Source organism: Phacochoerus africanus, chromosome X (assembly GCF_016906955.1).
Source record: "Phacochoerus africanus isolate WHEZ1 chromosome X, ROS_Pafr_v1, whole genome shotgun sequence".
Taxonomy (NCBI): Eukaryota; Metazoa; Chordata; class Mammalia; order Artiodactyla; family Suidae; genus Phacochoerus; species Phacochoerus africanus.
This window is the reverse complement of record NC_062560.1, coordinates 102,918,615-102,990,703: the sequence shown is the minus strand read 5'-3', so window position 1 is coordinate 102,990,703 and position 72,089 is coordinate 102,918,615. Positions and strand designations below refer to the sequence as shown.

The 72,089-nt window shown below is 40.9% G+C and overlaps 1 protein-coding gene and 1 long non-coding RNA gene across 2 annotated transcripts; one reads left to right on the top strand and one right to left on the bottom strand.

The window, feature by feature from the left end:
• Positions 1–39,783: 39,783 nt before the first annotated feature.
• Positions 39,784–65,572, bottom strand: LOC125118927 (uncharacterized). Its single transcript, XR_007132918.1, has 3 exons — positions 65,295–65,572; positions 52,266–52,390; positions 39,784–39,918 (listed from the first exon to the last, which is right to left on the bottom strand). It is a non-coding gene; the product is annotated as an uncharacterized LOC125118927 (long non-coding RNA).
• A 137-nt stretch (positions 65,573–65,709) lies between these two features.
• C1GALT1C1 (C1GALT1 specific chaperone 1) lies at positions 65,710–69,909 on the top strand. Its single transcript, XM_047765415.1, has 2 exons — positions 65,710–65,946; positions 68,170–69,909. Exon 2 carries the CDS (start codon positions 68,175–68,177, stop codon positions 69,129–69,131), a length of 957 nt encoding a protein of 318 aa, XP_047621371.1. The 5' UTR covers positions 65,710–65,946; positions 68,170–68,174; the 3' UTR covers positions 69,132–69,909.
• Positions 69,910–72,089: the final 2,180 nt, after the last annotated feature.

Genomic DNA, 72,089 nt, shown 5'->3' with positions numbered 1-72,089 from the left:
GCAAACTATGATTCTTCAATCTTTCTGAATTCTGTATTACAATATCCTTTTATACTTTTAATAAATGATACTGTTATACAGTTATACATATTATACTCTTTATACTTTTTTATTCATTTATATTTGATTAGGCATGTGGTAAATACATGGTTCTCCTGCACAATAATGTAAGAAAACATCCTTATCTTAGAGTTGGTGACCAATCTTCTGGTATTCCATGTTTATATCTGATATCTTTCTCTGACACACTAGCATAGAGCACATAGGTTAAGTGACTCTTACTTGCAGAAACTTGATGCGATTAAGGTCCTAGATGCATAACGAATCCTCAGGTGTGGATTTTTTTTTTTCAATGGTAGAAACAATGCTATGAAGTCAAATTTGGAGAAAGAGCCAAGAGAACTTATGACTCAAGACTGTCAAAAGCAGCAGACCTTAATATATACCACATACAAAAACTAACTCAAAATGGATCAAAGACCTAAATTCATAGAAGAAAACGTTAAGTACAAATCTTCATTACTATGGTTTGGAGTATAGTTTCTTTCTTTTTTTTTCCCCCTTTTTTGGTCACACCCACAGCATATGGAAGGGATCAAATCTGAGCCACAGCTGCAAACTACAACACAGCTGCAGCAACACCAGATCTTTAACCCACTGCACCACAGCAGGAACTACCTGGAATATGGTTTCTTAAATACCATACCAAAAGAATAGTAACAAAAGAAAAAAATTAATTAAATGCACTTCATTAAAATTGAAAGCTTCTGTGAATCAAAGGACATCAAGAGAGTGAAAAGATAACCCACAGAATGGGAGAAAAATAATTACAAATCATATATCTGAATCAGGTTTAATATCTAAAATATAGAAAGATCTCCTACAACTCAACAACAAAAAGACAAACAACCCAATTTTAAAATAGGCAAAGGAAGAATTCCTGCTGTGGCACAATGTGTTAAGGATCTGGCATTGTCTATGTGGAGGCACGAGTTTGATCCTCAGCCCGGTGCAGTAGATTAAGGATCCAGGGCTGCCACAGCTGTGGCATAGGTCACAGCTGTGGCTTGAATTTGATCCCTGGCCCAGGAACTTCCATATGCCCAGGGGGTGGCCGAAAAAGAAGAAAAAAATAAAATAGGCAACGGAATTGAAAAAAAACATTTGCCAAAGAAGATATACAAATGGCCAATAAGCAAAAGACAAGATGTTCCATGTCACTAGTCATTAGGGAAATGTAAAGTAAAACCAAAAAGAAATACTCTTCACTCCAATTAAAACAGCTATCATCTTTAAAAAATCAGAAAATAAGAAGTGTTGATGAGAAGTTGAAGAAATCAGAGCCCCCATGCCCTGCTGATGGAAGTAAAATGGTGAGGTCACTGTAAAAAAGTGTGGCAGTTTTTCAAAAATTTAACACAGAATTACTATTCTGAAGTGAAAGTAGGGACTCAAAGAAAAGATATCTGTTCACCAATGTTCATTGCAACCCTACTCACAATAGCCAAGAAGTGGAAACAACCCAAGTGTCCATCAACAGATGAATGGATAAATAAAATATGGTATGCCTGCCCATACAATAGAATATTATTCAGCCACAAAAAGGAATTAAATACTAGATATATGAATGAACCTAGAAAATATCATTCTGAGCAAAATAAGCCAGGCGCAAAGAATAAAAATTACATGGTTCCACTTATAGAAAATATCTTGAATAGGCAAACTCATAGGGACAGAAAATAGATTAGTGGTTACCAGGGGCTAGGAATGGGAGGGATTGAAAAATAGGGGGTTATTGCTTAATGGGTACAGAATTTCTTTTAGGGGTTATGAAAAATTTTAGAAATAGGTAGCGGTGATGGCTGCACAGTATTGTGAATGTAATTAATGCCACCACACTGTACACTTAAAATAGCTTAAGTGGCAAAGTTTCTATCATATATATTTTGCCACAATAAAAAAGAGATTGCTTTATCCGTGTCAATGTTTATATTTGAAATGAGAAGCCATTACAGAAGCAGAATCAGTTCAAGAGCATTTGTACAGGGGGCCTGAGAACCCTGCCAGCAACTCCAAACTTGCTTTTGCATAAGGATGGTGGTAGTTCGGTGTGCTCGTTCAATTTTCATCCCATTCTCATCAGATGCTGCTTTGCTGAGCTTCAGGGTAGGATTCATGATCCATGGCTCTATGTGAGATCTCTGGAAGCCCTGGAAAGTGAATGATCTCAGTGCTTGTGTTAGGCAGGGGGAGGGGATGTTTCAAGATCTGTGGATAGAGCCAACATGTTTGCTGCCCAGGGTTACAAGGCATGGAACAAAGGAGCAGATCCCAAAGGTAGAGTCTGGAGGATGCTAAGATGCAAACTGATATAGAGCCCAAAGCATAAATCAATCAGTCTGAAGGCTTAGCAGAAATGTAGAACCAAGATACAGAAGCAAAAATTAGAGAGATATAGGGAAGCTAACATAAGAAGCAAGTTAGGGTGGGCCTAAATTAATCCTGAGCTGTCTACCTCAGATTTTTATACATTTCTCATGCCTGATTTTGCATTTAAAGGCCTGAAAAGAACAGAAAGTTGAAGTATTTTGACATTATAAACCACAATTATTAGATTCTCTTGAGAACATTCCCTTTTAAGGAGAGAAGTTACCTGGGAAACTGACAGGAGCTGTTAGCCTGAGAAGGGAAGAATTGGGGCATGTAAATCTTTTCTCCTCTGCAAATGATCTATGGAAATAGCAGCATCCCTCAGACATAATAAAAGAATGTAGAGGACATTTCATTGTAGGCACAGGGACTTTAGAAATGGAAGAGAAAACAATTGTCTCTTGCATGAAAGTTGGAGGTTGGACATTGGAAAGTGCATATTACATGAAACAGTTGTTCCAGGGGTGTTAGTATCTGCTATGGAAGCCCCCCGCCCAGAGGAAGTAAGCCCACATGCTAGTTATCCAAGTCAGATCAGTGGCCTAAAGGCTAAGAGTGGTAAGAGGTAGAGAAAATGAGGACAGCTGAGTGGAGCTGAGGCCGAATGAGACAAAACCTCCAGTAGAGGAGACTTATTACACAACTGGGAAGGCCTTCCCTTTCAACCTGAGCAGTGCTCCTACAGCTCATTCTTATCAATTCAGTGCAGAGGCCATCAAATCATAAGGCCCACTAGATCTTTTTCTATTGCCACCTAGCAGAGATTTGGGCCCAGAAGGAAGGAAAATGCCTTTGAATGTAAAGGGGAAAGAGGCAGAGAAGGTACAGAAAAGTAAGGAGAGGTATTGATAAAAGAAAGTGTGGGAGTTCCCATCATGGCACAGCAGAAACAAATCCGACTAGGAACAATGAGGTTGCGGGTTCAATCCCTGGCCTTGCTCAGTGGGTTAAGGATCCAGTGTTGCCGTGAATTGTGGTGTAGGTTGCAGACGCAGCTTGGATCTGGCATGGCTGTGGTGTAGGCCAGCAACTGTAGCTCCAATTTGACCCCTAGTCTGGGAACCTCCATATGCCGCAGGTGCAGCCCCAAAAAGCAAAAAAAAAAAAAAAGTGTGGAGAGGCATAGAACATAACCCATTTCTTCTGTTACAATTTCAAGGACTGGGGTGGGGTTGCAATGGGAGGGTGCCTTGCCAATACCTCAGAAGAGTAAGGCATTAAATATTTACCATCAGTCAGGGGCTAAAATAGATTACAATGTGAAACTAGCTGAATTATGAGAATTACCTGAGCAGTAGAGAACTGAAATATATTAAAGTCATCCATCAGACCCTCCTATTGCTAGTAAATGATAATTGGCTGAATCCATTTTACGGGGTTGCCACCAAAGTTTGCTTAGGCTCTTCTGGCAGACAGTAAAAGGAGCAGGCCCTGGGCAGTTAGCCTTAAGGGTAGGATATGGAAGAGACGGGCTTCTTACCTGTGTAGTATTAGGCAGAAAACAAGGAGTAAACAGTATGGGGGGGGGCAAGGAGGAAGACAGCAAGTCAAAGTTAGAATAGGGAGTTCAAATATGCTGTCAATCAAAGTGTTTAGACCTGAGGTTCTTAACCTTTTTTGAGCTATTGACCCCTGCGACAATCTGGTAAAAACTATGGATTTCTTTTCAGAATAATATTTTTAAGTGCATGAAATAAAATATGATGTATTACAAAGGAAACAAAATATGCTGCTAAAAATTACAGAATATTTTATACATGATATAGTAATATATGTCTCCTAATTAACACATTAAATAATAAGACCTAGTGGTGGGTGTAATAACTACCATAATTTCAAAAGCAGTGATGAGCATAAAAATATTTGGAAATCTCTACAACTTCTGCAATATGATTTAAAAGGATCCCTACTGGTTTCAAAGCTGCAGGTACTGTGAACACTACTGTGGTTCACTGCTTACATTCATGATACAAGAAAATGTTAAAAATCAGTTAGAGGTTAATGAAAACAAAGCTGTATTTTTTTTCTTTATACCAATTTAATGACCCCTTGATTTTCATCCATGGACTCCCTGGGAACTCTTACACCCACATTAAGAATCCCTGAGAGAAGTAGAAACAGGATACCAAACAAGGAACAATGAAAGTTAAGGGCAAAGAGTCACAGGAGTGAGGAGGAGTTCTAAATGAATTCAGATGATGAAGAGCAGATACCTATAGTGGCTTTCATGCACCTGTTTGGTTAAAGGGCCTGGCAAAAGGTGGGTGGGTGAAAATAAAAAAAGAGTGACTATGTGTTGAAAACACAGAAACTAGGTGATGAGTACATCAGAGTTCTTTATACTACTCCCTCCACTTTTCTGTATATTTGAAATTTTTCATGATAAAATGATTTCAAAGTAATAAATAAAATAAAGGATCTCATATGCTGTTTGGGTATCACAATTCCTCAAATTCATTCACCTATTCATTCATTTGATAAATGTTTGGTTTTTTTTCTTTTTAGGGCTGCACCTGCAGCAGTTCCTGAGCTAGGGGTCAAACTGGAGCTGCAGCTGCCGGCCTAAACCACAATCACAGCAATGCAGGATCCGAGCAGCAACTGTGACCTACACCACGGCTTGCAGCAAGGCTGGATCCTTAACCCACTGAGCGAGGCCAGGGATCGAACTTGCGTCCTCATGGACACTATGTTGGGTTCTTAACCTACTGAGCTACAACAGGAACTCCCAATAAATATTTATTGTTACCTCTGGCACAGGGTAGGGTAAATGAGACTGATACCAGAGTCACGTAGAGGTCGGACCAGGAGAAAGAGTGAGGAAGAATCAGTTCCAGTCCAGAATAAAAGAAAGAAAATGGTAGGATGAAGCCAGGAGGTGGGGTAGAAAGTCCTGAGGGAGAACATTTGGATGATATTTAAGTTCTTGCAAAAGAAAGGGAGAAGAGGGTAGGCACACTACAGTAGGGTAACTTATATGGGAAAAGAATCTAAAAAACAATGGATATATGTATATGTGTAACTGATTTACTTTGCTCTATGCCTGAAATTAATAACTTTGTAGGTTAATTATACTCCAATATGATTTTTTAAAAAATAATACACCATTTGGAGTTCTCTTGTGACACAGCACTTTAAGGATTCGGCATTGTCCCTGCAGTGGCTTGGGTCACTGCTGTGGCTTGGGTTCAGTCCCTGGCCCAGGAACTTCGGTACGCCTCAGGTGCAGTCAAAAAGAAAAAAAAGAAAGAAAGAAAAAAAGAGTATACCATTTGGGTAAACCAAAAAAGAGGCACATCACATCAAAGCTCTCTTCTAGAAACATGAACTTTTTTTTTTTTTGTCTTGTTGTTGTTGTTGTTGCTATTTCTTGGGCCGCTCCCGCGGCATATGGAGGTTCCCAGGCTAGGGGTCGAATCGGAGCTGTAGCCACCGGCCTATGCCAGAGCCACAGCAACGCGGGATCCGAGCCGCGTCTGCAACCTACACCACAGCTCAAGGCAATGCCGGATCGTTAACCCACTGAGCAAGGGCAGGGACCGAACCCGCAACCTCATGGTTCCTAGTCGGATTCGTTAACCACTGCGCCATGACGGGAACTCCTAGAAACATGAGCTTTAAAGTTTATTATCAATCCCAAAATAAAACCATATAATGTTAACTTTGTAAAACAGAGCCTTAAAAGGAACACAGTATAATTTAGAATTGATGCATTCAAATGTCAGAGAAAAGAAATTAATTTCTGTTTATATTTCATTTCCTCTAAAATTTGCCTAACTGGGAAAAAAGCAACTGGGTTTTAATAACATTGGAGGAGTAAACATTCCCAGGATATAACCCTTCAAACAAGTTTTCTTCCAAAGCCCATTCCAATAACAGCTTAGTAATTTATTGCACTCACAGGAGAGCTCTGGCTGGTACCTTCCAACAGGGGGGTAAAAAGACCCTGCTGGCAGCCAGATGCCTACATTCTAAACTCCTGACTCACTCAAGAAAAGACAGTCCAGACAAGTTTCATCAGGAAACCCTTTGGGAAGAAGCTTGGCAAATGAGAGGAACTCTGCTTCACTGTGTGTTTCTCCTCCATTCACTACTAACTGTGCCTCCTTTAGCACTTCCTATGGCTCTGTTGACCGTAATGCAGTGACTTGAACTTGTCCAACTGGCAAATACTCCAATTTCCTTCAGATGTCCTAGTCACATATGCCATGACATCTGAACAGTAAGTGGTCCTATCCCTGTCCACAAAGGTATATAATTCAGAAGGGATAGTAATATCTCTTAGAAACTTTCTTATATCCACAGTCAGCAGCAAGAAAAGTCATACTTGCCTGTACTAACATTCAAATAGTTTACTGATTTACAATCAAATTAACCTAACCTATCCTGGTCAAGAACACAGGGTCTGGAGACAAACATCGATTTTAATTTATGACACCCCTTCCTAGTTCCCTGATGATTCAGTGGGTTAAGGATCCAGCATTGTCACTGCTGTGGCTCTGGTTGCTGCTATGGCACAGGTTCGACCCCTGGCTTGGGAACTTCCACATACTTTGAGCCCAGTCAAAAAAAAAAAGAAAAAAAGAAAAAAAAAGACTCCCCAAGATACCCCCTCCTACTTACTAGGAAATTAAGTAACTGGACAAGTAACTTAATTCCTCTGATACTGTTTCATGATCCATCAGGAATAACAAGAGTTATCTATCTCCTAGAGTTGTCTTAAGAATTAAATGAGAGGGCGTTGCCATTGTGATTCAGCGGAAACAAATCCAACTAGTAACCATGAGGTTGTGGGTTCGATCCCTGGCCTGAATCAGTGGGTTACGGACCCAGTGTTGCCGTGAGCTGTGGTGTAGGTCACAGACTCAGATCGGATCCTGCATTGCTGTGGCTCTGGTGTAGGCTGGCAACTGTAGCTCCAATTTGACCCCTAGCCTGGGAACCTCCATATACTGCAGGTGCAGCCCTAAAAAGCAAAAAAAAAAAAAATTAAGTGAGAGATTCTGGCACAACTCCTCTCCTGACATGACACTCCCTAAGTAACGCAGGCCCACCACTCTACTAGCACCAGACTCCCTCAGGGGCATGGGCCTGGGAAAGCTCTGGATATCCCCCAGCAAACACCGCCCCCATGAGCATCCAGAGCTCTTAGGTGCCCTAGGGCAATACAAATGCTTATTCCAGCCCTGCCCCACCACCAAGGCTAAAGGACAGGAAAATGGCCACCTGAATAAAGATTAACATCGATAGGCAAAGGGGAGTCCCCTCACTCTGAGTCGACAGAGGAGGCAACCCAGGCCACCAGAGGTACCACTGAGTCAACGCCTCTTAGTCTTGAGTCCAAAAGAGAGCCCCCAAGAGACTCAGAAGAAGAAAGGAGAAGGAGGGAAAAGAGGAGGAGGAGAAGGAAGAGAAGGAGGAGGAGAAAAAATTTCCCTTATAGGAGCCATTCAAATAGAGGTCTATCCTTCAAGAGAAACCAGAAAGAGGTTGAAGACATTGCATCTCCTGTCTCACTCACCAAGGGGAGTGGGGAATAGGAGAAGGAGGTCAGCCTGGCAGTACTGAGGAGGCTGCCAGGAAGGAAAGGCTACCACCAACCACCACCCCACCAAGATCCAGCGGTCCCAGGCAGAGGAGTCTCTGCCAGTCATGCCAGAGACACAAGAGACAGGGCTCCAGGCCAAGAGCTATCCAGGCCAGAGACCAGCACCCACACCAAGAGCCAAGGAGCAGAAGGAGCAGCTAGGTGGGAGCACACAGGTGATTTCTAAGCTGCAAAAATTTGTCTTGTCATTGTACAGTCACATACAGACCCAGTGCTCTGGCTTTCTCCTCATGCTAAAAAAGAAATGGACTGCTGACCCCTCCTAAGCATGTTTTCCTCCTTCTCCTTCCAGAGGCATCTCCCATTATCCATCCAGCCTTCCTTCCTCAAGGATAGCTAAAAATGGTCTCTCCCAGTTTCCCAAGTGAGTTCAACGATATAAAATAAAATGCGGAGTTCCCGTCATGGCAAAGCAGAAACAAATCTGACTAGGAACCGTGAGGTTGCAGGTTCAATCCCTGGCCTTGCTTGGTGAGTTAAGGATCTGGCGTTGCCGTGAGCTGTGGTGTGGATCACAGACTCGGCTGGGATATGGTGATGGTGTTGCTGTGGCTGTGGCCAGCAGCTGTAGCTCCAATTAGACCCCTAATCTGGGAACCTCCATATGCCTCAGGTGCAGCCCTAAAAAGCCAAAAAAAATAAAAATAAATAAATAAATAAAATAAAATAAAATGCTCCTGTTCATGTCCCCACCTCTTTCCCTGGAGCTGCACCTGCACAAGTCGATTTCTGATTCTCCTCCCCACCTCTAGGTAAATGTTTTTGCCCTTCCCTCTAACCCTGAGCCAGAAGTAAAGTGCCCAGAATCTGAGAATCCACCCCTACCACCCCATGGGGAGTGTTTAGCCTCTTGTGCTATTCCCAGGCTCTCTGAACTGGAATACCAGCCCTCACTAAACTTATGCCTTCAGACTGTGAATCAACTATGTGTTCCTTTTAGACATGGTAGGGAAATGGTTAGACTTTGGGGAGGAGGCAAGAAAGTATCTAATGTAAAACAAATTCTTACTATACTTCCCCTCTCCCTCATTATGATTAACATGTAAGGACAAACCCTAGATCGATATAGAAATAGATGCTAAAGATAGAGATAGAGGGTAGAGATGAAGATGTAGGGATAGAGATAGATATTTAATTGCTAAAACCATTCTATCCCACTTGATTTTATTGTAACATTTAAAAAGAAATGAATGGGAGTTCTCTCATGGCACAGTGGGTTAAGGTTCCAGCATTGTTACTGCTCCAACTCCCGTGAGACATAGTATCTTTCTCCTGGTCAAGAGCCTAAGGGTCACTGTTATCAATTACGAAAAATTAAATATCTAGAGCATATAATTCTCAGATCAGGTGAGTATGGACTGAGCCTGGTACATTTATTTAAAAATTAGTTATTTAAATAAATTCCCAATACAGCCTTTTTTTGTGTGTTCTTTGCTTCATTCTCCTAAAAACTAAGCATAGCAAGATAAGAAAAACAAACCAAAATTAAAATTTAGTTAATTGAATTCTGCTTCCAATCAAGCAGGAGTAACAGGGACTGGATATCCTTCCACCATAAAAACTATGAAACTGTATAAATATATGAAAGAATGTCTTTCAGACATTGGGCAACAAGCAGTGAAGGACTGTAAGCTACAAGCCTGTGGAAATAAAGTGAGCCTTATAATTGCACCAGGTTACTGAACTGAGGCAGTTTCCAGGATGCAGTGCAAGGAGAAGGAGCCCACACAGAGTCCAGCAATCTCACTGAGTTGAAGAGACGGAGACTGGTGTGTGTGGGGGGGGGGTCAAGACAGCTATTGGTAAGGCAGACTATCAGAGAGGAAGGAGCTACACAGAGAAAGAGCTCTAAAGATATGCAGAAGTGTCCCCTTAAGCCTTTGGCTGAGTAATGACCTGCACAGATGTGAGAGGAAGATACCTAGGGCCAGGAAAAGAAATACACAGCAAAGAATACACACACTAGAATAATTCCTAGAGCTCCTATAAGGCTGGTAATATTTCATGTCCCAACCAGCCAGAATAGAAAGATCTTTTAACACACAGATCATCCTCAGCAGGAATCCTCAGATGACGCTAATACAACATTATAAATCAACTATACCACAATAAAATTTAAAAAAAAAAAGGAATCCTCACTCCAAGATGGTACTTTAGTAGGGAGACAAAATCAATCCCAGTCTAAAACTGTTCTGGACCTGTCCTGACAAAGGTTAAAAACAAGACTTAGGGAGTTACCGTCGTGGCACAGCATGGACGAATCCTACTAGGAACCATGAGGTTGTGGGTTCGATTTAAGGATCTGGCATTGCCGTGAGCTGTGGTGTAGGTCACAGACGCGGCTCGGCTCTGGCGTTGCTGTGGCTGTGGCATGGGCCGGCAGCAACAGCTCTGATTAGACCCCTAGTCTGGGAACCTCCATATGACACTGGTGAGGTCCTAAAAGGACAAAAAGACAAAAAGACAAAAAAAAAAAAAAACCACAAGACTTAAAAGGAGTTCCCATGTGGCTCAACAAGTTAAGGATTTGGTGTGGCTCAGGTTGCTGCCGTGGCTTGGGTTCAATTCCTGGCCCAGGAACTTCTGCATGCTGCAAGTGCAGCCAAAAAAAAAAAAAGCAAGACTTGAAAGGATCAAACTAATTCTGAGTAACTTAACTGCATGTCTGAAAAATAAATCCAACACTCACTATTTAAAGGAATATGACGAAATCCAGCAACCAACAACAAATGTCTAACAATCTCTGGCATTCAATATAAAGTTACTAGCCATACAAAGATGCAAGAAAACATGACCCATAATCAGTAGAAAAGTCAATAGAAAGAGATCAAGATATAGCCAAGATGATGGAAACAGCAGACAAGGACATTAAACCAAAAAAAAAAAAAATACCTGGAATATGTACCATATGAGGGAACACAGTGAGAAGATAATCATCTGCAAGCCAAAGAGAGGCCTCAGCTAACACCTTGGACTTCTAGCCTCCAGGACTGTGAGAAGATAAATAAATAAATAAATAAATTTCTATTGTTTAAGCCATTCAGTCTGTGGTATTATCCGTGGTATTTTGTTACAGCAACCCTAGCAAAAGAATACACTCATGAACCTTACTTCTTCTTTTTCTTTCTTTTTTTTTTTTTTTGTCTTTTTAGGGCCACACCCATGGCATATGGAAGCTCCCAGGCTAGGGGGCAAATCAGAGCTATAGCTGCTGACCTACACCACAGCCACAGCAATGCCGGATCCTTAACCCACTGAGCAAGGCCAGAGATTGAACCCATGTCCTCATGGATACTAGTCGGATTCATTACTGCTGAGCCACAATGGGAACTCCAAACCATACTTCTTAATTTTAAAAAATACTAAATCCAACTCCTGGGCATCTATCCAGAGAAAACCATGACTCGAAAAGACACATGTACTCCAATGTTCATTGCAGCACTATATACAATAGCCAAGACATGGAAACAACCTAAATGTCCATCGACAGAGGAATGGATAAAGAAGGAGTGGTACATATACACAATGGAATATTACTCGGCCGTTAAAAGGAAATAATTAATGGCATTTGCGGCAACATGGATGGACCTAGAAATTATCATGCTAGGTGAAGTTAGTCAGACAGTGAGACATCAACATCAAATGCTATCACTTACATGTGGAATCTAAAAAAAGGACACGATGAACTTCTTTGCAGAACAGATACTGACTCAACGACTTTGAAAAACTTTTGGTTTCCAAATGAGACAGGCTGGGGGGATGCACTGAGGGTTTGGGATGGAAATGCTGTAAAATTTGATTGTGATGATTGTTGTACAACTATAAATGTAATAGAATTGATTGAGTAATAAAAAAATAAAAATTTTAAAATTTTAAAGTTAAAAATAAATTTAAAAATACTAAAAATCACATGTCAAAATTCAAAAAGTATAAAGGATTATATAAAGAGACAGCTCCTTCCCACCATGCCCCCAGGCACTCATTCTCCTCCCTGAAGGTGATCAACGTTACCAGTTACTTAAGTATCCTTCCAGAGATCTTTTATGATATGAAAGCAAATACATATATTTGAGCAGAGTCATGGGCCACACTTTAGTAGGCAGTGGTGGAGCCGTCAGGGTTTTTGGAGCTGCAGAGTGACATGGTGATGGGGTAGGCAGGCCTGCTGACAGCAGAAATGACTGATGGCTTCCAGCTCAAGCATATATCATGGTGGAAGATGAAGAGGGAGCATAGTGAGCAAACCACAAATCACAAGGTAACAAGGGCCTGAAGAAGAGCAGTAGCTATGAGACTGGAATGGCAGAGATATATAGGAAAAATACATCTAAGGGCAAATGAGCCAGAGTTAATTAATAAAATGATTTTTACTTTAGAAAACTATACATAGAACTACCATATGACCCAGCAACCCCACTCTTGGGCATATATCCAGACAAAACTTGCCTTAAAAAAGACACATGCACCCGGAGTTCCTGTTGTGGCTCAGTGGTTAACAAATCTGACTAGGAACCATGAGGTTGCGGGTTCGATCCCTGACCTTGCTCAATGGGTTAAGGATCCGGCGTTGCCATGAGCTGTGGTGTAGGTTGTAGACACGGCTCAGATCCCGCGTTGCTGTGGCTCTGGCATAGGCTGGCGGCTACAGCTCCGATTAGACCCCTAGCCTGGGAACCTCCATGTGCCTCGAGAGTGGCCCTAGAAAAGGAAAAAAAAAAAAAAAAAAAGACACATGCACCTGCATGTTCATTGCAGCACTATTCACAATAGCCAAGACATGGAAACAACCCAAATGGCCATCAACAGATGATTGGATTAGGAAGGTGTGGTATATATACACAATGGAATACTACTCAGCCATAAAAAAGAACAAAACAATGCCATATGTAGCAACATGGATGGAACTAGAGACTCTCATCCTGAGTGAAGTAAGTCAGAAAGAGAAAGACAAATACCATATGATATCACTTATACCTGGAATCTAGTATACCACACAAATGAACCTTTCCACAGAAAAGAAAATCATGGACTTGGAGAATAGACTTGTGGTTGCAAAGGGGGAAGGGGAGGGAGTGGGAGGCACTGGGAGCTTGGGGTTAATAGATACAAACTATTGCCTTTGGAATGGATTAGCAATGAGATCCTGCTGTGTAGCACTGAGAACTCTGTCTAGTCACTTATGATGGAGCATGATAATGGGAGAAAAAAGAGTATATACATGTATGTGTAACTGGGTCACCATGCTGTATAGTAGAAAAAAAATGTATTGGGGAAATAACAATAAATAAATAAATAAAAATAAAATTATTTCATTTGTACTCTTCTAAATTTTAAAATTAATTGGCATGGCCAAAAATTACACCTCTCCTCACTCCCACTGGCTTCAGCGAGTCAGCGAAGAGTGGCATTTTTTTCCTAGACTTACTCTAGATCTACTGAAAGACATATTGTCCACAGTTGTCAGAGATCTGTTTTGCAATTATTATTTCTGAATGAAAAAAAATTTTAATTCTCTATAGGAAAAACCTTTAGCTGCTTTTACCATAGAAAAGTGAGAATGATAAGCCTTCTTTGGACAAGGGCTCACTGCTGGGTGGCTGAAGCAAGTATTAAAACAAAATTTGTAGGAGTTCCTGCTGTGGTGCAGCAGGTTAAGGATCCAGCGTTGTCTCCGCGGTGGCGTGGGTTCGTCCCCCCCTGTCCGGTGAGTTAAGGATATGGCATTACTGCAACTGCAGCTTTGGTTTGATCCCAGGCCCAGGAACTTCCATATGCTGAAGCTGTGACAAAAAACAAACAAACAAAAAGAGACCCGCAAAATTTGTATCCTGGTACATTTTGCTTAAAACCTGCTGGTGACTCTCACTGCTCTGAAGATAAGATCCAGACCACTTCCGGCAGCCTCCAAGGCTGTGCAGCAGCCTTTTTGACATTTCCAGCCTTATTGTCAGCCACTCTCCTCTCTACTCCCCAACAAGACTTTCTATCAGGTCTTCAGTGCTGCCAAACGACTGCCTATTTTGTGGTATTTGCATAGACTGTTCCCTCTGTTTGTAAAGCTCTATCCCCTCCTCTCTGCCTAACTCCTATTTACTTCAGGCCTCAATTTAAGTGTCACTTCTACAGGGAAAGTTTCTCTGACCCCCTAGATTAGGAAAATTTTTCCTTTTTTTAATTGAAATATATTTGACATACAACACTGTGTAAATTTAAGGTATACATGTTAATTTAATACATTTATATATTGTAATATGCTTGCCACTGTAGCAATGATTAGCACTTCTATCATGTTATATAATTATTTCTTTTAATGGTTGGAATAATTAATTTTAAATCTTTTAGCAGGTATAATTATTATAATGCAATATTGTTGTCTATATTCACCATACTGTGTATTAGATCTCTAGGACTTATTTCCTACTAGTAGTAAGTTTGTATCCTTAAACACCTTTCCTTTCCTGTCACCCCCATCCCCTAGTAAGTACCATTTTACTCTGTTTTTGAGAATTGGGCTTTTTTATTTTATTTTATTTTATTTTTGTCTTTTTTTAGGGCCGCACCCATGGCATATGAAGGCTCCCAGGCTAGGGGTCGAATCGGAGCTACATCTGCTGCCGTATACTACAGCCACAGCAACACCAGATCCGAGCCGTGTCTGTGACCTACACCACAGCTCACATCAATGCCAGATCCTTAACCCACTGAGCGAGGCCAGGGATCAAATCTGCAACCTCACGGTTCCTAGTCAGATTCGCTTCTGCTGAGCCACGACGGGAACTCCAGAATTTGGCCTTTTTAAAAACAAAAACACAAATTCAAAAAGATATATGCACCCCAATGTTCATAGCATCATTATTTACAATTGCCAAGATATGGGAGCAACCTAAGTGTCCATCAATGGATGCATTACATAAAGAAAATGTCTCACACACACACACACACACACACACACATATGCAATGGAATAGTACTCAGCCATAAAAAAGAATAAAATAATGCCATTTGCAGCAACATGGAGAGACTTGGAAGGCATTATGCTAAGTGAAATAAGTCAGTCAGAGAAAGACAAATACTGTATAATTTCACTTATATGTGGAATCTAAAAAATACAACAAAATTAGTGAATATAACAAAAAAGAAGCAGACTCATAGATATAGGGAACAAACTAGTGGTTACCAGTAGGGAGAGAGAAGTGTGGAGGGGCAATATAGGGGTGGAAGAGCAAGAGGTACTATTACACATTAGGTATTATTAACTATTATGTATAAAATAAGCTACAAGGATATATTGTACAACACAGGGAATATAGCCAACACTTTATAATAACTATAAATGGGGTATAACTTTTAAAAATTGTGCATCACTATATTGTACACCTGTTAACATAATATTGTACAGCAACTATTCTTCTATTTAAAAAAAAAAGATACAGGGAGTTTCCACTGTGGCTCAGCAGGTTAAGAACCCACCTAGTACCCATGAGAACTCGGGTTCAATCCCTGGCCTCACTCAGTGGGTTAAGGATCCAGCATTGCCACGGGCTGTGGTATAGGTCGCAGACACAGCTTGGATTTGTGGGCCAGCAGCTGCAGCTCCAATTCAACCCCTAGCCTGGCAACTTCCATATGCCACAAGTGCAGCCTCAAAAAAAAATAAAATAAAAATTAAAAATAAAAAAACCAAAAAAATAAAAAATATATAGGCGTTCCCTAGTGGTCTAGCAGTTAAGGATCCTGTGTTGTCACTGCTGTGGCTTGTGTTCAGTCCCTGGCCTGGGAATTTCCACATGCTGCAGGCACAGCCAAAAAAAAAGTCACACCCTTGTGGTTAGTCAAACGATTGATTAATTGAATTTTTTTTTAAGTTTCACTTTTTTATTTTATTTTTATTTTTGTCTTTTTAGGGCTGCACCCATGGCATATGGAGGTTCCCAGGCTAGGGGTCAAATCGGAGCTACAGCTGCCAGCCTACACCACAACCACAGCAATGCAGGATCCGAGCCGCATCTGCGACCTACACCAGAGCTTAGAGCAACATGGATCCTTAATCTGCTGAAGGAGGCAAGGGATCGAACGTGGGTCCTCAAGGATACTAGTCAGATTCGTTTAAACTGAGCCACGACAGGAACTCTGAATTTGACTCTTTTAGTGAGATCATACAGTATGTGTCTTTCTCTGTCCAACTTACCTCACTCAGTATAATGTCCTCAAGGATAAAGAAGATATATATGTTTGTACATGTATGAAGATATATGTATATATATATACACACACACACAATAGAGTATTATTCAGCCATGAGAAAGAAGGACATTTGTGACAACATAATGGACCTTGAGGAAAAGTTTCTTTAGTGTTTGTTCTCTTAGCACCCTCTTATTTTCCCTCATAGTATTTATTAATGTCTGGCTCCCCAGTCAACAATGACCTCCAGGAGAGAAGAAGCTATGTCTCCTCTATTTACCACCATATCCCTATTGCCTGTACTTAATGAAAATTTCAGTTGAAGGCAGAGAAACAGTACAGTATGCCCTGGGAGTGGTTTCCCCATGAGAAACCTGGTAAAAGAAGTGATCCAGCCACCTCTACTTTCTCCCTCTGCCATCTCAGCAGTTTTGTCCAAGCTTTCCTTTCCTAACCTAACCGAGTCTTCAACCCACCTCTGTCACTTAATTCTTAAATCGTAACAGTCCTCTCCCTCTCAGTCTAGCTATTGTTTTCCAGATTCTTATAGAAACTGGATATAGAAAAATATTTCACTTTCTTCTTCCTGTCACTGTAAGAACAATGCCGGTTCTATCCCATAAAAAACAGTAACAGACTTTCAGATTCAATGTCAAGTTGATAATAAGGGCAGCCACTTCTTGCTTATAGTCACTTGTCATGAGTAAATGGGGGGCTCTATGTGCCAGATTCCATTTTTTCAGAGGTCAGGAATCCATACGTCTGGATGAACCCTCCTGTTTTTGAAATACTTTTTAAATGGAAACACGTTAGCTTAATGAAGCATATCTATGGACCAAAAGTGTCCTGAACACCACTTTGTGACCTCAGAATAGTAAAAAATTTAACTATAATGAAAATCAGAATGAAAACAGAGATATTATAGGAGTAAAAGCAGCATGCCATAGGAACACATAAAAGGGAACAATCACAAAATGCACATTGTCATATTAATTAACAGATAAATTTTTAAAAAATAGGACAGGTGACCCATTTGTGTGAAAGCTTAGCCAAGGCAGAATTTCTGTGCCCCAACCTCCGTTTGGCCCCCAAGTCATATTGCTTGTCTTGTTATGGTCCGTAACGTGCTCTCTTGCCCATCTTTGCCTCTTGGATCTTGGCAATGAAGCCAGGAAGTGAGGGAGGAATGATGATCAAAACAAAGAAAATAAGCTTAGAAAAGGGCACTGTGTTCTTTCAGAAAAGCACTACAGGAAATAAGCTCAAGAAAAATTATTCTTAGGCATCTGTATTCATTAATAGTTCATTCCTAAGTGCATCTGTTAAGTTTAGCCATTTTGATTGTAATTTCCAATATTGCACTTTAAGATCCTCACTTTAGTCCCTTGCCTCCTCTTCCTCTCTTCAGTCTCCTAATTAACTAGAAATTCAAATCTGTGTTTGCTACTTAATCCTACCTAACTTCAATATTCTAATTTTCCTCTAGTAAGAGTACTCCTAAATGCTGCTTACATCTAACCACTTCCTCAAATCTTATCTGGAGTATTCACACTAACTCAACTTATTGCTCCAACTATTCTTCTTCCTTTTCATTTCCCTAATCTGTGATGCTTTGTGAATACCTTTGTGTAGTTCCATAATTCATGGACTCTTTTATGATTTACCTTAGGTAATTAGTTTCCTAGAATATAGCCATAGTCCACAAAACTAATATTCATAGCCCTCTTGGGACTAGCCAAAATCCTAGATGAGCCATTTCTGAAGACAAGTTTGAGAACATATGGGATATAAAGAATCAAAAACAAAAAAACAAACAAAAAAAAAAAAGGGACTTCCCGTCGTGGCTCAGTGGTTAATGAACCCGACTGGCAACCATGAGGACTCGGGTTCGATCCCTGGCCTCGCTCAGTGGCTCAGTGGGTTGAGGATCTGGCGTTGCCATGAGCTGTAGTGTAAGTCACAGACACAGCTTGGATCCCTTGTTGCTGTGGCTGTGGCCACAAACATGGAGGTTCCCAGGCTAGGAGTCGAATTGGAGGCCGGCAGCTATAGCTCCGATTCGACTCCTAGCCTGGGAACCTCCATATGCTGCAGGTGCAGCCCTAAAAAGACAAAAAGACAAAAAAAAATCAGGTGCAAAGAAGTTCACTGAAGCGTTGTCTGTAATAATAACATAATAGTAATAATAAAAGACTAGATAAATCCCAAATGCCCATCACTTGGAGAATCGTTCAGTGTATCAGGGCACCACCATTCTATGGATTCCTATGAATCTTTCATGTATTAATAGACACAGTTAATTTTAGGTTGTGTTTGTTAGAAGCAGGGTCTGAGACAAGGATTCTTGTGCATCCGATTCATTGAAAAGGTGCTCTCAGGGGAAGGGAGTAAGGCAAGCAGGACAGACCCAGAGGGGAGAGCTAGGCAAGAATTTGGTCTTAGCAGGAGACTAGCCTCAGTCTGATCACATGGAGAGCCTCTGGAGTACAAATTTCACTACAGAGTATCCCTTTCACCTTGAGAAAAAGGCCTGTTGTACCCCCATGCCCATCAGTCCAACTGTTATCCAAATGATTGTTCCCTTTTTCCAGTACAGTTATTTGAGTACAGTTACTCAAGTAAATGGCCATGGGTCCCTTTAGGAAAGGACGAAAGGAATCATTACTACATATACTTGCAGTATATGTATTGTGGTAGTATATACCTTGCACTGATATTGTAAGGTCCTTTCACCCTGGGGACTTGGACCCCCATTTAGTCCACAGGTTCCAGGTATGAAAACTGGCTCATGTCCAGAAACTCAGCAAGAGGTCATGACTTCGTATTGGAGCAACTGCTCTCAGCATCCTGATCATTCAAGCCTGACTGCTTTTGATTTTGCAGATTGAGCAGCGTCCTTGTTGCCTGCCCATCTATTTTGCCCCTAGGGATAGCATATGTTATTAGCCACCTTCCACTGACTCCTGCTGGGTCAGACCCCCTTTGCTTCCACTCTGATCTAGCTCCTTCTTATGACTGCTGCATCCACCTAACTTCTGGCAGTTAAGCATAACCACCTGGCCTCTATTACTTCCATTTCCCCATCCCCTTTGCCTGTTATGAACCTAACTCTACAGTTACCTCTCCTATCCTCCCTGGTCTGCATGTGGCCTGCACATGAATTTCTTAGTGATGCTGGTGCCCTCTCAACAGCACATTCCTAGTGGCCTTGGTGAACAGTGTTCCCGGAGCCCTTGTATGCAACATAATCCTCCAGAAGATCTTCTAGCTTCACATAATATATCCACTCCCAGGCTTCATTCTGAGTCTTTTGATCCACAGTCTGTGGTGGTACTTTAGATATTTCTACCCAACCTATTGTCAGCCAACATGTTTTCCACGCTTCTAGGACCCATCTAGCAGTGTATTTGTATCATCGTGTAGGTCCTTGCCAGGGTGTTAAATCCTGTATCCCAGGAGAGTACACCTATATTTACAAACTATCTTCTTCCAAATTCGTGTTCTACCTGCCCTGGTGGTTTAGCAAAATCCTTGCCCATACCTACTGTCCCAGCTCCTGCTTATACATTTTGACAGATGCTGCAGTTTTACCAGGATATTGTCCCTTTCCCATCTTAGCAGCATAGCACATCCCCAGTTGGGCTACATTGTGATTTAACTCTTGTTATTGGCCTACTGTCCAGGAGAAGTGAGGTAGGGGGTTGGGGGGGCAAGTCAAAACAGGGCAGGCTCATGTTATCTTGTAAGGAAGAGGCCTCTGTATTGTGTTCAAGCAAATGGGGCATATTAGCTCTTAATAGGAAGGATTGGGCACTTCTACAGGTTCAGAGGGTTCAGAGAAATCTGGAAATTCAAGGTTTTCAAGGCCCAGTAGTGTCTCTCTCTCTCTCTCTCTCTCTCTCTCTCTCTCTCTCATGTCAGAGTCTCATCCTCTCCCAACCGGAGCCGTGACCTTGGCATCACAGACCTGCCTTAGTTGGGAATTTTAACCACCTTCAGAGATCGACTACGCTTATGATTAGGTCTTGGACCTGGTCCTTCCCATTCTCTCATCCTGCTTCGGGAGTGGGAGCCCCTTTATACACTACCAAGGAGATTCTGTGGCTTTCACACTTAAAGTTGCCAACTAATCACTTTCAGCTTTTTGTAATCTTTTTCCAGGGTGTCAGTCAAACTTGGAAATAACCACCAAATTCTATTCTTTTAAAGATTTCTATTCCCCTCTCATATTTCTCAAATGTCTGTTATACGCCGATAGCTAATGTATTCCTTCCCACCAAGCTTTTGTTTTTCTTCTCTTTTTCTTTCCTTTTTACAGCCACACCTACAGCATATGGAAGCTCCCAGGCTAGGGGCTGAATAGGAACTGCAGCTGCAGGCCTACACCACAGCCACAGCAGCACCGGATCTGAGCTCTATCTGCGACCCACACCACAGCTTACAACACTGGATCCTTAACTCACTGAGCAAGGCCAGGAATCGAACTCACATCACTATGGAGACTATATCAGGTTGTTAACCCACTGAGCCACAATGGGAACTCCCTCCATCAAGTTTTCACTGTACTGCTACCTTGTGTCAGGGAATATCCATGCTTCATTTTTCACCAGTATGGAGTCTTCAATGCCAGCCATAAGTGGGTGCTCCAGTCCAAAATCTCATAACACCTGTTTCCACAGACCACTCCTGGCATCAACTATCACAGAGTCTGGGTTCCCCAGGAAAAAGGCTCTGAGATAGAGACTAGTGTGGGGGATGTTTATTAGAGAGTGCCGTTGGGATCAACACCTGTGGAAAAGCATTGGAGGAAACAGTACTGGTCAGAGAAGCTATAATGCATTCCCAATAAATGCCTCACCCAACCCCACAGTAGGTTCTGGAAATAGGATAACTGGTTGTCCCAAACCAGGTCAAGGGAGCAGGGCTCTATACCCCCCTGCATGTGAGCTCCCCTTGGAAGGAGGCATGATCTTAACTGAGGCAGTTTTCTTTAGCTGAGGTAATCCCTAAGGAAAGCTGACAACTGAGGGCTATCTTCTAGACACGATCCCAGCAGCTGAAGGAATAAAACGTCTTCATTGCTGAAAGGAGATCTACACGGCACATTTCAGCATTCAGCACATGTACTGATAGCCATGCCATGTGAATGCAAACTTTCCGATCTGCCTTCCAATGGGTATAGAAAATAACACATTCACTAGATCAAAAGCCACATATGTTAATCTGTTCTAGTGATGATACCACATATGACACAGCAACTGGTACTAAGTAAAATTTGTAGTACTTCATTTTGTCACCTGCCATGATTCATCTTTTTTTCAGGGCTCACACTAGCAAATTAAATAGGTACCTGATGGGGACTGCATCATCTAAGTCGTTGAGAGTACTAAATTCTGCAATTCTCCCTGAGATACAATACGGTTTTTGTTTATGTTTTTGTCTTTTTAGGGCCACACCCACCACATGTGGAGGTTCCCAGGCCAGGGATCCAATCTGAGCGGTGGCCGCTGGCCTTCACCACAGCCATAGCAACGCAGGATCCAAGCAGCGTCTGCGACCTACACCACAGCTCACGGCCACGTCGGATCATCAACTCACTGAGCGAGGCCAGGGATCAAATCTGCCTCCTCATGGATGCTAGTCAGGTTTGTTAACTGCTGAGCCACAACGGGAACTCCCAATATGGTTTTTAAATTTTATTTTACTCACTTAACTATCTTGGTATGTGGGAGTGAAGAAGTTTCTGAGGCTTCTATTTGGCCTTTCCTACCACAACAGTTCTTACTCTCCTAGTCAAGGAAACAATGAGAGGGTTCTGCCAACTGCTGAATTTTTCCAATCTAATTTTACGGATTGGAACTAGGGAAATGACCATCAGGTATGTCCATACAGCCAGGACACCTATGATGAACTATTCCTGGGCCAGGACTCCATTAGTTACCTGACCCCCAAATGTTCCCTCTCAAACAAACAGAGGGGACTGGGTTTCTCCACTGTAAAGTTACTACTTTCCCCCTTGCAATTATTAAATATCTTGGGGGAGATACTTTGAGACTACACAAATCCCATTTCTTCTCAGACGTTCGCACACTGATTTAAGCGTTCAACTTATTCACAACAATTATTATTATTTTATTTGTTTAAAATGGAGATTTTGCGGAGTTCCTGTCATGGCTCAGCAGAAATGAATCTGACTAGTATCCACAAGGACGCAGGTTCGATCCCTGGCCCTGCTCACTGGGTTAAGGATCCAGCATTGCTGTGAGCTGCAGTGTAGGTCACAGACACAGCTCGGATCCTGTGTTGCTGCGGCTGTAGCATAAGCCTGCAGCTACAGCTCCAATTTGACCCCTAGCCTGGGAAACTCCATATGCCGCAGGTGTAGCCCTAAAATAAATAAATAAATAAATAAATAAATAAGCAAAAAATACAAATATAAAATAAAATTTTAAAAAATAAAATGGTGATTTTGTATTTTTCTCTTTTTTTTTCATTAGAATTTCTAAATTTCTAAATTGGAATTCATCTGTAAGTAAGGCCTGTCTCCTCCCCAGAATTAAGGTGATTTCTAAGTTCACATAGAGCTGACATTTTAGGGTTCATTGTATTCATCACAATTTGTAATAATTTTGTTTTTCTGTCTAATTGGTAGGAGCCTGTCCCTACTATCAAGCAGTCAGTCAAGTAGTCCCTAAGCAGCATGCACTGGCAGCTGCTAGGTTAGCTTACTGGCACTTCCATGGATTCAACTAACTAGAAGACAACAAGCCCAAATGGATTTAGACAGCTCAATTCTTACACAGGCAGCAAAAGCAAGATCATCATGGTGTCGGAACCCTATGTCCCTAATCCCACAGGATGACACTGAATTGGAGGGGCCAGATGGCAGATGACATGAACAATGGGTCACCCTTTTGCAGAGAAGCCAATTCTAAACTACAGCCAAGGAGTTTATACTGCAGGTATAAAGAAGGGGATTGTGTATGTGATAGTGGAAAGCTCTACACCTCCCAGAACCAAAGAAGCAGATGAGAAACTGTTTCATGGCAGCCTCCCACACGATGGGGAGGTGGATGAGAAATGATCTTGTAACATCTCCTCACAATATGTCTTATCTTGGAGATCACACCATACTGCAGTGGGTTAAGAATCTGACTGCAGCAGCTCAGGTTGCTGCGAAGGCCAGGTTCCATCCCCAGCACAGCAGGTTAAAGGATCTGGCGTTGCCACAGCTGCAGCATAGGTCAATTCCTGGCCCAGGAAATTCCATATGCTGCGAGTACGGCCATAAAATGAAGGGGAAAAAAACTGCGTATCTTGCCATGTTTGACAGAGGATTACAGGGCATTCCTCTATGGCTTGAGTCAGATTGTTGTTGAGACACTCAAGGTCACCAGGACATGGGTGATAGCACCATTCCCCTAGACCCACAAATAGAATGAAAGTTCCATGATTCTAAACTCTATGCCTGGCTTGTTCACTGCTATATCCCCAGTACCCAGAATAGTGCCTGACACATAGGAGGTGCTCAGTAAACACTCAATTTATGAATGAATGAACAAATGAATGAATAGGGACTTTTAATGTCTGTCCTTCTGAAGTGAGATGTCTGCCATCCCTTTCTCTTCCTCAAAATGGGATCCATGTCCTTCTCTTTTCTAGTTCTTCTTTAGCTCTAATGATTTACCTCTGTCACCACTGTTCACTTTGCTTGCACTACTAAAATCAGATTCAACAAGTGACATTTCTAAGATGTTTCTTTACTGCCCTTCCCTCCCTCACTAAATGCTGTTGACATTTGCCATGACCAGTCTCTGAGAAAGTTGGAACGACTTTTTTTGTCCTTTTAGAGCCACACCCGTGGCACATGGAAGTTCCCAGGCTAGGGGTCGAATCAGAGCTGCAGCTGCAGGCCTACGCCAGAGCCACAGCAACACGGGATCCAAGCCATGTCTGTAAACTACACCACAGCTCACGGCAACACCAGATCCTTAACCCACTGAGCGGGGCCAGGGATCAAACCCGCATCTTCATGGATACTAGTCAGGTTCGTTACTACTAAGCCAAGACAGGAACACCCAGACTGACTTTTAGAATGTTGAGTGACTGGCTTTCTGCTAGAGCAGTTCTCTTCTCTAACATGTGAAAGCACCTATCACTATGCTGGGCATGTAAGAGGTCCTCAATATGTTTATTTACTCTGTACATGAATATCTGTAAATATGAATTCACCTGTAAATTGAGGGCAATAGTGCCTGCCTGCCTGCCTCCTAGACTGAAAATAAATACTGGCTATCAAGGCACTCTACATACATTTAGATACTCTACGTATGTAAAGCGTATGCATTTTTGTTATGGAAATATTAAACATATATATCACTTCTTAAAAATTTTTCTGGGAGTTCCCGTCGTGGCGCAGTGGTTAACGAATCTGACTAGGAACCATGAGGTTGCGGGTTCGGTCCCTGCCCTTGCTCAGTGGGTTAACGATCCAGCGTTGCCATGAGCTGTAGTGTAGGTTGCAGACGCGGCTCGGATCCCGCGTTGCTGTGGCTCTGGCGTAGGCCGGTGGCTACAGCTCCGATTCAACCCCTAGCCTGGGAACCTCCATATGCCACGGGAGCGGCCCAAGAAGTAGCAACAACAACAACAACAAAAAAAAAGACAAAAAAAAAATTTTCTAATGGAGTTCCTGTCATGGCTCAGCAGTTAACAAACCTGATTGGCATCCATGAGGACGAAGGTTCGATCCCTGGCCTCACTCAGTGGGTTAAGCATCCGGCGTTGCCGTGAGCTATGGTGCAGACGCAGCTCAGATCTGGCGTTGCTGTGGCTGTGGCGTAGGCCAGCAGCTATAGCTCTGATTGGACCCTTAGCCTGGGAACCTCCATATGCCGAAGGCGCGGCCCTGAAAGGAGAGAAAGACAAAAAAAAAAAAAACTTAGAATCTTCCTGCCCGTAGTTCACAGAGTCTCACAACAGCCCTGGGGTTGAATGAAGCAATAAATTAACAGATAAGAAAACTGAGGCTGAGCATGTTGCTCAGCAAAACTAAGACGGGATCCTAGGATGATTAACTCCAAGACAGAGATTCTCCTCACCAGATGAGAATTATGAAAGGTCTATTAATAGATCCCCTAATTAAGGGGGCTAGTCATCTGATCAGTGCTTTGGACTGCTGAACATGTTGGGACAGTTTCTGTTACTTGTCCCTTTCAAAGCAGGGAGGAAATCCAATCATGTTCCCCCAGTTCTATACTCAGTCCTTAAGTAAACAGTTAGTTTGGTCTTTGGTTTCCTTCCAACTCTGTTTTCTCTTATAAAACATTTCAGTAATCATGTTGCCACAACATTGAGCAAAAAAAGAAACCTTCACCAACTCACCACCATCACCTTTGTTTCTTATCATGTGCCACTTTTCTAATTACAACACTGAAAAACTCTGAAAATGACAACACTAAAGACCGATAGCCACAAGATGGCAGAGTTTACCATTTCATGTTTTTCTTGCTTACATCATTTATTCATTCATTCATTCAAAAATTATTCTTTGAATGTCTGCTATGTTTTTAGTGCTTTTCTAGGAATCAAAAGGATTACAAAAGAGGCATACTATGTGATATGGTTCCTGCCCTTGAGCTTGAGAGAGGGCAGTCTGAGGGTAAGAAAAGACACGTCTGAGAACATTTAAATGAAAATACATGTAAATGTGAGATTACAGGCCAAATGATGATATAGACTGCCGTCTGATTTTAAAATGAGCCAGAATGGGCAAGAAAGTCTACATGGAGGGAGCGAAGACTGAACGGGGGCTTAAAGGATGAATAAAATAGATAGGTTGGAAAGGAAGAATAAATCCCAGGAAAAGGGACAGGTGTGGGTCATACTACAGAGGTAGAAATGAGCAAAACATGTACCCAGGTCAGTGATGAGACTAACCTGGTTACAACAAATGGACATTGGGTAAACAAGATTGAAATAAATTAGATCTCCATTGATTTTGCTAGAATGATGCCCACCATAAAAGCTAAAGTTCTCTATTAAGTCTGCCAATAACTGTAGCCTCTGGGCAGGCAATTTGGTCTAGCTTCAGTTTTGTCATTTGTGAAATGCGCAGGTTAGACAAGATGACCTCTAATAGCCCTTCCAAATCTTACAAAATAAAGAGACAGAAAAACAGGGAGGCAGGCAGGGAGGGAGGGAGACAGAAAAGTAAGAAGGGAGGGAGGAAGGAAAGAAAGGAGGAGCGGGGGAGGGGGCAGTGAGGAAAAAGAAAAGTGATTGTAAGTTCTCTGGTGTTGTATGGCCTTTAACATGTTTCAGCTGCAAACATGAACAGTGACAGTCTGCATGGTGGTGAGAGCTTGGGCCCTGCTGTTAGCTAGACTTAGTTCCAGGCTTGGATTCATCACTTATTGTTCAACAGTAAGCAAGTTAAATTAAGACTCTATAAGCTTCACTCATTCATTCAACAGATATGTATGTAACACCTTGTGCTGGTCATCAGGAACAGGGGGATAAACAAGGCAGACAAGATTCCTTTTATGGAACTTACAGTTTTGTAGGGGAGACATAAACGTAATCACTCAAGAAAGAAATCACCCAAGAAATCACCCAAGTCTAATCATAATCACCCAAGAAGCTAGATACAATAGTAATGGGTGCAAAAGGACAGAGTGCTATGAGAGCAGATAACCTGAAGGCCTATAACCTGAAGCCTAATCCAGTTTTATTGGTTAGATGTTTCCCCAAAGAAGGATGAGCCAGACAAGGAAGACGAGAAACATATTTCAAGGGCAAGTGAAGAGCATAGGAGGGGGCTCTAAGAGTAGGAACTGGCATGCCAAGGAACTAAAAGGCCACTGTAGCTATACACCTGAAACTAATAAACATTGTAGGTCAAATATACACCAATAAAAAATTTTAAATAAAATAAAAATAAAAAGCCACTGTAGCTGAAGCACAGAGAACTAGAGGGATAATGGCAGAGGGGAGACCAGAACATGTCAGACAACAAAATCTAGGTTATAGCATCTTGAGGGCCCTATGAGACCTGTAAATCGTATGCTAAAGCAGTAAGAAGTCTGTTTCCTTATTTGTAAAAGAGGACAAATAGTACATCTCCTTCATAGGGTAGCTGTGCCAGTTAAAGAGCCCCACTGCCCTCTCCCATCCTGTACCTCCTTACTGAATCTACCACCAAGTTTTTTTTTTTTTTTGCTTTTTTTGCTTTTTAGGGCCACACCCATGGCATATGGAGGTTCCCAGGCTAGGGGTCTAATCGGAGCTACAGCTGCCCGCCTACAGCAGAGTCACAGCAATGCCAGATCTGAGCCGCATCTGCGACCTACACCACAGCTCAAAGCAACACTGGATCCTTAACCAGCGAGCGAGGCCAGGGATCTAACCCAAGTCCTCATGGATACCAGTTGGTTCTATTTCCACTACACCGCAACGGGAACTCCTACCACCAAGTTCTATCAGCACCATCTCCCAGAAATTTGTCACCTATGTAGACTGAAAAAAATGCATAACATAAAAGTTGAAAATAATGTTTTATTTGGTGCACAAGGGCTTAAACCCAGAAGACAGCCTCTCAGATAGTTCTGAGGGACTGCTCCAAAGAGGTAAGGGAGGAGCCAGGCTATATAGGAGTTTTGCAACAAAAACCAGGTAGTTGGAACATTGAAAGATTACTATTAATTAAAGAAAATCAGAATCTCAAGTTAATGAATGTAGCGATTTTCTGTGTATGGGAAGATGCAAGAATCTGGGCTCATCAAAATCACTCCTTTGATATGCAACTTAACTATCCAAGGCCAGTATCCTATGCTTTCCCATCCTGAGTTCCCTCAGGGTTCACCATTGGGCAGCATTAGTGGCCAATGGCTTTGTTTGCTGATATGGCAAGCAACATTTTTCATTCATACCTCCAAAATTCATTTCTTCCTCCACTGCCACCACCCTGGTCTACATCACCATCACTAGCCTGGACTATTGCTAACTGGTCCCCTAACTTCCACCTTTGCTCCCCTCCACTCTGTTATCTGTGCAGCAACTCAGTCTTACTAAAATGTAAATCTGATCATAACACACATTTGCTTAAAACCTGCCAGTGACTTCTCACTGCTCTTAGGATTTAAGACAGATGTTAATGCTGTTCCCTTTAATGAGATGTGTATTTCAGCTCCAACTCCTCTGCCCTAGTTCATTCCAGCTCATCCACCTTTCTCTTCTTCAGAGAAGCCTTTCCTGATCCCACCATCTATTTCAGGTTCTTTTGTTATTTGCCCACAGAGAACCCAAGACACTATATAACCTTCTGATCACTTATCTCTATAATTACATACTCATCAGCATGATTGTTTAATGTCTGTTTCACTAAACCATAAGCATCAAGAAAGCAAGGAACACGTATTTTTTGCTTACTTTTTTTATCCCCAGAAACTTATCCAATGCTTGACATATAGGAAACACTCAATGAATATTTGTTGATTGAATGATGATGATGTTAACTACTACTACAAATAAAAATAACACTAATAGTAATAATTACTATTTATTATCTAATTATATTAAATATTATTACTATTATTATTAATATGCTATTTCATTGATAACTATCCCTCCAGGAACCAGCTGTTTAAAAAACAAAGTCCAACTGAGTAAATTTAAAGATCAAATTGGCTTTGGAGTTCCCATTGTGCTCAGTGGTTAACAAACCTGACTAATAACCATGAGGCCATAGGTTCGATCACTGGCCTCGCTCAGTGGGTTAAGGATCTAGCATTGTCATGAGCTGAGGTGTAGGTCACAGATGCGGCTCGTATCTGGCATTGCTGTGGCTGTGGTGTAGGCCAGCAGCTACAGCTCTGATTCGACCCCTAGCCTGGAAACCTCCATGTGCTGTGGGTGCGGCCCTAAAAAAAAAAAAATCAAATTGACTTTCATCAGTGATTCATGAATTAGGCAGCATCTCATCTAGAAAATAAAAAGGAGCTCCAAAGAACTGTAGGAAAGGTTTTTAAAGTCAGTGAAAAATAAAATATTGCCTGCCATATCAGTAAACAAAGGATGTCATAGTGTCAGTGATTACAACCACCTCCAAGGGTGAGGCCTGAGGGAACTCAGGAAGGAAACAAAGAATACCTGCCATCTTGCACCCCGAGGAAGCTCAGGACTTGAAAACACAGAATACTGGCCCCAAATAGCTGAGGTGCACATCAAAGGAATGATTTCAGTGAGCCCAGACCTCTACATCTTCCCATATGTAGAAAAGTGCTAAATTCCTTGACTTGAGATATCTAGTTTTCCTGTTATTAACAGTAATCCTTTGTTCCTGCTACCTGTCCTTTGTTGCTAAACTCTTTTATATCCTAGCTCCCTCCAGCCTCCTCTGAGCAGTTTTCTCTGGGTTACTGGAGATGCTGTCTCCAGGACTTGAGTCCTCAGTTTTGTCCACCAAGTAAAACATAACTCTCAACTTTTATGTTGTGCATATTTTTTTAGTCAACAGCAGGAGGGGTGGGAAAAGGAAATTATTAGAAGAGAGTGGACTGTTTCAGGCAAGGTCACCTGCCTAAGGGGGACAGCAGGTGTCTATTGGGAGGATTACCTCACTAGTGCTGACCAGGTGATTCTAGATTACTTAAAGTTTACATTCCTGGAAGAAGCTGAAACAGTAGTTAGGTTAGGAAAAGTCTTGGTTTGCTGATGTGGGGCTTAGCATAGTGACTCCTTTTTTTTCTTTTTCTTTTTACAACTGCACCTGTGGTATACGGAAGTTCCCAGGCCACGGGTCAAATTGGAGCTGCAACTGCAAGCCTTTGCCATAGTCACATCTGCAAACTATGCCACAGCTTGTGGCAACACTGGGTCCTTAACCCACTGAGCAAGGTCAAGGATGGAACTTGCACCCTCACGGAGACTATATTGGGTCCTTGACTCTCTGAGCTGCAACTGGAATTCCAAGTGACTCCATTTTTTAACCCAGCTCTAAGCATAATGGTAGCACAGGCTACACTATTCATCTGTAAATATCACACCAAATTTTTCAAAGCCCCTATGTGTTTAGATCAATTATTACTATATAACTATAGTTACCACAGGCAGAGTTATAAGACTCTGAAGTCAGATTAGAACTAAGTCCTTGTTCTGCTACTATCTTTGTGACATTAAACAAGTCAACTTGTCTGGGACAGAGTTTGTTCTCAAACTCATGAGACTTTAATGAGATCATGCATGTAAAGTGTTTAGCACAGTGTCTGGAATATAACATGCACTCAACAATATTACTGTTACATCTTACAGCTCATTGATTAGTCTCAACAAGTTCCTATTAAAATGTACAGCAAAACCAAAATATTAAGGGGCCTATGACAGCGTGCTGTCTCAGCCTGCTTGGGGAAAAACTCCTTCATGATACAGGAACATGACTGAACCTCCCTGTAACCTTGAGAAATAAAGAGAACTTTGAAGGAGACAAGAAAAGCTACAGAAAGTTGAGTTGGGGCCTCTGAAGAATTAAAATGAATTGTTTACTTTATATGTTAGTAACATCATCTGGAATGCCGAAACAATGGAATGGGCCCAAAGGGTTTGCTTTCTAAATGGTAGCCAATCTCTGAAGGTACCAATATAAAATTTATACCTGATCTAATCTCTCCTTCTTTGGACCTTTGTGCCCCTGATTCTCCAAAACCAATTACCTTGAGGAAACTGAATTAATTGCCCATGTCCTTTGTTTGGGGAACTTAGCTAACAGCCCATTGTCCTCTATATAAATGTTATCTGATCATGCTTAAGCCACCTTTGCTCCTTTGGATAGATGCACAAAAGACCCAGAATAGCCAAAGACAATCCTGAAAAAGAAAAATGGAGCTGAAGGAATCAGGCTCCCGGACTTCAGACTATACTACAAAGCTACAGTCATCAAAACTATATGGTACTGGCACAAAGACAGAAATATAGATCAGTGGAACAGGATAGAAAGACCAGAATTCAACCCATGCACATACAGTCAACTAATCTACGACAAAGGAGGCAAGAATACACAATGGAGAAAAGACAGCCCCTTCAATAAGTGGTGCTGGGAAAACTGGACAGCCACATGGAAAAGAATGAAATTAGAACACTTCCTAACACCATACACAAAAATAAACTCAAAATGGATTAAAGACCTAAATATAAGACCAGACACTATAAAACTCTTAGAGGAAAACATAGGCCAAACACTCTCTGACATAAATGACAGCAATAACTTCTCAGATCCACCTCCTAGAGTAATGACAATAAAAACAAAAATAAACAAATAGGACTGAAGTAAACTTAAAAGTTTCTGCACAGCAAAGGAAACCCTAAACGAAAAGACAACCCACAGAATGGGAGAAAATATTTGCAAATGAAGCAACTGACAAGGGATTAATCTCCAAAATTTATAAACACCTCCTATCACTCAATACCAAAAAAATGAACAAACCCATCAAAAAATGGGCAAAAGATCTAAACAGACAGTTCTCCAAAGAAGACATACACATGGCCAAAACACACATGAAAAGATGTTCAACATCACTCATCATTAGAGAAATGCAAATCAAAACCACTATGAGGTACCACCTTACACCAGCCAGAATGGCCATCATCCAAAAGTCTACAAACAATAAGTGCTGGAGAGGGTGTGGAGAAAAGGAAACCCTAGTACACTGTCGGTGGGAATGTAAATTGGTGCAACCACTGTGGAAAACAGTATGGAGATTCCTCAGAAAACTAAAAATAGAACTACCATTTGATCCAGCAATCCCACTCCTGGGCATCTATCCAGAGAAAACCATGACTCGAAAAGACACATGTACTCCAATGTTCATTGCAGCACTATATACAATAGCCAAGACATGGAAACAACCTAAATGTCCATCGACAGAGGAATGGATAAAGAAGGAGTGGTACATATACACAATGGAATATTACTCGGCCGTTAAAAGGAAATAATTAATGGCATTTGCGGCAACATGGATGGACCTAGAAATTATCATGCTAGGTGAAGTTAGTCAGACAGTGAGACACCAACATCAAATGCTATCACTTACATGTAGAATCTAAAAAAAGGACACAATGAACTTCTTTGCAGACCAGATCAACTTTGAAAAACTTATGGTTTCCAAATGAGACAGGTTGGGGGCTGAGGGGATGCAATGAGGATTTAGGATGGAAATGCTGTAAAATTTGGTTGTGATGGTTGTTGTATAACTATAAATGTAATAAAATTCATTGAGTAATTTTTTAAAAAGGGATATTTGGGTAGGAAAAGCCTTCATAAGCCAAGGGATAGAATCTCAAATGGCGGAATCTAAGAAAATAAGACATGCAATGCAGGAAATAGATTCAGGAAGAGCACATTACTCTGTATGCTTTAAATTAGGCAGTGGTTAGGAGGAGGAGTGTAGAATCAAATAGATGGGATTTCAAATCCAATTTCAAACCCTAGATCTGCAACATACTAGGTGGGTGATCTAGGTAAATTAATAATTAAGTCCATTTCCTCAACTGTAAAGTGAGGAAAATAATGATCTATCTTACCAGGTTATTAGAAAGATTAAATAAGATGACATAAAGTCATCCAAGAAGATTGTGATTTTTTTTTAGTCTTCACATAGTTTTATTATTTAATCACATCTGGTGATTGAACAGAATTGATAGTGTTCAAATTTTTTCTGACAAAACAATGGGCTCCTTCCAGAGAGCCCTAGGGCCTGTGAAGAGGCCCACTCTCTTTGTATTTCAGGCAGAGGGTGGAAGGAGCAGCAGTGATGGGAAGCCCAGACCTCTGGCCACTGGTTCCACTTCATGGGTAATAGCCACATGGAGGACACAAAGAGGGAAACTTAAAGACAGATGAAATCTGTATCCTCCCTACTCCAAATAAAAAATAAAAGCATCATTTAGAATAATTATGCCCAGACTTCTGCTGGGAGAAGTTTGCACACTAATGATTTACATGAAGGCCACCAAGTCTCTTAACACCCTGAGTGCTTAACGGAGTAGGGTTGTGGGAAGGGGGGTAACAGGCAAGACCTTTCCTCTCTCTCTCCCAGCAGCTACCCTTCCCAGCAAACCACAAACCTCAGCTTTTCAGACCCCTTCAGTCTGCTCCCAGAAACCTCAGATGGTTTCTGCTTCCCACTCTAGAGCCTCCAAACCTTTCCCAAGTCCTTCCTCTCTATCAAAATGTAACTATCTGTTCCCTTAAGTTCTTGCTCTTTACTAGATATCAGTAATATAATTCGGGGTTAAAGCACAGTAATATTTTGATGATTTATGATTTTGTTTCCCAAAACCCATAGATAAGAGTTTCAAAGAATGCATTATGAAGGATATTAAATCAACAAATAGGAGTTCCCATCATGGCTCACTGGTTAATGAATCTGACTAGCATCCTTGAGGATGAAGGTTCGATCCCTGGCCTCGCTCAGTGGGTTAAGGACCCAGCGTTGCCGTGAGCTGTGGTGTAGGTCACAGACGGCTAGAGTCCCACGTTGCTGTGGCTATAGTGTAGGCCAGCAGCTACAGCTCCGATTCTACCCCTAGCCTGGGAACCTCCATATGCCGCAGGTGCGGCCATAAGAAGACTAAATAAATAAATAAATAAACAAATACTTTTTGAGGGCTTAGTGTGCATCCAGCATTGTGCTAGATCCTATACCACTGTACCAAGGAACAGAAGAATTGTCACAGTGGCTCTACCCAGCCTACTACCCAGTTGCTAACATCAGCAACGAAGAAAAAACAAAGGTGGAAGATTCATACAACCATTCTGGCAGGCAATTTAGCCAATCATAGCAAAAGTTTTAAGATTTTGTATAATTCTATCATTCATATTCATAATTTAAATTTATGTAAAATTATATATATATATATCTTTATATATATTTGGGGGGGTGCTTTTTAGGGCCACGCTTGCAGCATATGGAAGTTCCCAGGCCAGGGGTCAAATGGGAGCTGCAGCCGTCAGCCACAGCCACAGCCACAGCAACTCCAGATCCGAGCTACGTCTGCAACCTACACCACAGCTCGTGGCAATGCCGGATCCTTACCCACTGAGCAAGGCCAGGGATCAAACCCGCGTCCTCATGGATATTAGTTGGGTTCATTACCACTGAGCCACAATAGGAACTCCCCAAAATTTTCTATAATTCTTGACCCAGTAATTTTGCTCCTAAGAATTTTTACTAATGAAATAATCAGAGATATATACAAAGATGCAAGCACAATGATTTGTATTACAGGATTATTTATAATATCAAAAACTTTAAAACAATCTATTCAGAATAGAGGACTACCTAAATAATTTAGTTTTCATCCATATGATAGAATACTATATATATTAAAGTCATATTACTTTAAAACTACATAAGCTCTTTAAAGACAGGAAGAATTTACTTATCGCTGAGTGTGAATTTTTTTTCTTTTACTTTTAGGCATAAAGATTGCAAAGATATATACCTTAAATGTTGAAAAAATGGCTATCTCAAAATGGTAGGATTACCTGACATTTTTGAGCTACATGTTCTAAATTTTCCAGAAGAAACATTCTTTTTTCTGATTTTTTTAAAAGTATAATTGATTTACCGTGTTGTGCCAATTTCTGCTGTACAGCATAGTGATCCAGTCAGAAACATTCATTTTTAATGGGAAAAAAATAAAACATATTTTTAAATTTTAATATTCCTTGAGAAGGACTGTTTGTCTTCCTTATAACTTCAGAGAGTAGCTAAAGTCCCAGCTTCTCCTAATGTATCCATTTATGGTTCTGCACTTATAAATGTACGTAACATTTTTAATCCTTTAGATTTCTGGTAACTTCTTGCATTATTCTTTTTTTGAAATCATTGTACATTCAAAGAAGTTTGCAAGAAATGTATAACGAGGTTTCAATGCACCCTTTCCTCAGTATCCCCAATGTTAGCATCTTATACAACTATAATGAAACATCAAAACCAGAAATTGACATTGGTACAATTCACAATGCTTATTCGAATTTCACCAGTTATACATGTACTCATTTGTATCTGGGTGTATATATGGATGGGTGGTTAGCTCTATATAATTTTACCACATGTATAGCCTTGCATAACCACCACCACAATCAAGATATAGAACATTTCCAACACTGCAAGGATCTTTCATTTTGCCCTTTCATAGCCACACTTACCTACCTTCCTCTCTAATTTCCCTAATCAGTAAACATTCTCCCATCTCTATAATTTTGTCCCTTCGAAAATGTTACATGGAACTACACACGATGTAACCTTTTGGGATTAGCCTTTCTCACTCATCGTAATTTGGTGATTCATCTAGATTGTTATATGTATCCTCAGTTCCTTCCTTTTCCTTGCTAAGTAGTATTCCAAGGTATGGATGTGCCAGTTTGTGTAACCATTCATCCACTGAAGGACATTTGGGCTGTTTCCAGTTTTTGGCTATTACAAATAAAATTTTTATGGCATTTGTGTACATTTTACCAATTTTTAAATTCTCAATTTGTCACCAGAGAGCCCAAGAAAGCCTCCTTCTCCTATATACTAGGACTTATTGAAAAAATTCATATTTACTTTACCCATACTGGCACGGTTTCATGAGAACCGAGTTAGATTAAGAAAAGAACATGGAGTTACACTGTATTTTCTCACTGAATTATACTTTCTAATGTATCTGTCTCTGCCCCTCGACTATGAACTACATGGAGGCAGGGACCATGAGTGAATAGCCTCTACTTCTAGGGCAGGGCACAGGGCCTAGCACAGAGTAAGTGTTCAGAAAATGTTAGGATCTCTAGGGGTGGGTGGGGCCCGGGGATAGATGTTCTATGAGAAACTCGGTAAGTTATAACAGGCAGTCAGGTTGAGAACTATGATTTAGCTGAATATATGAATATGTAAAGGAGAAGAAGGAAAGCTCATAATAGGAGAGGACAGACTCAGGACAGGGGTGGGGATAACAATGTTCTCTTAGCCTTCTCCACCTTCCAGAGAGAGTTCTGTGTCCAGACTAACCTCTGGACTGCACAGTAGAGGATGTCAGTAATTTCCAGTGCTGTTTGTGAAGTGCAACTGTTGAATTCCTACAGCTGACTGGAGTAAAGAAAAGCCAGCTTTCATCTGCCCTGTGGGGTTTTACCTATGTGAAAGTCTGCCCCACGCAACTTTGGAGCCCCAGACACCTTGAGGAGTTTGATGGAAAAAGCAATTAGCGATATGAATTACCTGAAGGTGCTTATTTGTTTGGATGGAATAATTATGTTTGAGAGAGCTTTGGAAGAGAGGAACAATGGCTCCTTATGTGACTGGATTGCCTGGGAAACACAGCCGAAAACTGTCCCTTGACAAATGCCAGTCATACCAAACCTCAATAAAATATGTTGAACATATAAAACCACAAAAGGGGCTGGGCACAGACTGTGGAATATCACTAAATGGCCAGGGTCCAACAGTTGAAAACATTGGCTGGGGATTCAGTAGACATTACAGGAACCGGTTGAAGGGCTGTTCGAAGATTGCAAAACACATCAGTGAGGTGGCTCCTAAGATCAGAATCATCAGAGCACAGAGTTGAAAAAGGAGGGGAAGGCAGGGACAAAATACCAGGGCCTGTTAGTCAGGAAGAACTGTGCTTGGGGCTCAACTATGTTGCATATCAAAATAAAGCTGTCCTTGTGAGAGGACCCCCCCCCAAAAAGCAAACAAAGTAGTTTTTGCCTGGGCAAACTTTTCTCATGTGCTCTGACTCTTGAACTTCCAGAGACTTGCAGGCTGCCTGACTCAGGGTTCTGCTTTAGCATGTGTTACGGAAGCCTTTTATAAACTGATGCCAGTTTTGAAGACTTGGGATCTGTGCTACGTCATAAAAACGTAGAGGCAAAGATAACCATGGCTTCTTGCCAAGTGTAGTTGGTCAACTGGCGAGACCTGAGATCCAATTCAAAAATTTGAGTTTGTAGCACAAAGTAGACAATTACAGACAATGCCCTCAGGTATTTTATGTCCTGGAAGGCAAAGACCATAGGCCCAGGCTGATTCAGGAAAGGACATCTCCTCTATGCTGGAGAGTTGAACTATTAGCTGGATAAAGAGGGTGGGGAGGAAGGTGTAAAGGAAGTACAGGCTCAGTCTCTGGAACTGAGAAAACACCTGCAAAATGCTTTCCCTCAGCTTGCTTGAGTCAAATAAGCGCTATTTCAAGAAGGCAACCTCTGCCTCCCACTTTTTCAGAGGACTGTAAGATGCTTGTTTCAGCCTCTCTCTGCCTACCAAGGAGGCAGGTTGAAATCTCATAGTAGAATGAGAAAAGGCCATGACCCAGGGGTCCCTCCTCTCCTTCAAGCTGAGAGGTGAGGTGAGAAGTGACAGGATCCAGGTGTGTGTCTGGACTCAAAGAAAAAGGGACCATGGCAGCCCAGGTGCTGGCAACCATTTTTTACATCAATAGTTAAAAAAGATAGCAGTACTGCCAAAAGCATGACTGATGAAAGTAAGGAAGGGAGGGCAGGGTTACTACAGCATTAATGCATTGGGCCCTCAGAGGCAACTGTGAGTATGTCCCTGAAGAAGAAGCCAGAAAGCTCCTTGACTGGTCACATTCGGGCCCGCACTTACTCTATCAGGAACACTACAATTGAACAGCCAAGATCAGAGAAAATAAGAATGGGCAAAGGCAATGAATGACAGAATGCTGTCTAGACTTAACAGCAAAACAACCAACAACCCAATTGAAAAATGGGCACAAGATGTGAATAGAAATTTCTCCAAAGAAGATATACAGATGGCCAACAAGCACATGAAAAAATGCTCAACATCACTAATTATTAGAGAAATGCAAATCAAAACAACTATGAGGTACCACCTCACTCCTGTCAGCATGGCCATCATTAACAAGTCAGCAAATAACAAATGCTGGATGGGGTGTGGAGAAAAGGGAACCCTCCTACACTGTTGGTGGGAATGTAAATTGGTACAACCACTATGGAAAACAGTATGGAGATATCTCAGAAAACTAAATATAGAATACCATATGACCCAGCAATCCCACTCTTGGGCATACATCTGGACAAAACGTTCCTTGGAAAAGACACATGCACCTGTATGTTCATTGCAGCACTATTCACAATAGCCAAGACATAGAAACAACCTAAATGTCCATTGACAGATGGATGGATTAAGAAAATGTAGTGTATATACACAATGGAATACTACACAGCCATAAAAAAGAACAAAAGAATGCCATTTGCAGCAACATGGATGGAACTAGCGACTCTCATACTAAGTGAAGTTAAGCAGAGAAAGGCAAAAACCATATGATATCAATTATATCTGGAATCTAATATACGGCAAAAAGGAACCTTTCCACAGAAAAGAAACTCGTGGACTTGAAGAATAGACTTGTGGTTGCCAAGGGGGAGGGGGAAGAAGTGGGGAGGGACTGGGAATCTGGGGTTAATAGATGCAAACGATTGCCTTTGCAATGGATAAGCAATGAGATCCTGCTATATAGCACTGGGAACTGTATCTAGTCACTTGTGATGGAGCATGATGGAGGGTAATGTGAGAAAAAGAATATATATGTATTATGATCGGGTCACTTTGCTGTATAGCAGAAAATTTACAGAACACTGTAAACCAACTATAATGGAAAAAATAAAAATCATTAAAAAAAAGAAGAAGAAGAACGCTGTCTAGGATTTGCAGAAGGAGGCATCCAAGGTATCCTGATGTACCAAATTCTGTGGGGGAAGGACTTGTCCTTCTGCTCACATCTGGATTGGAGAACGCATTACCTATCATCTTCTGTACCCATCTGGAGGTTGATGGAAGGAAATGATAAGTGGGTCTTCCTTGGTAGTGACTCCAGAGTTTTCTCCCCTGGCAGTTTACACATAGTTGAGACTTTAGACTTGTTTAGATATGAATTCAAATCTTGGCTTTAATACTTATTAGCTGTGTGAGCCTGGACAATTTCTTCTATGAGTCTTCAAGTCCCACATATAGAATGAGGATGATAATATTTAATATCACTAATTATTAGAGAAATGCAAATCAAAACTACTATGAGGTACGACCTCACATAATAGGATTATTATACAGTTTAAGTGAAATATATATGATATATCAATGCCTCACACCAAGTAAGAACTCAGTTTATTATTATTATTATTATATTTTGGTTGACTATTAGACATTTTAATCTGAAGGAAGACAGTTTTACATAGTGAAAAAAACCTAAGCTTTGAAGCCAGACAGACTCAGGGTTGGATCCTGGCTCTACCACTAACAATCTACACTAGTTTGGACAACCCAGTATCATCTGTAACAAGGGGCATTCCAAATGACCATTAATATTCACTTTACAAGCAGTGGTAGATCTAGGTTTTGTGGGGTCTGAAGCTTATACTATTGGGTTAAATTGGGTTTAAGTGCAAAATTAGATATAATCCTTAACATTTATTTAGAATCAGATAATAAATAAGAAATACACACTTTTAAAGCTGACAAATATCACAAACATCACCAAAATTTCTTAAATACAGTATTTTTATTTTAATTAACTCTCTAATTAGCATACCTCTATGCTGCCTTGTTTTCTATATGGTTTTGGCTGTATATCTTTTGATCACCTCTTCATCCAACACACCTTTTATCGTACAATTTCTATAGAGAATAATAGAAAAACAATTTAGTTTTTTCTGAGAGTTTGGGCAAGTCTTTTTCAGCTTCACAACTCACCACTGGTTAATAACATGTAAATTTTCTGGATTGTGTAAAATTTAAGAAAACCTCTATCACTTCATTTATACTGTGAGCTGTAACATTTTATGATGTGTTGACTTCTTTATGCAATAACTAATCTTAAATTACCACTTCAGAAATGTTTCCACAAGTCATTCCTACACTGGTACAGCCAGCAATAACTTAACTATATGTAGAAGTGATAGCAAGCCACATAAATATATCCCACATGAACTGGAGTTTGGCACTTGCCATCAGCCTCTATGGATTAAATTATGAGCCACTGCAGCTCCAACCCGCAGAACCCCCTGGGTGAAGCTCAGGGTGAAAATCAGGAGTGAAGCACTCTGTGCTTTGGGAAAACTGGTCTTCAGAGAGTCAGATATTTTTCAGAAGATTTTATGTGCCCAGTTCTTGCATCTCCTCATATCTAGTTTTAGAAAAACACCAGAATCCTTCATGGTGATGTCTGCTCCTTGTGACTAGTAGTAACCTTCAGGAGACCAGCAACAAACTTTTGTAAGATGTAAGATGTGTGTATGGCTGCATGTACCTCCCCGTCACCTTTATCATAACCAGATATTCCCCCTTTCCTCTTTGGGTGGTATTTCAGAGCTATCTGAAATACTGCCTCCAGGTCTGTACTTAAGGATAAAACAAAGAATGTCACAGTCATCTGTGAATGCAGTCACCTCCAAGAGTGAGAGCTGGTGAGTCCTGCAGGCTGTGAAAACTCAGGATACTGGCCCTGAAAGCTGAGGTGCATATCAAAGGAATTATTTCGGTGACCCCAGGCCTCTTTTGTTCCAGCTACCTGCCCTTTGCTGCAAAAACTCCTGTATATCCTAGCTCCCCCCTGGCCTCCTTGGAGTGGTCTCTCAGGGCTACCAAGATGCTGTCTCCTGAGCTCAAGTCCTAATTTTGCCCCAAATAAAATTTAACTCTCAACTTTCAGGTTGTGCGTTTTTTGTTGTTTTTTGTTTGTTTTGTCTTTTTACGGCCACACCCCTCAGTTTATGGAGGTTCCCAGGCTAGGGGTCGAATCAGAGCTGTAGCTGCCGGCGTCCACCACAGCTCACGGCAACACCAGATCCTTAACCCACTGAGCGAGGCCAGCGATCAAACCTGCAACCTCACAGTTCCTAGTCGGATTTGTTTCTGCTGCGCCACGACGGGAACTCCAGGTTGTGCATTTTTTTTAAGTCTACACCCACTATCCCCAAATAAATATATCTGCAACTCAATTTCTCTTTGGTTGGATCCCCAAAAGAATAGCTTTGGTAAAAACTGAACTATCCTTAGAAAGCAAAGCAGAAAAAATAAAAAGGCAAAACTGTTTTCCGGGTTGAGAGAATGTAGAAAACATTCATTATTAATATATCTTGTGTTTTCACATATAAGTTCAAAGTTAATAAAAGTATTCTTTTCCCATATACGATTGAAGTATTCTAGTGGTGTGAATTCTGAAGAATTTGGAACACCACACCCCAGAAGAATGAAGCCTCAGGAAATCTGGTGGTCCTGATAGGGATGGAGTAAACACAGGTATTTTTAGAAGTCCCGATAAGGGACCACATATAAGGACGGAAACTTAGGAGACATTGGGAGATTGCTGTAAGTAAATAAATTGCTCAAAAAAGCCATCAAAACAAGGCAGGTTTGCTTCATTAGTGGAGCCTTGAGAATTGCCTCAGGTCGTTGGGTGGGGGGTGGGATTAGGCCTGCATTCATATTGAGACCAAGGGTCAGAGTTTGAGGACAACCCTTCCACAGATTTGAATACACACCTTACCTGATACTAAGGAGTTGATACCCGGAAGAAAGAGGAAGGCTTTTCCAACCCCCCACCCCTTTGGCTGATAAAAACTAGCCCACCAGATCCTCAAGGGAGAGCTTCCATGCCTGCCCGCTTGCAACCCTCACAAGCATCCTACCCTAATAAATCTATTTCTTGCCTATCACTTTGTCTCTTGCTGAATTCCTTCTGCGCAGAGACATGAAGAACCTGAACCTCAGTGAGTCCAGACACAGGGTGAGTGATTCTAATTTAAAACTTGGGGTTCAAGTCCCAATCTGGGTTTAGGCTGGGTTCAGGCTGTTAATATTACCAGTTTCAGTCCTAACCTAAGGTAGGAAAGGTTTCACCACCACTGAACTCCAAACCTGTTCTATGCCAAAAGACTTTCTAAGGAGGACAGCAAAGACAGAAATCTTAAAGGAAAAGATGAACAGATTTAATTGTATTAAACTTTAAAATACCTTTGTGGTTAAAGCAAGCAAAATCAAACAAAAAATAGAAGAAAAAAGTACCTGTTATTCATATTACAAAAGATTGACAACCCTAGTACAGAAATCAATTAAAAACTTTAAAGCATGAAGAATCCAATAGGAGAACTGTCAAAGAACATGAATAGGCCATTCACAGAAGGAGAAATATAAAAGGCAAAAATTGAAAGAATTGGCAAGGATTAAGGGAAACTGAACCCTCTCACGCTGCTGTTGGGAATGTAAATTAGTTCACTTTTATACAGGGCAATTTGACAATATAAAAATAACACTAACATTTATAAAGAACTTACTATTTGCCAAGTACTCTGTGAAATGTTTTATACTGATTGACTTATTCAGTCGTCATTCAACTTTATTGATATTCAATGTGCATCATGTGCAATAACAAAAAATTTGTGACTCATCAGACACCCAACAATAAGGTTTGGTTAAATGGAATATAGAACTTCTATAAAACAGGGCTGAAATGATTTATATTTATTAACATGAAAAACTCCCTAAAATGTAATACATTTTTTAAAAGGCTATGGAAGAGAATGTACAATATACCTGTAAATAACAAAATTCAACTAAGTTTTAAAGATCTTCTTGGCCTTATTCAACAATTCATGAATTTGGCAGCATCCCATCAAGCAAACAGAAAGGAGCTCCAAGGAGCTGTACAAAATGGAAGACTTTTATAAGCAGAAGGAGGAAGGATAAGGAAGTTACCAGCAAAGAGTAGACTGTTTCAGGCATGGTCACTGTTCTTTGGGGGGTGTGGGGAGCAGCAGGGGTCTATCTGGTGGACTACATCACTAGTGCTGACCAGAAAATTCCAGACTGACTTCAGTTAGGTTAGGTATTAAGTCTCAGTTTGGTGACTTCTGGCATGAGTGACTCCACTTGGGACCTACTGTATCTTTTTTTAACAATTTCCCCCTTTTGATCAGACTCTCAGCTTAACTGTGAGATGTGATCAAAATTTAAGGCATTAGTACCACTTGTAGCTACAACTCTGAGGTTCCCACAGTTTTTGCATATTCTCTGTGTTATTTACAAGTCATGACTTCAGGTTCACAATTTTTTTTAGCCAGTCATTCTCTTCACTCTATTCCTGACATTCCAGGCTTAGGGAGAACATTTGCTTGGTGGTAGGTGGCTGCAACCATGCATTTAAAGCTTTTGAGAGAATACGGCACACCAGGGAGACTACTATGACTATGATAAGCAGGACAATTCCCAAAGTCTGCAGTGCCCTTTAGAGTCATGGTCCCTAAGACCAAACCAATCAAAATAAAATACATCAAAGAAAGGAGTTACTCTTAAGCTAAGTGGTTGACTCAGTGATCTTATGTAGCTGAGTTTCAACTTCAGAAGTATTCCTCCAGGTGCAGTAAGTGGTGTTGGCCATAGCACAAACAATTCCTTACTCACCTAAAAAACAATCAAAGGTTATCTTCTTATTAAGAGCAACCTTGATCATGGAGTCAAGGCTCCAAGTCATGGGCAGCTATGTGGAGGTCTCCAGTGTCTACACAGGATAGGATGTCCTGTGTAGCCTTCTTTAGCTATGAGATGTATACCCAAGGTTCAAGTCCCTAAAGTTTGGTTGCCATCTGGGTAAGTGAGGAAGACCTGGTATAGTCCCTTCCAAAAAAATTTAAGGGCAGTCTTTGTTCTTAGAGATTCCAAATCAGAAGGGTGTGAGAAAATTAGAAACATTAGTTTAGAGAGTTGTAGCCAGATAGTTGAGGAAACAAAAAGAATGCAGGATCCAGTCCAGTTTATAGGTATATAACAAAACTTCAAAGACAGTTAACGGGACTAAAATCTGGTATCTGCAAAGGTGCAAACATAATTTTTCTCTCTACAATCACCATCATTTTTTCTAACCAAGACAGATAAAACAAATCTGTGCGTATTAAATTTGGCCTTGTTGGAGTTCCCGCTGTGGAGCAACAGAAATGAATCTGATTAATATCCATGAGGATGCAGGTTCGATCCCTGGCCTCACTCAGTGGATCAGAGATCTAGCACTGCCGTGAGTTGTGCTGTAGGATGCAGACGCAGCTCAGATCCCGCATTGCTGTGGCTATGGTGTAGGCTGGCAGCTGTGGCTTCTATTAGACCTCTAGCCTGGGAACTTCCATATGCCTCAGGTAAGGTCCTAAAAAGCAAAAAAAAAAAAATCTAAAAAATTTAAAAAATAAATTTGGCCTTGTTATTTGCATAAGTGCAGCACCAATAGTGATTGACCATATAAATTATTTTTAACACTGCTTTGCTGGAACTTTTCATAAGAAATCTCAGCTTAAACTCTTAAAAGCCTCTAAGGCCAGGAAGCTTAGCCAAGATTTTGCCTATAGTTTATGTGAATTCTTCCCTTCTTGAGACTCCCCAAACATCCCAAGCTTCTGGGGCTTGCCAGGAAGTGACCTTCCTTACTTACCTAGTAAGGCTGTCAGGGATCCAGTAAGCAAGGTACCAGGTCGATTTTTTCCAAGGGGCTTTACTGGCTTTATAAAGTCAACCTTTGTTCCTTAAAGCTGTCTGGTCATATCTGAGTCTATGCACATTTCTTTCAAATACAACCTCCCTGTCACCTTGATAATAAAGCCAACTTTTCTAATTGTGTCTGGTTACAAGGAATACAGATCTTTATTGAACTTGCGCAAATAACCATATTGCTATGAAAAAGACTACTCGAAAGTTTCCAAATTCTGGAGGGACTGGGTAGGGAGAAAAAGTAAATGTTTCATTATTGTTTACAAAGGTATACTTTACCACACTGCTGCATGTCATAGCTAACATAAGAGAAAAGTTTTCCTTAAATCTGGAAAAATAAAACATTAAGGAATCAGCAATGTTTCAATCAAAAAGTCATAAAAAATTACAATCATCCTCTTCAGTTCATTCAGTCCCATGTAATTAATACCTGTTCTGCTTGAATTCAGTTTTTCCATTAGTTCTTAAAATTCTTATCCAGTTCAATTTTATGACCTCAAAGTTACCAGAAATCTATACTTGTCAACTGTCAAAGAAAGAACTTTGAAAGAACCATGACTCTCCTTGAACATGGAAATACTTTGCAGGAACACTTTTGGAAAAGTATCAGAGTAAAACAGTAACTGTCTATAAAAATACTTTAAAATGCTGTTAAAGATCTGATGAGCATTAACTACAATGGAATTGATGAGGAAATACGGTTATTTCTGTAACATACAACATTCTAAGATAATAGCTGGAATTATTATAACATACTAGAACATATCAAATTCCCAGGAATTTCATACAATTTCTGGAACACGTAACATATATCTATACAGTAAAGAAGACTTAGTACTACTTTTTTATTATTATTTTTGTTTTTAATAAATTTTATTGGAGTATAGTTGACTTAGAAAGTTGTATTAGTTTCAAGTGTACAGCAAAGTAAATCAATTATACATATATCCATTCTTTTTCAGATTCTTTGCTCATACAGGTTAGAGTACTACTTTTGTTTTGTTTTGTTTTGCTTTTTTGGCTATTTCAGGGCCACACCTTAGGCATCTCCCAGGCTAGGGGTCCAATTGGAGCTGTAGCCACTGGCCTACACCACAGCCACAGCAACGCCAGATCCTCAACACACTGAGAAAGTCCAGGGATTGAACCTGCATCCTTATGGATCCTAGTTGGGTTCGTTAACCGCTGAGCAAGAAGGGAACTCCCCTAGAGTACTACTTCTTATTTGACAATGCTTCCTATATAATTTAGCATACCAAAAAATGCCTAATTAGTTTAACACTCTCTTTTTTATAAGAAGAGATAAGAATACTTTTATGCTTTTCCAGGGGCCTTCTGGAAAAATCCCAAAGGTACTTTTAGGTCAAAAGACTTCATTTAGAATTTGATTTTTTTGGGGAGTTCCCGTCGTGGCTCAGTGGTTAACGAATCCGACTAGGAACCATGAGGTTGCGGGTTCGATCCCTGGCCTTGCTCAGTGGGTTAAGGATACGGCGTTGCTGTGAGCTGTGGTGTATAGGTCACAGACGAGGCTCGGATCCTTCGTTGCTGTGGCTCTGGCATAGGCCAGTGGCTACAGCACCGATTGGACCCCTAGCCTGGGAACCTCCATATGCCATGGGAGCAGCCCTAGAAAAGGCAAAAAAAAAAAATTGATTTTTTTGGAGAAGAGCTGTCAAAAATATCCAAAGATTTTAAAGACATTTGGTCAAATAGGATCATAGGTCACTGAAATAATACTTAATTATCTATTTAGCCTAATGACAAAGACTTCACAGGCAAATACAGAAAGTTAAATAATTGTAATAAGACAAAAACAAACAAAAAAAACTTAGCTCTTTTGATAGAGAAGACTCAATTTCCTTAAGTAATCAAAGATTTGATAAAGACAACATGAAACACAGGAAATTATTTTGATAAGATACCAAATCTTTATCTTCTAGGCAAATTACTTAAAAGATAAGGAAAAGCCATTTACAATCTCTTACAAGTACAGACCAACAGTTCATAAAAACTTTGTCCTTTTAATTAACAGAGAGAATGTTGATAACTCTAAAGACATGTCTATTTTAATTAAACCAATGGAGTAGTTCCCTTGTGGTGCAGCAGGAAAAGGATCTGGCATTGTCACTGCAGTGATTCAGGTTGCTGCTGTGGTGTAGGTTTGATCCCTGGTCTGGGAACTTCTACATGCTATAGGCATGGTGGAAACAAACAAACAAAAAACCCAATAGATTTAAATTATCTTTAATACAGAATATTTCCTTGGATCACATGAACCTAAAAAGCACTTGAGTTAGTTTCTATTAGTTTTTTTGAGAATTTTATGAATACTTTATTCATTTAGGCATTTAATTTTCTTTAAGCCAATTAAATAAAACCCTTTACAAAGTAATCCTGGCAATATTATCTGGAGGTTAAAAAAAATACTGCACATCTACAACATAAAGAGATACACATAAACATAGACAGATGCAAAAAGAGGCCTTACAGTTCTTATTCTAAAATTTTCAAAAAAAAAAAATGGAGTTCCCGTCTTGGCGCAGCAGAAAAAAATCTGACTAGGAACCATGAGGTTGCAGGTTCATCCCTTGGCCTCACTCAGTGGGTTAAGGATCAGGCATTGCCATAAGCTGTGGGGTAGGTCACAGACACAGCTCAGATCCCACGCTGCTGTGGCTGTGGTGTAGGCCAGCAGCTGTAGCTCCGATTCGACCCCTAGCCTGGGAACCTCCATGTGCCGAAAGTGAGGCCCTAAAAAGACAAAAGACAAAAAATAAATAAATAAATAAATTTTAGCCATTACATATATACAGAGAAAACTAATTTGAAAAGATACACATACCCCAATATGCATAACAACACTATTTACAACAGCCAAGACATGGAAGCAACCTAAATGTCCATTGACAGATGAATGATAAAGAATACATGATTTTAGGAGTTCCCATCGTGGCTCAGTGGAAACAAATCTGAGTAGTATCCATGAGGATGCAGGATTGACCCCTGGCCTCGGTCAGTGGGTTAAGGATCCGGCATTGCCTGAGCTATGGTAGGTCATAGGTCACTTTTATCTTACTATTTATTTATTTGCTTTTTAGGGCCACACCCTTGGTTGGCATATGGAAGTTCCCAGGCTAGGGGTCGAACAGGAGCTACAGCTGCTGGCCACAGCCACAGCAACGCAGTATCTGAGCCATGTCTGTGACCTATACCACAGCTCACAGCAACGCCAGATCCCCAACCCACAGAGCCAGGCCAGGGATTGAACCCGCATCCTCAGGGATACTAGTTGGGTTCATTACTGCTGAGCCACGATGGAAACTCCCAATAATTCTTTAAATAAATAAAAATAAAATAAAATTTTAGCCATGAGACAGATATGATAATGTAAAACTCACTAGCTTATAAAAGAACAACTGAAGTAAGTATACCTGTTCAGATGGCTATGACTAAAGTCTTTTGTACTAACATTTGTGGAGAAGACACTTAGATTTATATTTATCCTTGATAAGTAATCTTATAGAAGCTGTAGAACAGATTTTGGGCGAGAGAGCTTTTATAGCAGCTTGCATTTTTTTGAAAGCCTTCATCACTTTTTTCTTTCAGTCTCAGGAATTGGGGATGGTCTAGATAAGAGTTCCCAGAGAAGGACTAGGTAAAACATTTACATCTCAAAAGCACAAGGAAAAAATACAAGTTCCTCCAAGAAAGACTTTTGTTCTCTGAAGTCCAGAATTTTTAGGAGTTCCCATCATGGCTCAGCAGAAACCAATCTGACAAGTATCCATGAGGATGCAGGTTCAGGTTCAATCCCTGCTCAGTGGGTTAAGGATCCGGCATTTCCATGAGCTCTGGTGTAAGCTTTGGTGTATATCGCAGATGCGCCTAGGATCTGGTGTTGCAATGGCTGTGGCGTAGGCCAGCAGCTACAGCTCCAATTGACCCCTAGCCTGGGAACCTACATATGCTGTGGGTGCAGTTCTATAAAGACAAAAAAATAAATAAAGACCAGAATTTTTACAATACTTACAAGCCTTCTGAGATAAATAGAGGAGGTTTTGGTATTGGTAAAAAGGATAAATAGACTTTGAAGTATTTCTAGAGCCTTACTTTTGGTTTTGCTAAGATTTGTAAGATAAGGACAGTTGCTTCTGATTTCTCAAGGAATTGGGTTGCAACTTAAATGGCATCAGAGGTTGTTCCACCCATCCAACCACATTATCTTCAATTTGCTTTTTATATCAGAGATTCCCAACTAAGAAGGAAATTGAAATATTTCTATGTTCTGGATTTAACACTATTTGTCTTTGGAATGTTTTAGTAAATACTTCCCCAAAGGCTTCAGAAGGTTTTTCTTTCCCTCTGGGTGTATAGTTTTCATTGCAGCCTGGGGGAGAAAGCCTTTTTAAAAAGTCCCCATCAGGTTTTAGCTATCAGCTTCCAACTTGGCCAACTTCTGACCACAGAGCTACTTTTTGAAAAAAAAATCCTTTCAAACATCTTGTAAGGTTTCATCTAGGACAAACAGTAAATATTTCTGGCAGTACTGAACAATCCCTTGGACTTAAGAGGTGCCCCCAAAGAGGGTGCAAAAGATATTTTATTTTCCTTTCCGTACAGGATACAATAGACAGATCCAGGACAGCCAACTCTAGTAAGAATTCTCACCCTTAACCAGCTTTTGCCAGTTTTCCCAGGATCCTATCTGCATGCTCCAAGTGGGGTTTAAAGTAGATTGTAGCTCTGGTATCTACACCAGAATTTGGTAAGGTTTTTGACTGATTTTTAACTTTAGTTTCCCCTTGGCTGCTTTAAGGGAATAAAGTAATAGTTTACTAGGCAAATCCTTCAGAGTCTAATCAACTCTGGGGGGGTCCATATAGGGTAGATATGAGGGTATTCAAGCTAATGTTGAAGAATTTGCATTGGACCTTTGAGAACAACATCTTTTCTATTATCCCATTGATAGAACAAGAAATATCAATCCCTGGGCCAACATTTTGATGATGAACACCTAGGAGGGTGTAATTCAGGAGACCTAGTTGTTGTTTTAGATACCTTTTGTGTTTTTTATTTTTCAATTAGTCTTTTGCATTAAAATTTCCATAGAAGCTATTTTGGAATCTTGAAGCCCTTTGGAAACTTCTACATACCAATTAAATTAGGTATTCCATTCTGCTTGTTTGATTTGGGAACCCTTGCTTTTTAGTGCACCTCTTAACTAAAAAATCTTGTCTGAGACGTCTCCTCAATGGCCACTGTAGTTCTAGGGGTTTTTTGAGTAAGATTTTGCCATTTTTGTTGATGTTTATGGCTTCTAGGATCATGGTTCTTAGACATAAAATAAGCAGGAGTGCCAGAAGGTGGAGTGTTTAACTCCAGAATTTAAGAATCCCATTTTTTCAGCTAAGTCTTTTGGGTCCCTCTCAGAGCCAAACTATAGCAGTTCTTCCTTTATCACAGGGGATACATTCCAAGACCCCAGTGGATGCCTAAAACCATGGGTAGTACTGACTCCTATAGATACTGTATTTTTTCCTACACATACCTGTTATGAAGTTTAATTTAGAAATTAGGCACAGTTATAAGTGATATCATATGGTATTTGTCTTTGTCTTTCTGGCTCATTTCACTCAGTATGAGATTCTCTAGTTCCATCCATGTTGCTGCAAATGGCATTATGTCATTCTTTTTTATGGCTGAGTATTCCATTGTGGAATCTAATATCCAGCACAAATGAACATCTCAGAAAAGAAAATCATAGACTTGGAGAAGAGACTTGTGGCTGCCTGATGGGAGGGGGAGGGAGTGGGAGGGATCGGGAGCTTGGGCTTATCAGACACAACTTAGAATAGATTTACAAGGAGATCCTGCTGAATAGCATTGAGAACTTTGTCTAGATACTCATGTTGCAAGAGAAGAAAGGCTGGGGGGAAAATGTAATTGTAATGTATACATGTAAGGATAACCTGACCCTCTTGCTGTACAGTGGGAAAATAAAAAAAATTATTTAAAAAAATAAAATAAAATAAAATTTACATGTTATTCACAGAAAAAAAAAGAAATTAGGCACAGTAGGAAATTTACAATAATAACTAATAATAAAATAGACCAATTATAATACACTGTAATGAAAATTATGTGAATGTGGTCTCTGTCACAAAACACCTTATTGTTACAAAATACCTTATGTACTCAACCTTCTTGTGATGATGTGAGATGATAAAATGCCTATGTGATGAGATGAAGTAAGGTGAATGACATGGGCGTTGTGATGTAGTGTTACACTACTGCTGACTTTCTGATAAAATGTCAGGATGATCATCTGCTTCAGGTGATCCTGGATCATCAAGCCACAATGATGTCGCTGGTTGGATGTCAGGAGCAGACAATGTATGTCAGTGGTTGTGAATCCTGAGCAGAATGGAGTTGGCAGCACAAGTTTTCATCACACTATTCAGAACAATGTGCAATTTAAAATGTATTAATTGTTTATTCTAGAATTTTCCATTTATTATTTTTGGACCATAGTTGACTAGAGGTAACAGAAACTATGGAAGGTGAAACTGCAGATATGAGATTACTGTAATATCTAAGAGGGCTGTGCTGCTGAGTTGGGGACTGTGTGGTATTTTACAGTGTACCTCATGGCATGGAAATTTTCGTGAGGTTGGTGGGTAACCACTCCATTATCAACGTATCCTAACACAGGAGTCTTAGAGTTAAGTAGTGAGTGCTCCATCAGATTTGAAGTGTTCGACTCATGCACACCAATTTTCTGACTTTTGGCTTCCGAGATTCCCATTAGCAATAGCCTTTATCTACACAAAACAAGATAAACGAACATGTGCACGTTAACACACCAGCAAGAACCAAGAACTGTTTCTGCAGCCTGGCCAAGAGAAGGCCCTGTGCACCACTGCCAATTCCCAGTGGGGAACCTGGGACTGGGGAAAGGACTGAGCCAGCAAACCTAACATATGCGGACTGCAGACTGGGATTCTAAACAAATGGGGACCATGGGAGTTTCTGTCGTGGCACAGTGGAAATGAATCTGGCTAGGAACCACGAGGTTGTGGGTTTGATCCTTGGCCTCGCTCAGTGGGATAAGGCTCCCTCGCTGCCGTGAGCTGTGGTGCAGGTTGCAGACACAGATCAGATCCTGCGTTGCTGTGGCTGTGGCGTAGGCCAGCAGCTATAGTTCAGAATCGACCCCTAGCCTGGGAACCTCAATATGCCCCGAGTGCAGCCCTAAAAAGCAAAAAAAAAAAAAAAAGAAAAAAGAAAAAGAAAAAAGTGGGGACCTACTGACTGAATTGCCAGCAGTCCCCAGCATGGAATCTGGGGACTGAACCAGGGTCTGGAGTTTCCACTCAAATAGGGAATTGTAATCTAACTACCAGAAGTTCCTAATTTGAAAGCTACAGAAAGACAATTAGATTGGGAGCTCAATGCAAAGAGGGTAGAGCTCAGAACCCAGAGGAACTTACCTGTGGCCCTCAGAAACTTCAAAAAAGACAAAGAACTCAAAGGATTCACAGGGCATTGGGCCTGTATTTCTCATTGTCCCTGAAGCTGTCAGAAGTCTCCTTCAATCTCACTGCTGCCACCAAATCTGTTAAATAACAAAATTTTAAAGATCTTATTGGCTTTGTTCAACAATTCATGAATTGAGCAGCATCCCATCAAGTAAACAGAAAGGAGCTCCAAGGAGCTGTACAAAAATGGAAAAATTTTATAAGCAGAAGGAGGGAGGGATAAGGAAGTTACTAGCAAAGAGTGGACTATTTCAGGCAAGATCACATTCCTCTGGGGGAGCAGGGCAGCAGGGGTCTAACAAGTGGATTATCACATTAGTGCTGACCAGGAAATTCCAGACTGACTAGTTAAGATTACATTTCTGGGAGAGGCTGAAACTGGAATTAGGTTAAGTATTAAGTCTTGGTTTGGCAGCATGGGTTTAGCACAAGCGACTCCATTTTAGGCCTTATCTCTTTTTTAACATACTATCTCCATAGTATAAAAACCTGTTTGGGAGTTCACATGTTAACGAACACGATTAGTATCCATGAGGACTCAGATTCGATCCCTGGCCTCGCTCAGTGAATTAAGGATTTGGCATTGCCATGAGCTGTGGTGTAGGTCACAGATGTGGCTTGGATCCCACATTGCTGTGGCTGTGGTGTAGGCCGGCAGCTACAGCTCTGATTCAACCCCTAACTTGGGAACTTCCATATGCCAAGGGTGCGGCCCTAAAAAGACACACACACACCAAAAAAAACCTGTACAATATGTATCTATATATGTATATGTATACCAAAAAATCTCTGCAATATAAAAAAATGGTCATTTCTAGGTGGTGCGACTTTAGATGATCTTGATTTTCTGATTTATACCTTTCTATTATACCTTCTGAATTTTTGTTATCATTATTCCTACTGCCCAGAAGTAAGGTCAGCTTGGTGGGACTACAACAATACAACCTGTGCTATCACACAGTATCCCACACTTAGAAGAGCACATATCCACATATGTAATATTCTGCTGTCACTACTTTGAAATACTGAATAATTCCTGAACAAGGGGCCCCACATTTTTATTTTGCACTGAGTCCTGCAAATTACATAGCTGGCCCTATCAGAATTATAGCTTGCCCCTTCAGCTCTCTTCCTGAAATGTGTTGCACTGCAACTACCACCATGTGTGAACTTGCTACTTCATTTTTGTTCCTTCAGGTAGAAGGGTAAAACCTCTCAACAAGGAAGCTTTTGACTCATTTTTCCACTGTCAGCAGGCCTAGCAATCCTCACCCTGAAGGGAAGAGAAAGCCTCTGAGGGCAGACTATTTTTCTCCCCTACTAGTTTTTACTTGTACACCCACTCCCGGCCTAACAGGATGGATTGCAAGTATCTATATAAAGGTACCTACCTTTGAAAATGCCAATCATAGCAGGAAAAAAATCTGTTCTCCTGTGATCCACAATCAATCCCAGCTGCTAGTCTAGTATCAAACGCATATGTGTACATTTACATGAGTGAATTATTGTTAGGTCATTCAATAATAAGTCTTCATGCCTAGGGCCTTTCCAAGCAAGGTTTTCAGAATATCCCTAAGTAGTTTAGCAACAACTCAGAGCAACAATTAAAGCCAGTCTTCATAGCTACCAGTGAACATACCCATGCGAGCCCCTTATGGTTTATTTCCATCAGCTAAGCTTTTTATTGTCAGAAAGTTTCATGTAATTGTCCACTTGGAGATTTCACTGTGCATTCCTTCCTTTGAATCTTCTATAAAGATTTTTTTTAAACTAGCCCCCCATTTTTCCTGCAATTCCTAAGAAATCATGCTTTCAAAATGTCAAAATAATGTCCTTAACCTTCTTTATCTCTATGTGTTTCCTATTTTTCAGGTGACATCTACTCAGAGGAAATGGGGTCACAGTTCTACAATGACTCAATTCCCTTAAAAACAGTAGTCTTGGGAGCTCCTGTCATGGCACAGCAGAAACAAATCCGACTAGTATCCATGAGGATGAGGGTTCAATCCCTGGCTTTGCTCAGTGGGCTGGGGATCTAGCATCGCCATGAGCTGTGGTGTAGGTCACAGACACAGCTTGGATCCAGCATTGCCGTGGCTGTGATGTAGGCTGGCAGCTGCAGCTCCAATTCAACCCCTAGCCTGGGAACTTCCATTATGCTCTTGGTGTGGCCCTAAAAAGCCAAAAAAAAAATAATACTCTTGACATCTTGTTAAAAACTTTTTGAGGGGAGTTCTTCTTGTGGCTCAGCGGGTTAAGAACCCAACCGGTATCCAAGAGGATGTGGCCTCGCTCATTGGGTTAAGGATCCAGTATTGCCTTGAGCTGAAGGGTAGGTCATAGATAAGGCTTGGATCTGGCATTGCTGTGGCTGTGGCCGGCAGCTCCAATTCTACCCATAGCCTGGGAGCTTCCATATGCCACAGGTATGGCTCTAAAAAGAAAAAAAAAAAAACTTTTTGAGGCCAATTTATATTATATCCATCAAATGTCTTATCAGCATGCTATTCTAATCCTTTAAGTAAATCCAGTTAGCTAGATAAGAATTATAGAAATCACTGTATTTCCTCTAAGGAGTTCTTTTGGGTCAAATATCCTCTAGTAGCTTTACTGATATGACATCAAACTCAACAGTTCTTGGGAGTTCCCATCATGGCTCAGTGGTTAATGAACCTCACTAGCATCCATCAGGACTCGGGTTCGATCCCTGGCCTCGCTCAGTGGGTTAAGGATCTGGTGTTGCCGTGAGCTGTGGTGTAGGTTGCAGACACGGCTCAGATCCTGCATTGTTGTGGCTGTGGTGTAAGCCAGCAGCTATAGCTCTGATTCGACCCCTAGCCTAGGAACCTCCATAGGCCATGGGTGCGCCTTAGAAAGACAAAAAGAACAAAAAAAAAAAAAAAAACTCAACTGTTCTTAAGTGATCTCCATTGTCCCATAATTGTCACATAAACAAAACACTTCTAATTACAGACATTTTCAAACACACACAAAAGTATAGAGAATAGTGCAATGAAGTTCCGGCTTCAGCTATTACACTCTGCCAATCTCAATTATCACTTTTTAAGTTCGTTTCCTGATTTAGAGGAAATTTTAGAGGAAATTCAATTATCACTTTTTAAGTTTGTTTCCTGATTTAGAGTAAATTTTAGATTCCTAGAAATCTAAGTAGGAATACAGACAAATCAATAGTTTCACTTGAAATAAAGCTGTCACCTAAAGTAGCTGTTACCCAGTTAGACTCTGAAAGCATCCTGAACTATTATTACATTTAGGGCAGATAAGCAATGAGGTCCTGTTAGATAGCACAGGGAACTATATCCAATCACTTGTGATAGAACATGATAGAATATGAGAAAAAGAATGTATATATATACAGCAGAAACTGACAGAACACTGTAAATCAACTATAATAAAAAAAGTTTTAAAAAGAAAAAAAAGAACATCCATATAAATCCAAAGGGGAATGGTACAATAAAAATAAGAGCAGAAATAATAAAATAGAAAACAAAATAAAATATAGAAGATGAACAAAGAAATAAAAATAAAAGCATGCCCATTCCCAGATTCTCCATCTCTAACCAACCCGCTTTCTAACTCCCTCTCCTCCTGTCCCTGAGCTGCAACTGGCATCTGTCCCAGCTAACTGGTCTCATCCCTTCAACTACTTAAATGTAGGACAGAAGGACTTTGAAAACAAGATTTATTTAGCATACTGCAGAAGAGGCAAAACTGCCTTCTGACAACTATATCCCAAGGCAATTCCATTTCAATCTTTACCTTCTATAGAAGTGAACATATAACAGTATTTGAATAAAACTTATTTTTCAGACCTTTTGTTCAAAGATCTGTGTAAAAGCATGCCCACATCTACACATCTGAAAGTGGATATTGGGCAAAGAAGGCAAGAAGAGCAAGGCTCAAAGGGAATAAGATGGAGGATTAAGTTATGGATCAAGGGAAAGGAAGCAACGTTTCCAGGTTCCCTCTGGGAGACTTTATCTCCTTTCATATTCCTGGCAACTTCAGGTATAATCTAATTCCCATTTTACATATAAGGAAACTGAAGAAATTCAAACCTCTTAAATCCTGTGACTCAAGACACTCAGTTTGTGAATGCTGGAGGAGGAATTGAATCTTGTCCGACTCCAAGAGCTGTGCCTTTCTACCTAAGTGGCAGGGTAAGGAGCACTGGGCGCTGGCACAGGAAACTGGTTGGGATCCCCAGAACAATCCCTTCTGATGCCTGAGGCTGCAAACAAATACCGCTTTGTAATAAGACTTTCTTTCTCACCAGATGGTCCCCTAAATTAGTTGAAGCCTGTGGGCCTTAAAGATAAAACAAGCAGATGCATCTTGATTATAATACAGAAGTTTGGTTTTAGTTGCAAGCATTATGCTTAAAATGTAAGAATGTGATTGATTTATAGCATTTTCTTTTTAAAGGATAGGGAGGTTCTTTGTGCTTGGTTAGTCCAGCCCCTGAATGCCTGGCTGCTCTCTTAACAGACAGAACTACGCCCAGCCAGTCCACCAAAGGTAAGGGTTCTATAACCACTTCTCTGGGACAGCCCTGAGCCACAGGGCCTTTGCCCAACCCATACTGCTGATGCTGTCCCTGTGAGACCCATTGGAGGCAGCTCCTCTCAACTTCCCTTAGCCACACAAGGTAAGAGGTATTTCCTCCAGAAGTCCCCAATTTGCTGAAATAATATCCACCTAGCCCCTTCTTTGCCACTGGCTTTTACCCTACCCTTCCTGGATCTAGAAGCTGATCCCTCTGGATAGAAATGTTCCATTTTCTTCTCCACCGAGTTGAGGGAACAAGAGGCAGCTTTAAATTTTGGTTTTCTCACACTTAGTATGCCTGTTTTGTTTGTACGTAAGGGCTCCACTCATCTACAGCTAAGAAAAATCCTGCTGTAACTTTGTGGGGGTATTTTTATTTGGGGTTTTTTTTTTTTTTTTGGCCTTGCCCACAGTATGGGTAAGTTCCCAGACCAGGGATCAAACCCGAGCCAGAGGTGACAACACTGCTGAATCCTTAAGCGCTAGGCCACCAGAGAATTCCCCTGCTCTAACTTTGGAACTAAGAAATCAGTCTTTATTCAGACACACAATTCATCCACAAAGCATAGCAGTCGGGTGAAGTGGAGGCAACAGTGAGGCTTCAAGATCTAGGAGGGATAGGGAAGAAAGCAATTCTGAAAGGGAGTGAGGGAGTTCCTCCTGTGGCACAGGGGGTTAAGGATCCAGCATTGTCTCTGAGGTGGCACAGGTTTGATCCCCAGCCTGCTGTAGTGCATTAAGGATTGGCATTGCAACAGCAGTGACATAGGTTTGATCCCTAGCCCAGGAACTTCCATATGTTGAGGGTGTGAATGAAAAGAGAAAAAAGAGTGAAAAGGAGTGAGGAGCAGTCTCAGGGAAGGGAAATATCATCAGCGGGTAAAGCAGGCCTCAGGAAGGAGGATGAATTCACGATTAAGGAGAAAGGTAGAAGGGACTAAGTACCAAGCACTGTGCTAGATGTTTTACATGCACCAAGTGAGGAGGGACTGGAAACGGGGAGAAATTTATGAATGCTATTACACTAGTGCAGGCAAGAAGTACTTAGGGATTTAATAGAGTGGTAGCACTTTGAACAGGAAAGAAAAGAAAGAAGCAGGATTTACAGTGAAGGTAGTCTTGGCCCAACTTAGCAACTGACTGGGTGTAGAGGTCAGGGAGAAGGAAGAAATCAAGTTTTGCATTTTCGTAATAAGTGACTAGGAAGATAAGGAGAAATTATTGTCAGGAGATGGATGTAGGCAAGGTTAATCAATTTGGTTTGGGGCCTATTTAAGCTTTTATTAGTTTTATTATGCAAATATCCAGAGAGAAAAAGAGAGACAATAGGATATTGAAATCCCATATACCCATTACCTGGCTCAAGGATTATCAACTCGTAGCCAATCTTTTTTCTCATCAATACAGTTACTCTTTCCCCAACTGGATTATTTTGAAGTAAATTCCAGACATCATACGATATTATCCATCAACATTTTGGTATTTCTGAAAGATATTCTTTACATAGCCACATATAATTATCTCATCCATCTAAAAAAGGTAATATTAGGGAGTTCCCATCATGGCCCAGCAGTAACAAACCCGACTAGTACCCATGAGGACACGGGTTTGATCCTTGGCCTCACTCAGTGGGTTAAAGATAATTGCTGTGTCTGTGGTGTAGGCCAGTGACTACAGCTCCGATTTGACCCCTAGCCTGGGAACCTCCATATGCTGTGGGTGATGCCCTAAAAAAGAGACAATAAGTAAATAAATAAGGTAACATTAAGCCTTTATTTATTTTTGCTTTTTAGGGCCAAATGTGCAGCATATGGAAGTTTTCAAGCCTTCAGTGTCATCAGTAAACACTCAAACTTCCTCAGTTGGCTCCATGTTGTTTGATTTATATAGCTGACTGGTTAAAATCAGGATCTAGATAAGGAGACCCACTGAAAGTAAGATTCTGTCTGAAACAGCAATATGGAAACATCAAGCAGGCAATTGAAATTTGCAGTCAAAAATTCAAGAGGTAGAAGCCAGAAATAAATATTTGGAAATCATCTTCCCAAAGGGAAGGGTTGAAGCTATTTGAATAGAAGAAGCTAATGAGTAGATATTAAAGGGGAAGGATACAATAATAAAAATGACTCAAGGACAGAACCTTGGGGAACAACTACATTCAGAAGAGGACAAAGAGACCAAGGATGGGGAAAGGGAGGGTGTAGTTTGAGAAAGAAACAAGAACTTCGGAGTTCCCGTCGTGGCGCAGTGGTTAACGAATCCAACTAGGAACCATGAGGTTGCGGGTTCGATCCCTGGCCTCAATCAGTGGGTTAAGGATCTGTCTCTGCCGAGAGCTGTGGTGTAGGTCAAAGATGCAGCTCGGCTCTGATGTGCTGTGGCGTAGGCCAGCTGCTCCAGCTCCGATTCAACCCCTAGCCTGGGAACCTCCCTACACTGTGGGTACAGCCCTAAAAAGACAAACAAACAAACAAAAAAAGAATGGATTCATGTGAAGAATGCCATTATTAACTGCAAAGCACTGGACAAGTAAGAAAGGCTTTTCATTCTGTACATCTTTCTCATAATTTTTACCATGTGAAAATATAATTTAAGTGCTGAATGGAGGATTTAAAGTTTTTAATATTGGGGAATCTTGAATTTGAAAGGCTCTTTTTTTTGAGATTGTAAATTGTGTATTAAATTTCATATCCACGGTGGGAAAGCCATCCTCACAGAAAGGCTCTAATTCTTCAATATATAATAGACAGCTCTTAGGAGCACCTACTGTGTGCTGGACACTGTTCTAAATCTTCCACATACCTTAACTCATTTGATCCTCTAAAAAAATCTCACGACATACATATAATTTTATTAGCCTTGTTTTACAGGTGAGGAAGCTAAGACTGAGAGAAATAAACCAACATGTCCTAAGTCACACAGCTAAGAAACTGGCTGAGCCAGAGCTCATACCAAGTCTTTCCTATGCCAAAGCCTGACCTCTTAATCACTACACCAAACTTGTCTTACAACTATGCCTTGGAGGACGTTCCTATTGTGGCACAGCAGAAACGGATCCAACTTGGTATCCACAGGGATTTGGGTTCAATCCGTGGCCTTGTTCAGTGAATTAAAGATCCAGTGTTGCCATGAGCTATGGTGCAGGTCAGATCTGGTGTTGCTGTGGCTGTGGTGTGGGCCTGCAGCTGTGGCTCCAATTTGACCCCTAGCGTGGGAACTTCCAAATGCCACAAGGGTGGCCCTAAAAAAAAGCAGAAAAAAATCAAAAAATATGCCTTAGAGGAGTTACCTGGTGGTCCAGCAGTTAGGATTTTATTTTTTCTACTACTGACTCCCAGGTTCAATCCTTGGTCTGGGAACTGAGATCCCACATCAGGCTGCCCCATGCCACGGCCAAAAAAAAAAAGCCTTGGAAAATTAGAAGATCACCATATTGCAACCCTAACGAATGGTGGATCTAGGCAGCAATGGCAGCTATAATAAAGACAACCAGACATAATATTCCCAAAGGAAGCACACACCATCATCAAGAAGTAATTCACCTTTCCCCAAAAAATTGAACCTAAATCAAACAATGGTTTTTTTTTTTTTTTTTTTCCCGACTGCTCCAGCAGCATGTGGAAGTTCCCAGGCCAGGGATCAAACCCGTGCCACATCAGCGACCCAAGCCACTACAGTGAAAACACCAGATCCTTAAACCACTGCACCACAAGAGAACTCCAAACAAAGGTTTTAGATTAGGGTAGTGGTTGCCAGATAAATTTCAGGATGCCCAGTTAAAACTGAAATTCAGATAAACAACAAATATTTTTAGTGTAAGCATAGGCCATGCAATATTTACTATGTCCCATGTGCTACGTTTGAGACACACTAAAAAAGTATTATTTATCTGAAATCCAATTTTAACTGGGTATCCTGAAGGTTTTTTGTTTTGTTCTTTTAGGGCCACACCCATGGCATATGGAGGTTCCCAAAGCATGGGTTGAATCAGAGCTACAGCTACAGGCCTACACCACAGCCACAGTAATGCAGGATCTGAACCATGCCTGCAACCTATACCAGAGTTCACGGCATTGCTGGATCCTTAACCCACTAAGAGAGGCTGAGGATTAAATCCGCAAACTCATAGTTACTAGTCAGATTCGTTTCCACTGTGCCACAGCGGGAACTCCTACTCTGTGTTTTTATTTGCTAAATCTGGCAACCCTACTTTAGATCCAACTACCCATTTATAAGGAACAAAAAGAACAGAGAAACATACTAAAGGAATCAGAATGAGGTTATCTGCACCAGACAGTGAGTAAATGTACAAGACAAATAACCAGACTTCAACAAAGAAATATCCTGGGGTGGGGGGGGGACAGAGAGAAAGAAACCTATAGACTAAAGAGACCTAAGAGGAATTCCGATCATGGATCAGTAGTTAACGAACTGGACGACTAGTATCCATGAGGACACAGGTTTGATCCCTGGCCTTGCTCAGTGGGTTAAGAATCTGGCGTTGCTGTGAGCTGTGGCGTAGATCGCAGACACGGCTCAGGTCCTGCATTGCTGTGGCTGTGGTGTAGGCCAGCAGCTACAGCTCCAATTTGACCTCTAGCCTGGGAACCTCTGCAAGTGCATCTCTAAAAAGCCAAAAAAAAAAAAGAGAGAGAGAGAGAGAGAGACTTAAGAGACACAAACCCTGGCGTTCCTGCTCAGTGGGTTAAGGATCCAGCTAACTGGACCTAGCTGCAGCACAGGCTGCAACTTCAGCTCAGATCTGATCCCCGGCCAAGGAACTCCACATGCCTTGAGGACAGCCAAAAAGGAAAAAGAGAGAGAGACAAAACCAATCACAGTGGGTAGACTATTTGGATTCTGATTCAGATTATTAAAATATCATGACATTTGTGATATTATTGGTAATTTGAACACTGTTAAGTAATTTCTTAAGTATATTAAGGAATTAATCACTTTTTAGTTTTCTAGTGGTCTTGTTGGGTTTTTTTAAAGAAGGCCTTATCTCTTACAGATACATTTTGAAATGTTTATGGATGAAATGACATGTCCCAGAATTGCTTCACAATAATCTGGAAGGGAGGGAAGTGGAAAGGGTATAGATGCAACAAGACTGGCTTAGAGTTGATGATGTTAAATAGTACGTGTGACTTCATTATACGTTTCTATTTCTGTGTATGTTTGAAATCCCTCATAATACAAAGGGTTTTGAGAAAAGAGTATCTAACACAATTCCTGACCTATTGTAAACATTAATACATATTTGTTGGCAGGCAAATGGGTTTGTTAATTAAAAAAAAGAACGCTTCCAGATGGTCATCAAATGGAAAAACATTTTGAAATGAGATTGCAAGCATGAATATGCTTGAAAACACAAGTGAGGTTCATTTAGGGACCAATCTATACTCAAATGGAAATAATGAATTTGCTCAGACAAGGGAATTTGTTTATTGAAGATGAACAGTAGTCAAATTCTGGGCAAAAGAGGTACATATATTACAGGTATTAATTTCAGTAAACATAGAAGACATTTTTAACCCTCCAAAAAGATGTTATGCAGAAAACAATCCACTTTAGATTTTCTTCAATATTTATTATTCCAGTGAACTGTTGTGGAAAGCAATGTTAATTTCCCAAAGGCCTTTGGACAGATTTTGAAAATGTGAGTGTTCACATGAAAGTGATCACCAATTACTAAAAATTAATGACTTGTCATACTAAATAATGCATGCACTTGGCAGGAGGGCTTCACCAAAAATGCAGTGTTGTCAGTTTTTAATGCAGTTTTGCCTTACTGGCTGGGTACATGAAGGCAATCAAATTCAAAAGCAACCCTACCCCAAACAAGGTTCAGGTTAGTGTGTTAAGTGTTTAGTGCAGCTGAAATAAACTGTTTATTTTATGCTTATATGCTATATGGATGCACTGTAATTAATTCAACTATTCTCTTATTGATGGATATTTCCCACTATTACAAACAACAATGCATATGACATACATTTAGCCTTATATGCTGGTGCTTTAATTTCTGAAGGAGAGATTACAAGACGTGGGTTTGCTGGGCCAAATATTTATAAATAGAAGAAACTAACTGCATATATTTTTTTAATTAGGGTTACAATGTGGAAAGTCATTTTAAGATTGCAATCACCTCACTCCAGATGCAAAAGCTCTGCTTTAAGTAGAGAACTGGATTCTTAGACCATTTCTCATCAATAGTGCTTCTGGTGTTGAAAATCCCATGGTTTATTGTTTCAGAGCATTTTGTATCAGCATTTTCAGTTTGGTATTCTTTCCTGTACTAGAAAGAAGGAGCATTTTATTTTATTTTTTGATCTTTTTAGGGCCACACCCACAGCATATGGAGGTTCCCAGGCTAGGGGTCGAATCAGAGCTGTAGCTGCCGGCCTACACTACAGCCACAGCAGTGCAGGATCTGAGCGGCTCCTGCAACCTATACCACAGCTAACGGGCAACGCCAGATCCTTAACCCACTGAGCAAGACCAGGGATCGAACCTGCAAAGAAGCAGCATTTTAAATCGTCTCCTTGTCTGGGGAGTTCTCACTGTGGCTCAGTGGTAATGAACCTGATTAGTATCCATGAAGATGAGGGTTCAATCCCTGGCCTCACTCAGTGGGTAGGTCACAGATACACCACCTGGATCCTGAATTGCTGTGGTGTAGGCCGGCAGCTACAGCTGATCTGACCCCTAGCCTGGGAACCTCCATATGCCATGGGTGCCGCCCTAAAAAGACAAAAAAAAAAAAAATTGTCTCCTTGTCACTGTCTCTGAATTTTGAGTGCCGTTTCTGTCTTTCCTTGGTCCCTTTTTGCAAGGAGAGACTGGCTCTCTGCACTCTTTAAAAGGTATTTTTATTGGTATCTTTCCTTCTTATTCATTTTATCCCTCTAATTTTAAAGATCCCTTTATTTGCTGTTCTTCAAACTCAAAAATAACAAATGTTGTCATAACCAGTGAAACAAAAGCAATACGAGGATGTATAAAGACAAAACTAATCAGCTAATCAGCCGCACCTCGACCTCCTGATGTGATCAATATTAATAAGCCTGCTGAGATTTTAACTCCCCTTGTTCATACAAACTCAGCAAACATATGTGCGCATATATAAAATTTTGTTTTCACCAAAATATAATATTACATTCTCTAACTTGTTTCACTTATGTACATATATATACATACACGTTTATTCACGTATAATCTAACTGAGCAAGCCCCTATAGGGCTTTCCCTGGACTGGCCCTTCCTCCATATCCTCTGCTTTACCTCCTCTCTGAAGTACCTAGATAACCACCTCAGATGCCTATTTCCTTACTTGTTTTACAAATGTGAAAATCCCCCCCACCAAGTGGAAAATGTTAACTACTTGATGACCCTGAGAACACAGCCCCCAAACCTCCTAGAGCCTAAGAATCATGACCTCATCATCAGCCAATCAGAGAACTGTGCAAAAGCTCCTCAATTACCCTGCGAACCACTCCCCCCGTGGCCTTGCAGGGCCCTGCAGTAAACTTTTCTCTGCTCCAAACTTCGACGTTTCAGTTTGTTTGGCTTCACCATGCTCTGGGCACAGGAACTTGCACCAACAATAATATATGACAATAGGCAATATATATTATTTAACAAAATATAGTGGAGATACTCTGCAGTCTTAAGCTCTTTTCTAGTTCTAAAATTCATCTCTATATTCCCTTGCAGAACATACCACCACCACAGTTCATGCATTGGTAATGAATTGTTTGATGTCTTTCTTCCCTGCTAGACTGAGAGTTCCTTGAAGGCAGGGGGCTAATTTTGTTCACGGTAGTGCTGCCAGGATAGTAATCACCTAAAATCTATTCTATTTGTTCATTATTTCAGTGCTTCCTGAAAACTTCAGTCCACTTAAACTGGGTCATTGCCAATACTCAAAAATGTGCCTTTAGGAAATTAGGCCTGTGTTGTCACCAAAGATATTTGGATGTACTCTGTTAACAGTACATTTAAAAAACTTGTAAGAATGTATGCTTTTTAGCATAAAGCTCTTTCTTCCACAAACGTGAATTTTAAAAGACATATCACATATTTAGCGGAAAGAGAGCTCTACACTTGTAATTAGAGCTGAATTCTTGTTTCACCTCTCCCGTTAATTACTGCGTGCCCTTTAGAAAGTTTCTCATCTGTAGCTCTAACAATCATTACTTCCACAAATACGTATTGTCCACTGCGTGCTGGCAGTTAAGCGCTAGTGCTATGTGGATGAATAACATAACAGCTAACAGTTCATGAATGCTTACTCTAGGCTGGGTCTTTGGCACTATCTCATTTCGTCCTCTGTGAGACTGCACTACTGTGGTATTTTCTGTACTTTAGAAAGGAGGGAACTGAGGTGAAGTAACTTCCCCAGCATACCAAAGAACGCGGTGAAGACAGGACTGGATTCCGAACAGTAGGGCTTCAGATGGCATTCCAATAACCATAGCGAATTCTTGCCCTCATAATTCGATGACTAGCTCACTGCATTTAACCTCAGCCCGGGAGTACTGGCTGGAGCACCCTCTGGTCAAGGTGAGAGCGCAATGCCGCAGAGGCTCCTCAGAGAAACCACCTAGCGAGCCCGCAGGAACCCAGCCTCCTGCAAGGCACTACTTAACTCTCGCAATTTCCACGCCAGGAAGGTGCCCCGGTGGGAGGTGTCGGTGGGTCGTACGCACGCACGACTCTCGGGCGTCCCATTGGGTACGGGCGAGCGTGCGGGTCACGCCAAGACGCGCGCCTCTGAACTCCGCGGGGGGCGGGGAGAAGGGGCGCGCTGCGTGCGTGTCGGCCCCTGCGACGTCGGCGCGGGCCGACGGCCCCGCCTGGCGGCTCCTTTGCCCCGCCTCGCTGCCCGCGCTGTCGTGGCGTCCACTTCCTGGCCCTCCCCACCTTTAGTGAAACCAACGAGAAGACACCGCCTGCATCTAGAGCAGCCCGACCGGGAACGTAACCGAGTGGCGCGCGAACGTGAGAGGAAAGACGTGCGCGGCTGCGCTTTCCCTCCCCTGAGCCGTTCTAGACGCGGGTGAGTGCAGGGGCATCGGCCGGCACCTGGAGCGGCCCCCTGAGAGGCCCAGCCCCGCCCCTCTTCGGGGAAGGCCTGGGCCCTGGCCCACTCCCAGCATGCTCCGCGCGGGGTCCCCGGGCAGGTGCAGTGGGAGGAACCGTGAGTCAGGCAGATATAGCACCGCCTTCCTGGAGGCGCTCCCTTGGCCCCTCCTCGGGGTCTTGATTTCCCCCCTCACTTCTCTTCTTCATCTCATCCTCCTCCCTTTTCCATACTCCACCCCAACCACCTTCATCTAAAAAGACTCATCTCAAAAGCCACTCTGGTAGTTTGTGCCTCGTTTGTGCCCGTGTGCGGTTTTAAGTTTCCCTCTCCTTTGCATCGAATATCCTATCATGTGCCTCTCTAGTGGGGTTTGGGGTTTTGGGGGGGGGGGGTTGCCTTTTCTGACGGCAAAAAGAAAAAAGCTGCTCCTTAGAAAAATTTGTGCAAATGATTCAAAAGTAGTAAGTATCCCCATCAGGAAGGATTCTGACATACATATGCCGTATCAAGCTGAGAGACACTAGTGAAGTATATATTATCCAGAAATGATGAAAATTGTATAATGCCAAAATCCTATATAAACTAATTCATTTTAGAGTACATCTGACAATTCTAAGTAGAGCTTATTTCCTGTCAATTCTCTTTTCCTTATTAGACCTGCATTTGTTGACTAAGTTCTGTGAGTGACACGGGAAAGCTTTCATACCTCTTTCCCCACCTCAGCTCCCACCCCTGCGTAGGAATTAAATCTGTCAAGCTATTCCACACCTTGTCCTAAGGTAGTGGAAGTCAAAATCCACTTCCTCTAGAAGAAAACCAAGGAATGATTTCCTTGTAGCAGCATACTGATGTTGGGTGCAAAATATCAAAACAGATCTTACCTTTTTTCTTTTATAGGAAAACAAGTTTATTCAGTAATTTATTAAATTTCCGATAATATGGGTAGAAGCACTGTTGAGATCATTATTCTGTAATAGAAAAGTCATTACGGTGATGTCAGGATATCTGATTTCTAGTTCCATTCTATCGCTGACTATAACTTTAGATCTGTTACTTAACCTCTGTGGACCTTCTGTTTACCTATCTATAAAATTACATTAGGTAGCTTCTAAGACTCCTTTTAACTTTAAGAGACAAAGGGAAAATCTAAGTAGCTCAGTAGAACATTCCTTGTGGAGAAAGAGGGGAGATTGGGAAAATCTCAACAGTTGTATTTAATGTTGGCTTTTCATTTCTAATTGAAATGAAAGTGTAGACTTTTCCCTTTTTACTTCCCCAAAGAATAAGAAAATGCCTTTCGAGGAAATAATAATGCTCATTAATGGTCCCCAGATACGCCTATATTGACTCAATTCTCAAATAACTATTTTCATTATAGGCTTTTGTTACATCAGTTAGTTAGAATATTGTATTGGAAACCATTTAGTCTTCAGAACAAAAGGGTAAATATTAACGTATATGGTATCAATTTTAAGAAACTTGCCTTGGATGTACTCAGAACACCTAAGGACAGCAGCCATCAGTTAAATAAAGCACTAGGTTAAGAACAAAGGCCAACACAGAAACTATTGGCAATTTGCCAGTTGTAGGTAGTTTTATCTGTTCAATTTAAGTTTTTGATATAAAAGTCCATCTATATCCACAGAGGTATTTAAACATCATAATGCAAGCTTGTGAAACAAAACTCCTTTACTTTGTTTTGTTTTTGGCCATACCCTTGGCATGTGGAAGTTCCCAAGCCAGAGATTGAACTGAGCCAACAGCAGTGGCAATGCTGATTCTTATAACTACTAGGCCACCATGGAACTCCCGAAACAAAACTCCTTTAAAGAGAATGATGGACAGACAACCTCTGTAACATTGGTTTCTGGGGTTAGTGCTTTAGTTTAGTACTTGATTAATTCAATTCCCATAGATGAAGTGCAAAAATAGCCTACTAGAAAATTCTACTACAGAGAGGTGTTGCTGCAAAGTTCCAGTTTATACCAGGCAGTAATCAGATACCATTGGAAGCAAAAAATTCTTAGACTCTCTAGTACTATTTGCAACTAACTCAATTTCAAACTTGGGAGCCCGTTTTTTGTTTTTTTTTTTTAACGTTAAGAGCAAAATATAAGGATAGTAGAAATACCAAATCAAATCCCTAGACTAATCTTTTTCTATTCAGTATCTTAAGGATCTTTCTCTTCTTTATAGGAAAAATGCTTTCTGAAAGCAGTTCATTTTTGAAGGGTGTAATGCTCGGAAGCATTTTCTGTGCCTTGATCACTATGCTAGGACACATTAGGATTTTTCATGGAAATAGAATGCACCACCATGAGCACCATCACCTACAAGCTCCTAATAAAGAAGATATCTTGAAAATTTCAGAGGATGAACGCATGGAGCTCAGTAAGAGCTTTCAGGTATACTGTATCATCCTTGTAAAACCCAAAGATGTGAGTCTATGGGCTGCAGTGAAAGAGACTTGGACCAAACACTGTGACAAAGCAGAGTTCTTCAGTTCTGAAAATGTTAAAGTGTTTGAGTCAATTAACATGGAAACAAATGACATGTGGTTAATGATGAGAAAAGCTTACAAATACGCCTTTGATAAATATAGAGACCAATACAACTGGTTCTTCCTTGCACGCCCCACGACGTTTGCTATTATTGAAAACTTAAAGTACTTTTTGTTAAAAAAGGATCCATCACAACCTTTCTATCTAGGCCACACTGTAAAATCTGGAGACCTTGAATATGTGAGTGTGGAAGGAGGAATTGTCTTAAGTATAGAATCAATGAAAAGACTTAACAGCCTTCTCGATATTCCTGAAAAGTGTCCCGAACAGGGAGGGATGATTTGGAAGATATCTGAAGATAAGCAGCTAGCAGTCTGCCTGAAATATGCTGGAGTGTTTGCAGAAAATGCAGAAGACGCTGAAGGAAAAGATGTATTTAATACCAAATCTGTTGGGCTTTTTATTAAAGAGGCAATGACTAATCACCCCAACCAGGTGGTAGAAGGGTGTTGTTCAGATATGGCTGTTACTTTTAATGGACTGACGCCTAATCAGATGCATGTGATGATGTATGGGGTATACCGTCTTAGGGCATTTGGGCATATTTTCAGTGATGCATTGATTTTCCTACCTCCAAATGGTTCTGACAATGACTAGAAGTGAAACAAGAGCATGTATATGATCACTATGTAGGACACGTTGTCATCATTTGTAGTAACAAACAAATATCCAACACAGTATGTTTCTTTTCTGTGTTTTTTCTCTTTTTCAGTTTGGTGACACTGGTTTATTCGCACATTGAAGTTTAGCAGTACATTTTTAAATAGGATGGGTTTTTTTCCTTAAATCACATATGAAAATTTCAAGTGTGTTGGAAAGAAATGTTTAAGAATAATTTTACAAATAAAGCTTATATTTATAAGTAATATATTTATGTGATAGTTCTAAATTATGAACATTAAAAATCTGGCACATTTTTGCTGATTGGTTAAAAATAAAACTTTTTAGCTTTCTAAGATATGCAAATGAAATCTCTGTGATTTTGTGATTAAAGTACAACTTTTAGCTTCACGTTTCTGTTACTTCTAGTGTTAGTTTATGTTCTAAGCCTTTGCAAGTGCCAGTGGATTTGCTTTCTCAACATCCACAAGCAAGCAGCAAAGGAAATGTTCTCAGCCACTGTTAAAGTGAAAGTTGAAATCTATCCCTGTGAGAAAAAATAAAAATTACTTATAAAGATTAATAATTTTTCTGGGAGCTAATTTAGTGGCGTTCCTCATCATACACAATTTCAGTGTAACCCTCTGTAATTCTCTATGCAGATACTGAAATTGGAGTGGTGACTATAAAGAATATAATGTCATTTAACTGTGTTGTTTCCCAGTTAATCAAGCTCTCAGCTGTGGCTTGGATAAAACTTTTATCAGCTGAGGTTTATCTACTCCTGCGGAGCAAACAAGTTCTGGGGAAATCTCCTTTGAAGAACTTCTTTTGGTACTCTGGCAGTTTCACTTACCTGTGTTGAGTCTATACTGGTTTTTCTTTACCTGTTCAAATCTGAAATTTTTCCCATGTTCATAGTTGCACCATATCCAACAGCTTTGGGTGTGGAGGCCTTAACCTCATCATTCACTTTGGATTACTATGCCATTTGCCTAATTTCAGCGGCTACCCAGCTTTATGGATGGTGCACCCAATAACTTCTATGTTTATAAATGTGTGGAATAGGGAGTTCCTGTCGTGGCTTAGTGGTAACGAACCTGAGTAGTATCCGTGAGGATGCGGGTTTGATCCCTGGCCTTGCTCAGTGGGTTAAGGATCTGGTGTTGCTGTGGCTGTGGTATAGGCCGGCAGCTACAGCTCCGATTTTGGGAACTTCCATGTGCTGCCGGTGTGGCCCCCAAAAATAAATAAATGTGTGAAATATTTGAGCTGACTTCTGTCATCAGGTCTGCACATGCCATATTGAGTTAGATCCATAAGTCCCCATAGGGTGTGAGACCATGATATTTTAGAGATCAGTATTTTCTGAAATTGACCTTGTAATGTTAATGGTCTCCCACAGCTTTTGCAAACGAGAAAGAGAATTTCCTCAAGCAGGCCTCAGGCTTCAAATTTGATCATCAAAGTAGTGTGTAAAACCCTTTGTTTTGGAGTTCCCATCATGGCTCAGTGGTTAATGGACCAGACTAATATCCATGAGGACTCGGATTCAATTCCTGGCCTTGCTCAGTGGATTAAGGATCCAGTGTTGCCATGAGCTGTGGTGTAAGTGGCAGACGCATCTTGGATCTGGCATTGCTGTGGCTGTGGTGTAGGGTGGCAGCTGTAGCTCCGATTCAACCCTTAGCCTGGGAACCTCCATATGACATGGGTGTGGCCCTAAAAAGATAAATAAATAAATAAATAAATAAATAAATAAGTAAGTAAGTAAGTAAGTAAGTAAGTAAGTAAGGGATTTCCCATCATGGCACAGCAGAAACAAATCCAACTAGGAACCATGAGGTTGAGGGTTTGACCCCTAGCCTCGCTCAGTGGGTTGGGGATCCAGTGTTGCTGTTAGCTGTGGTATAGATTGCAGACATGGCTCGGATCCCGCATTGTGGCTGTGGCATAGGCTGGCAGCTACAGCTTCGATTCGACCCCTAGCCTGGGAACCTCCATGTGCTGCAGGTACGGCCCTAAAATGACAAAAAATAAATAAAAATAAAACCCTTTGTTTTAATTTATCCAATTTTCTTCAGTGGGGCTCTTGGTTAAAATGAAGGGTTATTAATTTTGAAAAATAATAAAACCCTTTTATCAGTTACCCTAATATGTGGTCTTATATGTAATTACTACAAATCAAATCATGTTCAGTGTGAGTAAAAAATGAAATTTGTTCTACTGTATTTATCACCTTCAAGTACAGTAGTGTATCAAGGTACAGTTGTAATAAATATATCAGAGAATGCATTCCATTGTTTGATTTCCTAGTGGGTACTAGGAAACAATTGCTTTTTAAACTGAATTGATGCTCTTGATTGTATTTTTATACATGATTATTCCTTTATAAAATGTTAGTTGTCTTAAATAATATGCTGTCTCTTCAAACTTATTTATACCTAGTCTTGTAGATAAAATCTGAGTCAGTAAAACAGAAAATAGTGCTCCTGAGGTCGTAGTTACAGATTTGACCATCATGCATTCAGTAGGCCAAAAACTATAACCCTGGAGTTCCTGTCGTGGCGCAGCAGAAATGAATTCGACTAGGAACCATGAGATTGCGGGTTCGATCCCTGCCCTCACTCAGTGGGTTAAGGATCTGGCATTGTTATGAGCTGATGAGCTGTGGTATAGGTCAAAGACGTGGCTCGGATCTGGCGTTGCCGTGGCTCTGGCATAGGCCAGCAGCTACAGCTCCTAATGGACCCCTTGCCTGGGAACCTTGGGTACAGCCCTAATAAGACAAAGACAAAAAGAAAAAAGAAAAGTTACTGAAAGCACAGAGACTAGTAATGATGTACCACTAATTTCCCACTCATTTGTTTAAAATATTGTGTTCTTTTTAGTGCCAGCTGACTTGGATTGGTGCATTCAATGCATGTCTGGGTAGTTATGTGAAGAGCATGTTTG

What these genes read in the sequence shown, in the direction of transcription:
- C1GALT1C1 (XM_047765415.1), top strand. Translation starts at nt 68,175, where the DNA reads ATGCTTTCTGAAAGCAGTTCATTTTTGAAGGGTGTAATGCTCGGAAGC.